The following is a 64,593-nucleotide window of genomic DNA, read 5'->3' as shown; positions in this document are numbered from 1 at the left end:
TCATCTGCATATCTGAGGTTACTGATATTTCTCCCGGCAATCTTGATGCCAGCTTGTGCTTCATCCAGCCCAGCTTACAAGGTGGTGTCATCTAAACCCCTGGAAGACAAAGCTGTTCTCTCTTTCTACACTAAGGGACCAATTTCAGCACTTTATCAACCTCAACCTAGAATATCCTTCAGATCTAGTGTAAATCTTCTTTGCTATAACATAATGTTATAACTTAGTCTTTCCTCAGTTATGATATAGGACCAACCATTATACAGTCCTTTCCATTTTGTAGAGAAAATTTATAACACTGTACGTTTTATGATGGCCCAGACTTATTGTGTCATCTCCACAGCTTAAAACCAGCACTTAGAAGGCAGCAATATGTGTTCAATGAATGAATGGATGAATGACCTTTTCCAGGATAACAATATTCTTTTAAACTTCAGAGACTATGTTCTACCTCCTCACCACTGCCAAAAAGAAGTTTCATTGTTTCCTCTGTATCCTGTTTACTTTGGTCCAATTAGACACAATATTCTAGACCTTGATAGCTATGGTGTCATTGTGTTAATCACCATCACTATCATCATAGTCAAAAACATTAGAACGTTTATGTTGTTTATAAAACAGTATAAATGGACTCCAGTGGGCACTCTACTACAAGATCCTCTTAAACACCTAGAATTTGTTTTCATTCAGAGCTTACAAATTTAAACGGTTTTAGTTTCAAAATTGAGATGAAATCTAAGAAAATGGATGCTATTTCTCACTCTTACAAAATATTTAAAGAATTAATTTGCTTTTGTTTGACAATTACGAGTAAAAACTAGTCAAACTCTGAATGTCTATCAAGAGAGATGAAGGATTTACAAAATGTCTAAGCTTAAAAGTATCTGGATGATCTGAATCGATCATCATGTTTTTACCTTTATCAGGCCAAGGGAAAGAATGGCTGATTTTCTGTCCCTATCTCTGTAGAAATCTTTCAACACCTATTTCTGAAGTTCTGATGAGCATTTATTCTTCAAAACTAAAAAAATATATTTTTTTTAAATTCTCTGGCTTTCGTAATTGATATAGTTGCTAAGCTGGTAGAATCATGTTCTCATTATTTATATAACTATGGAAGAGACTGAGTCATCTTCCAGCTTAAATATGATATGTACAGCTCACATTTAACAAATCACAGATGACAGAGGACTAGCGGGATTATCTGACCAGGAACTGAACCTGTACCCTCAGCAGTGAAAGTGTGGAATCCTAACCACCAGAATGTGAAGGAATTCCTGGGTTATTGCTTCTTATTGATTATTTTTGAAGGATTTCTAATCTTGCGGGGGTCATTTTAATGCCATTTTCTAATGTGGCCTTGATGGTTACAGTCAGTTGCCCAGTTGTTTATAAATAAGGTTGCAATGATGTGTGTGCTACTTGACTTCTCCATCACCATAAGGGAGGGAACTGAGGAGTAATTCAAGTCTTCTACGGATAGAATACTGGAGAAGGAAATGGCAACCCACTCCAGGAATCTTGCCTGGAGAATCCCATGGAGGGAGGAGCCTGGTAGGCTACAGTCCATGGGGTCGCAAAGAGTCGGACACGACTGAGCGACTTCACTCACTCACTCACTCACAGATAGAACAAGATGAAAGATGTAGCAAAACATGTATATCTATTGGAGAGTAAAATGATAGAAAAGGTATTCTGGAAATCATCTGCGGTTAAATTTCATTGAAGGGAGATTAGAAAGAAATCCAGGATCATTTGGGTTTCAACTGACAGTAGGCACAGGGAGGGCGAGGAGGTTTCCTTGGAAGTGTCCCATACCTTCTCTTCTGGATCCCCAAATCCTTTTAAGCTGTTTGGAAGGTTTGTAAGATTTTAAGGGATTGTGTAAACGGATATACTTTATACAGGCACTTGGTGTTAAATGAATGAAACACACACACACTTTCAACAGAGAAGAGGATGGTGTAAAGAGAAAGAATATTGAGCCAGGCACATTTAACCACTAGTAACTGAGTTCATGACTTTACATAAATGATTTTATCTCTGAGTTTTCTCTTCAAGTTAAGATAGGAAGGGATGGGAGGTGAAGGAGGAGGAACAGGAAGGTGGGTTATATGGCTGAGCTTCATTCATTTACTGAGATACTATGGTTCCTTCTGGAACTTCTTTGAGGCTGGATCTATTGTTCTTTTGTTGCATTCGGAGTGGAGTGGTGCTATTTTCCTTTAGAAAAGTACACTGGGGTCAGAATCCCAGCTGATTTCATTGTCAGGCCTCACTGGGGCTCTGAGGACAGCCTTTGAATAACTGAGGCATCTAGTCCTCTCTACCTTCCTACCTCTCTTCAGAGTTCATTAGCTGTTAGGCTGCTTTATTGAAATTTTGTTTCAAATTCTTTGTAACAGAAAACAACCAGGAGATAAAAATCATGAAATCTCTTTAGCATGTACAGTTTGCTAAAGGTAAATCAGAGCTAATACCTAATTAAAAACAGTGATGTTCACTGTTCCTAGACAGCAGTATCGGCATCACTTGGGAACTCATTAGAAATGCAAATTCTCAAGCTTTACCCCAGAACTACCAGGTAAGAAACTCTGAATGGGGCTTAGCAGTCTGTGTGTTCAGAAGCCCTGGAGGGGATTCTGTTGCACATTCCAGTTTGAGAATCTCTGCCCTAATGCTGATATAGCTTAGCTAACAGGTGGGGGTTTTATTGGGTTTCTAGGAGACTGGAAAGGTCAGATCTTCCCAAAAAGGAATTACTAGGTCTGCAGAATAGCTCAGGTAGAGGCCACAAAGCAGGAAGTTCTCCCTGTTTGGAGCTCAAGGCTTTGCATTCTATTCCTGGGCAGCAGAGCCGGAGACTGACAACCAGTATGGCTGGGTTCAGACAGAGACCCAGGCTCACAGAGAGTCCTGTCTGTCTTTCCCATTTCCCAGCTCCTTTCTGCCCAGGAAGAAGCGGGATTGTTGAATTTGTGAAGAGCATGGACTCAAGTCCTGCTTCTGACAGGCCCTTAGCCAGCTGTGGAAGCTTTGGGAAATTCCTTCCTTTCTCTGAGCCTCAGTTTCTTCATCTATGGAACCTATATCTCCTGCAAAGCATGGTGTGGTTTACCTGCCTCACTCGTAGTAGGTGCTTAATAAAGACTCATCCCGTTGCTCCGGGGCACCAGGTCCCCTTGCTCGGCTCGTCCAGAATGAATGGCTTCAGTCATTCCGACTGCTCAGTGTCTGAGCCGGCCTGGTTGTTAAGTTACTCCACATGTCAGCCCCGCGCATTTCCTTAACGGGACAGATGTGGACAGCCTTACAGACTGCTCCTGGGATAAGTTTAAAGAGTATTTGACAGATGAAAATAATGTTAAAATTTAAATGATTGACAAAACAAGATATTGCAAAAATTGTTTTAATTGGTCAAACTTAAATTTTAGAAAAATGACTATTTCACAGTGATAACCTCTAACAAGATCTTTTTCTAATGTCTCCACAGGAACCCTTGTCAGGAAGTTAAACGGAATGGCACTTACCGTGGTGCCCGAGGCATTTTAAGAGGACTGATTGGCTGTAACTATGTATGGATGTAGTTTCTAAGCAGTCATTGAGCCCTGAATTGATCCACAGGCTGAACTAGGTTCGAGGGGGCTGTGAGAACTGGGTGCCACGAGGTTACTCTGAAGTGCCCCCATCCCTGGAAGAGACACCTGGATGAGCCTTGGGGAGCCCTTTGAAGTCCTGGAATCTGGTTTTCATAAGATCTTTTTCAGCAAGGTATTGGTATCAATAAGCTGCATTTACCATCTTAATGACTTCCTCAAATATAAAATCCACTGCATAAAACTCTGATTTTCATCCTTAGTTTTAAAATCTGAGTTGTTAAAGATCCCTATAGCAATGCCCATCAAAATATCATTTAAAAGTTACAATTCTCCAGCCCCTTCTGTGTGGCCCACAGATTATCTACCTTGAGATTTCTTCACCAGATAGGGAGAAATGCCTCAAGCTGTCTTTCATGTGCAAGCCCAGGAGCAGTTTTACACAAAGATCAGTGTTCTCTCAGTTAAACGTTGGTTAAATAAAACAGTGTAAAATGGAATCTAAGAGAAACAAATTACCTAAGACCTATTTCCTCTGGGGCACCAGGTTTCAGCCTTCCTTTAATTTTCTCTTTGTGACCCCATGGACTGCAGCACGCCAGGCCTCCCTGTCCTTCACTATCTCCCAGAATTTGCTAAAACTCATGTCCATTGAGTCGATGATGCCATCCAACCACCTCATCCTCTGTCACCCCCTTCTCCTCCTACCCTCAGTCTTTTCCAGCATCAGGGTCTTTTCCAATGAGTTGGCTCTAGTGTGGGCCAATTTGAAGGCACTCAGTTTTGGGGGGGTCAGCTCATCCACTAGTGGAAATTATGCCATGTCTCATTTGTTTCTTTCATGTTCCCACATCCTACTTTTCAATCTTGGCTATTGTAATTTACTCAGTTTGTATTGTACTTCTCTATAAGATATGTATATGTTAGTATTTAAAATACTGCATTCAAAGTTCCATCAGCCAACATTTCTTAAATGACTATTTCAAAAGAAATAGAAGATGAAATCTCTTCTTAAAAAAAGAAATACCTACTATTTAGAAAGACAGAGCACACCCAGATGGAATAATGAAGAAAATTTTTTGAACCAATAAATTGGCAAGTGCTAAAGAATAATTTGCAAAAAAAAAAAAAAAAGAATGATGTTCAAGGGGAACTAACTAGAAAAATGAACAGAACCAGGCAGGGTACTCAAAAAAGCTTCTGAAGGCCAGTAGGTGTATGAAAAGATGCTCAACATTGCTAATTATTAGAGAAATGCAAATCAAAACTACTATTAGGTACCATCTCATACAGGTCAGAATGGCCATCATTAAGAAGTCTGAAAATAAAAAATGCTGGAGAAGGTGTGGAGAAAAAGGAACCTTCCTACACTGTTGGTTAAAGCGTAAGTTGGTGCAAGCACTAGGAAAACAGTATGAAGGTAACTTAAAAAACTAAAAATAGAACTACCATATTATCCAGCAATCCCACTCTTGAGGGAAAAAACTAAATCCAGAAAATCCAGAAAAAAACTAAAAACAGCAACAACTAAAAACTGATCTTCAAAAAGATACATGCACTATTTACAGTAGCCAAGACATGAAAGCAACCTAAATGTCCACAGGCAGATGAATAAATTAAAAAGATGTGTTTTATATATATATGTATATATATATACATATAATAGATATATATACATATACAATGGAATACTACTTAACCATAAAAAAGAGTGCAATATTGCCTGAAATATTGCCAATTGCAGCAAGATGGATGGACTTAGAGACTATCATACTAAGTGAAGTAAATCAGAAAGACAAATACTACATGATATCACTTATATGTAGAACCTAAAATCTGACACAAATGAACTTACTTATAAAAACAGACTCAAAAACATAGAGAACAGACTTGTAGTTGTCAAGGGGATGGGAGTTGGGAGAGGAATGGATTGGGATTAGCAGATGCAAACTATTGTATATAGAATGTATAAACAACAAGGCCCTACTGAATAGCACAGGGAGCCACATTCAATATCCTGTGACAAATCATAATGAAAAAGGATAGGAAAAAGAATACATACATATATATGAATCTCTGCTGCATAGCAGAAAGTAACACAACATTGTAAATCAACTCTACTTTAAAAAATTTTTTAAAAGGCTTCTGGGAAGCACTGAAATTTATTTTATATTTTGACAAAGACAAATTTGGATTAGAAAAATGTTGTGAGGGTACATGTTAGACAAAGGAGATATTTGACTTTTGTGCAAGAGAAGGAAAACACTTTATTTCAGATAATTGTAGAACCGTTAAAACAACTGGCTCATTCTTTTTCTCATGCTCATCTATATAAGATGAATAGAAAAATATATTTATCAAACAATCTATTGTATCTACTCCTCACTTCTAAACTATTGAAAATCCCACCTTCATTTTCTTTACAGAGCCCACGAATGCTCTAATATTGACTGCTTTTGTTTCTTCCCCTAGATGTTACTTGCGAAATCTTTTTTAATTTAATTTATTTATATAATTTTTGGGTTACTTTTGTTAAGTGATACAAAATAATCATAGACCAGGCAAAGTTTGCTCCCTATCTAACATCTGTTTTTTTTTTTCTTCTTCTCCTAAGTGGAAGAAACTTCCTTCTGAAATAATTTACTGCAGTCCCAAATGGCTGTTTATGGTCATTTTAGAGATAAAATTCCATAAATTCAAGTTAGCACTGACATTTTATAAGTGCTGTCATGTCAAGGCTGGGGAATGGAAACCATCTCACTGGGTTCTCTAAAGTGGAAGCATCTTTTGTCTGCTTATTACTGACTGTGAGAAATGGCCGGATTAAAGCCTCCAAATGTTTCAGTGATGCAGAGCAAAGGTGACTTCCTGTTTTGGTTTAGGGTTTGTTTCCTTCTCTTCTCAATGAAGGCTGTGTTTTCTGACATTCTGCAATCTTTTTGCTCAGTGATTTCCCATTGAAAGGGCAGGGTAGGAGGGCCTCTGCAGGTCATTCCATTTACAATATGCCCTGAAAAGGGAGGAAGGGGGAGAGGGAGGGAAAGAGGAAGCTCATTAGTGGAAGGAGCAGACCAAGAGGGGAATCTGTTTTCCATTTTCTTTTCTGGATTGAGCTCATTTGGATGGAAAGGATTTTATTGTTATCCTTATCATCATTATCATTACCAGTGTGGTGTAATTTTCCTACACGTTTGTCTCAAGTGTGAGGTGAATTTATTGGTAGAAGAGTTAATAAGTGCCATTTTATTTTAGTAAAATCAGGGGTGGGTGAGTGAGGGAAGCCCAAGTACTTTAAAGCAGTTTTCACTTTAAAGCTTAAAATGCAAAACTCGAAAGTTTAAATTCTGCAGTGCAAAAGAAAAAATTAAAAGAAAAAAAGACCTGTTGCTTGCTTCTTGTGGCCTATTAGTAATTATGTACAGCGTTTCTTCTCTTTTTATGAAAGGCGATTTCCGCCCACACCCCCACATCCCCTACCCGGGTCCCCCACACCCCGCCACCACCTAGTTATTAAAAATGCAGACCTCTGCAGTCAGGAGTTCTGGATTGATAAGGCTCCATCATCGCTGCAGGGGTCCCTGTTTCCTGACACTTGGACATTTTTCAAGGGACGTTGCTTAAGTCTTCCCCCCCAGGTCTTCCTGCAGAGCCGGTAATCACAGAGGCGAGGCTCGAAGTTGCTTAAAGAAAATACCTCCAGGGAGCGTGGGGCTCAGGTGGGTTCCCAAGTAGGGAACTGGGGGCACTCCTTCGTGGAGATTTGGGGTGGGCTCTTCCGTGAGAAGCTGGGGGCTCTCCTTTGGAGCGGGGGGTAGGGGGTTGCGGTGCTCCCGGGTGTGGGTTGTCTCAAGTCCCCTCTGTCTCGGGTTATCGCATCCTCTCTGCTTTTGCTGGCTTCTTCCTCCGCCTCCAAACCACAGACCCCCTTCCCGGGAAGGGGAGCTGGCGCTGGGGGCGGGGCTGCCTCTCGCTCCCGGAGGCAGGAAAGCGAAGAGCCGCGGATCCGAGGCGCAGACCTCCCGTCGCGGCTCCTCGGACGGGTCCCCTCCAGCCGGCGGCGGTCGCTGCAGCAGCCGCAGCTCACACCAAAGACCCGCAGCTGGGTCTTTTTGCTCGGCCTATCAGACTTGCAAACTCTTCCTGCACCCTAGTCCTGCCTTAGGAGTCTTTGCGCTCTCGTCCCCCCTCCTCCACCCTCCGTCCTCCTCCTCACTTGGGAGACTTTCATGCTTCTTTTAGCACCTTTTTGTAATCCAGGGGACGTGACTCCCCAGAGCTCCAACTGCCTCAGCTGAATTCTACTTTTGTTTTTATTTCTCCCTCGGTTCCTCTTGTTTTCGTCTCATCTGCGAAGTCGGACGCTTCTGCCAGAGGGAGCGAGGAATTAAATAGATGCCGCGGCCCCAGAAGGCTTAGACTTCGGGAAAGAGCAGCCGGAGAGGCCGGAGCGGCAGGGGCGGCGGCGGCTGGCGCTCGGCGCAGCTTTTGGGACCCCATTGGGGGAATTTGATCCAGGGAAGCTGTGAGATTGCCGGGGGAGGAGAAGCTCTCATATCATTGTGTCCACTTCCAGGGGGGGAGGAGGAGACGGCGGAGCGGGCCTCTCGGCGTTCTCCGCACTGCTGCACCCTGCCCCATCCTGCCGAGATCATGGTCTGCGGCAGCCGGGGCGGGATGCTGCCGCTGCCGGCCGGGCTACTCGCCCTGGCTGCGCTCTGCCTGCTCCGCGCGCCCGGAGCTCGGGCGGCCGCCTGTGAGCCGGTCCGCATCCCCCTGTGCAAGTCCTTGCCCTGGAACATGACTAAGATGCCCAACCACCTGCACCACAGCACCCAGGCCAACGCCATCCTGGCCATCGAGCAGTTCGAGGGTCTGCTGGGCACCCACTGCAGCCCGGATCTGCTCTTCTTCCTCTGTGCTATGTACGCGCCCATCTGCACCATTGACTTCCAGCACGAGCCCATCAAGCCCTGCAAGTCTGTGTGCGAGCGGGCCCGGCAGGGCTGCGAGCCCATCCTCATCAAGTACCGCCACTCGTGGCCGGAAAGCCTGGCCTGCGAGGAGCTGCCCGTTTATGACCGCGGCGTGTGCATCTCTCCGGAGGCCATCGTCACTGCCGACGGAGCCGGTGAGTCCGACGCTGCCCAGCCTGCCCCCTCGCCCCTGCTTCCAACCGCTCGCTTCTCGGAGTCCTTGTTACTCCCCTCTACTCTGGTTCTGTGGAATCGGATCACCTCGCTTCATCTCTTTCTTAATTACGCCTCTATCGAACACCGTGCCTTTTTTCTCTCTTTTCACCTCCCTTCTAAACCGATGCACTCTATTCTTATAGGCGATCTGTCTTTCTAAAACACTCAAGTTCATTCCACTCCCATCACACTTCTGCTCAACACTGCCCCTTCACTTCCACTGTTTACATGTCCTAGTAACCACATATAGGGTGCTCTTTTCCTACCTTAATTTGTTTATAATCACTGAACTTTTTTGCGTTCTCAGCCATCAGTTTTCTGTATCCCTCGTGTTTAGCTACTTGTAAAGACTGTATGGTGAAAACAGAAGACTGAAGCACCGTTTTCTTATCATTAAAAATGCCAAGATAGTTTCAGTAACCTTACCCCAACCCACAGACGTTAGTGCTATGCGTTTGCTCAACATCCAATTTGGGCAATTACCTTCACCTTAAATTTCCCCCTCCTTTCAATGAGATAAATTGTTCTTCCATTCCAGACTGAAATAGCTGTGAAACATTGCTATGCACTGCTAATTAGCTTCTGAGACTTGCTCCAGCCACAGAACTGGTGAAGTGAAATTGCTGGGCTCTTTTCACATTCCCACATGCCTTCAAGTCATTTCGTAAATGACATATGGATGAAAGGAGTTATATTTAAGGCATGTTATCATCATACACTCATGTAATGTTATTTTTAATCTCACCCCTTATCCCACTCTTATGCTCTGCAAATAATTTGTCTTCAGTACCTTTCTCTGTGTGCATCAACCACAGATTTATTTCAATTTTTCCCTACTGTAAAACTTGATTACAGTCCTGTGTTAAATGGAATCAGTCACAAGTTGTTTTTCTCACTAGTGTTTGGTCTAATTAGGACAGTCATAACTCTTAAGACTCCAACTAAACCTAGTTCATTATGGTCCATTTAATTCTAACTCAATGTCGTTCCTACCGATTACCCAAAACTGGAAAATTTCACCCTTCATATACTTTAAATATAAACCCAAGCTTTTATGACTGGTCCTCTTTCACACCCTCCCCAGATCAACTCTGCCCTTAGGTGTGATGACTTTATACCTCCTTCTCTATTCATTTCTTGGGCATCAACTTTTTCTTTTGCCTCTCAACTTGCTCAGCCTAAGCTCATGTCCTTCGTCCATTCCCAAGTGAACAGTTCTTGGTCAAGGAATTGATTTGGAAAAAATGCTTTCTGTGCACAGTGACCCACTTAACACAGAGGACTAGGGAGGGGAAAAGTACTTGTACAAATAGCTGCAAAACCAAACTGAATAGAAAGATTTTCAGATTTTTTTGATGGTCACCTCAGTTTATCACCTTTGACTACACCTATTGTTGTCTTGGTTTTAATAATCAACCAACAACTGATTGTTTAAAATAATCACAAAGAAATGTATTTCTTATTTATCTTTGGGCTAAAAGAGCACTTGAGCTTTTATACCCATTAATGTTACAGGCTGTGCAGATGCCAGGAGAGAGCTGCCCTGGTCTGTCAGGCACTTAGATCAGTTAAATGCAGACACCCCTCTCAGGCCAAGGGCCAGGAATGTGGTGGCCACGGTTTACACTGAAATGCATTCCTCCTCCTGCTCTGAAACCTCTCCTAGAGATGGACCTCAGCTGAGAGAGGTTTGGCAAGGTTAGTGGCTCTCAAAAGCCATGGTCAGTATGGATAGGAAGCAGTTTCCTCAAGTGCCCCTGAGTTACCTATCGTCGTGGACCAAATGTAGAACAATTGCCTCATTGACGCACTCAAATAAGACATGCATGGAAACAATTTGTCAGTCCTTGGGACCTGATTACTAAGCTGCTTTAAAAGGGCATAATGTGCTTTGCTGACAGTTGCCCTTGCTAGAAAAAAAAGTAGGGGTAGGTGGCAGTTGGAACCGTTTGTTAGTGATGTTCTCCCTTCCCCTTACCGTATCCCTCAGTGTGAATCAGAGACGGCGGGGGCAGGAGGGAGCTGAAGGGGAGGGGGGAGGGAAAGGAGTGGTGGATTCTAGCCTGAAGGGTCCCCTGGCTTCCAAGACTGCAGCTTGCTGAAAATTACATTCCCTATGCTAGGTCAAACTATCAGGCACCTGGAATTACTTAAGAACTACCACATGTGGCCAGTTTAATTTACGATGCAATATGCGCCTTGCTTCAGTGGGATATGATAGTTCATGAAGCAGGGTTTTTTTTTCTTCTTCCTCTAAGAATAAACAGAGTTCCTATGCCTTATGCCTAGAATCTAGCAGACTATAAAAATGAGGTCTCCCTGAATAAAATAAACCACCTTTTACATACCTTCAATGTCAAGAGGATTTTCAAATCTTACCATTTATGTAAATCTGTTCCCTTGTAGGATATTATGACTCCACCAACAAGTTCAAGGACATTTTACAAAGCAGAATTTTATTGAATGGAATATTGCTTCAGTCTACTTTTTGTTTTGAAGTATTAAGGACAAGTATATTTTTATACAGAAAATATATTCTCTTGATGATTACTAATAAATTCACATTAAATTTATTCTTTTTCTACATTTTGTATTTATTGTAGACCTGTAACTGCATGTACACCTGCTTTATCTGTGAATTCAGTTCAATTTATTCATTCAGCCAGTTAATAGTCAAATATTTAATATTGTATGATGAATAAAGGGTATGGGCGTGGAGTGGGAAAGACCAGATGTTGAATCTTGACTCTGCCTCATATCAGCTATTTCTATAGGGCAGATGTATAGCCTCTCCAATGCAGAGTTTTCTAATCTGTGACATGGGGACATACTGTCTACATCCCACGGAGATGGTGAAGTTGAAGTTAAACAGCATCTGTAGTGTCTCATGCATAGTTAGTCCTCAACAAATTGCTGCTGTTGCTATCGCTATTTTACCGTTATTATCATTGCTATTAAAATTTATTTTTTTGTTTGTTTTATTTGGACAAACCTAGTCTGTTGGTAAATGCAGATAGAGCTTAGAGCTTTTGTCAGTTCAACTCTGGGAAACAAACTTCACATTGAGAACTCACTGGGTAGGCCAATCTTATTTCTTCTGAATATAAACTTAGTATTTCATTTTACACAAATTGACCTGGACCTCGGGCTCAAGAACAAATCCCTTTGGGAGCAATAGGAATAAAGAATGAGCTTGACGGATGTCTGTTAATTACAAACAGTTTATCTCAGAAATGTAGACATTGAGTGTTTAAGAAAATGTATGGTATGATATTTCACAGCCGTTTATTCTGCCCCCTGGGTTACCATGCCAAGGGCTTTATAATCGCTCCTCAGTTATTGCTGCTTTTTGCTGTCACCCAGCCCTTGCGCAGCACATTTCTCCCAGCCCTCTCTCACCTGGCAGAGCTGCGCCAACTTTCACATGCATGCACTGCTGTTTAATCATTTCTCCACTTTCTGGGGAACAGGCAGCCTTTTCTTTAGCCCTGGTCTACAAATATTTGAGGGGCCAAATAGCAAGAAGGGAGAATTATTTAGTGTGATATGAGGAGGAAAATGGAATGGAAAGGAGAAATGGAAATTTTAGGGTAAGACTTCAAAATTCAGTGAAATTTTGAAAGGCACTCTGGATGGGAGTAGGAAGGAGTACCTTAGAATACAATGATATTAAATTATGTTTATAGCTAACACAGTTATCAGTGGTAATGGGATCTTAGGTAGTCTCCAAATTGTATATTAAGAATTCTTTTCTATCTTGTTTCCACAAAATTCTAAATAGTTGTTTGCTACACATAGCAAAATTGACTAAGTTATATTTGTCCTTTCTCCTCCTACTAGGTGTATGGAAAGAGGAGACCAATTAGCACCATACAGATAGAGAGTTTTGAATGATTAAAAATTGGCTGTATGTCTTCAGTTTAAAGAAAACCAGTTCTAGAGTTTTGGCCCTTGGTTGGAATCCCAGATTTGCCATTAATGTTATACTTTGAGGGACTTCCCTGATGGTCCAGTGGTTAAGACTATGTGCTTCCACTGCAGAGGGCATGGGTTTGATCCCTGGTCAGGGAGCTGCACGCTGCAGCCAAAAAAAAAAGTTATACCTTGAGCAAGTCTTGTGGCATTAACATAGAGACTGTGAAGAGCAAAAGAAATAGCGATATGAAGTGAATGAAAAAGGGTGAAACAACAGCAGTGTGATTGGGAAGACATCATTCTCAGACCAGGAGTCATTACTGGCCACTGTTAGAATAAGAACTAACAACGCTTAGTATTTGGCATGTGCTGTTCTACGTGGGTGATGCATATTAATTTCTTTAATTTTCATAATAACTACATGGTAGGAACTATTACTTCTATCTGCAGAGAGGGAAGCTGAGGCATATAGAGAAGCTAAGTGAACCAAGTCCATAAAACTATTATTAGAAGATTCAAACCAGAACGTGTTCTAAGTTATACTTGCTCTCTTATGAAGAAACAGGTGACGTTAACTGTACAGAGAATCGGTGTCTTTTGACCATCAGAAGGGCTTTCATGATAGCTCAGTTGGTAAAGAATCTGCCTGCGAAGCAGGAGACCCTGGTTCGATTCCTGGGTCAGGAAGATCTGCTGGAGAAGGGATAGGCTACCCACTCCAGTATTCTTGGGCTTCCCTTGTGGCTCAGCTGGTAAAGAATCTGCCTGCAATGCAGGAGACCTGGTTCAATCCCTGGGTTGGGAAGATCCCTTAGAAAAGGGAAGGGCTACCCACTCCAGTATTTCGGCCTGGAGAATTCCATGGATTGAATAGTCCATGAGGTTGCAAAGAGGCGGACACAATTGAGCGACTTCCACTTTGACCATCAGATTTCAGTTACAGTAGCAACTTTTTTTTCATTGTATTTTGATTTATATGTGGCTTTAGAGAATAGAAGGCAGCTCTGGACAATGAATTCCGAGGGGTGAGAGATAGTACTTCTCTGCACTTCTGAGACAGGAGAGAACATACCTTCTGTTCTCTCCTCTCTATTCCTGAGTGCCTCGGTCTCTGCAGGCCCCAGAGTGAACTCCTCATGTCCTTACCTTCACAGGTCTGTTCTCTCCTAGTATTTTCTATATTGTTAAGGGGCACACCCACTCATATTCCAGGTCTGAAGGCAGCCTTGCTTCCGCCTTTTCTTTATCCCCCACATTCAGTTGGTATCAGGTGCTTTAGGTCACCTCGAATACAGTTCCCTCCCCTTCTTCTCTGATGCTGCTTTCTTTGTTCAGACCTCTCCATTTCTTCCATGGATTGTGGAGCTAGAATGATAATTGGCTTGCTGACCTCCAGTTTGGCCCCTCCATGTTCCAGTAGGGTGATCATTCTGAAATTCAAAGCTGTCGTTTAAAATCTTCTGGTATGTGCCGCTAGCCTTCATGATCTCACGCCTTCTTGCCCCTCTGGTTTCCTCTCTGCCTACTCACCCTACTCCGTTAGCCCCGATGAAAGGCGTGTAGGTCCCTCCACCCCATGAGTGCTTTGGTTTCTCACCCCAGACTCTGGCACGTGCCGTTTTCTATTTGGAAAACCCTCTCTTCTTTTCCCAGCTTCTTCTTAGAACCCTTCTTCTGGAAACCTCTATGACACCTACTTCAAATCCTTGGGGCATTAAAACCTGCTAGTAATTCCCACTATTTTAATTTAGGATAATTTGTTAGAATGCCTAAGTTTAACTTTCTGAAAACAGGCTTTTTTGAGATTATTTATAATCAGAAAACTTTGGTTTTCTCTCATAATTCTAACAGCTGATGTCTAAGCACTTTAAAAAAGTGTAGAAACATTTTCCTATGAATAAAAATAAAAGAAGAAAACTCCAAACTCCTAGGATCACCTGCTTTAAAGGGGTTTTCATTTTCCAAGAGAAGAATTTTTTCAGTTTTATTTCAACCTGTTGACATTAAACAATTACTTTAAATGTGGGTCAGTATACTTTTTTAATTTACAGAGAGATCATCTTTGTATAAGTCATGTGCATATTTTCCTAGGCTACAGCTTTTTTCTTATTTTTTATTTATTTTTAACTTTTGGCTGTACCGGGTCTCTGCTGCTGCACGTGGGCTTTCTTTGGTTGTGTCCAGGGAGGCTACTCTTTTATTGCAGTGCGTGGGCCTGTCATTGCAGTGGTTTCTTTTATTTTGGAGCATGGGCTGTAGGTGCACCAGCCCAGCAGGTACGGCGCGTGGACTCTTGAGCATGGGTACACAGGCTTAGGTGCCCCACAGGGTGTGGAATCTTTCTGGACCAGGGATTGAACCCTTGTCCTCTGCATTGGCAGGCAGACTCTCAACCACTGGACCACCAGGGATGTCCTTTTCTTATTTTTCCTTTTTCGTTTTCGGCCACACTGCACAGCTTGCAGGATATCAGTTCACCCACCAGGGGTTGAACCCTGTCCGCAGGAGTGAAAGCCCAGAATCCTAACCACTATGCCACCAGGAAACCCCCTAGGATATAGATTTTAAAATACCAGTTGACGATTACTAAGCCTGGGAAAGTAATCCATTAACTGTAGTTTTGAGTGTTATTGTTCTAAAATGGTGTTATACCTTCTTGTTTCATTTATTTATGATATGACCTATGAAGTAAAAGGACAGAGGAAGAGCATTGTTTTCTGTTAGGATAAACAGAGGCATTAAACTCATTTAACATAAAGTATTAATGCAAATGTAAAATGCTGGTGTAAGTGTACTGAGCTGAAGTGTCAGTAAGAACATATAATTATGTACAGCATGATGCTTTGTTGGGGCAGTCAGTATTATTCATTAGAGGCTGCTTTCTTAACTAGAACAAAGAAGAACTTAACATAATCACCATTTCATTAGCATTAATCGTGTTACCATTTTCTGGGATTTGGGGATCTTAAAAAGAATCAGTGGCAATTTCCAATTATTATTATGTCTATTAATTGCACTGGCTTGAGTGGTCCCTTGATGGTAGACTTCCTTTCTGCTAAACACCTGTTTGGTGTGCACTTAACCGAGAGCACAAGAATGGTTCCTGCATGTTTTCCTTAAGCACTAAGAATTAAAATGCCATGCCAGCAAAGTGTGATACATCTATTATTGAAAAGGTGTATTTAGTTATTGTCGCCATCACGAAAAGTGTTGGGTGAGTACCTAGTATATGCTTTACTGTTGGGAATTTTCATGAAACTCAAAAACTTTTTTATTAAATCCAGAAATGTATCCACAGCTGATGAGGATTCAAAAGAGTATATCAACTTTCAGTCGCATGAAAATCACATGAAGGAATGCATCTTGTCCTTATTTGACCTACAAATGATAGTGTCAACCTCACGACACAAATAAGAATCCATTTCCTTGAGGCACCTGGGTTCTTATCCAAGTCAACTTGTGACTGAATTAGATTTTAATGTGAGAATTCTTGAAATAATAATGAATGTTATGACTTACTGTACTCTATCATCTCCTTGCAGATTTTCCTATGGATTCTAGTAATGGAAACTGTAGAGGAGCAAGCAGTGGTGAGTATACCACTATCTTTCTGGTTTTCACTGTGGTCAGACTAGTCTTGATGTTACCTAGATGTTGAAATCTTATTTGGGGGAGTTTGTGCCCTGCATGGTCTTCCCTGATAGCTCAGTTGGTAAAGAATCCGCCTGCGATGAAGGAGACCCCAGTTCTATTTCTGGATTGGGAAGATCTGCTGCAGAAGGGAAAGGATACCCACTCCAGTATTCTGGCCTGGAGAACTCCATGGACTGTATAGTGCCCTACATATTAAATGGAAACTTATAAATATGTTCCTTTGTTTGTATTAATTTTATTTTTTAAATTAATGATAGAATTTGATCTTTTATTTCCATATACAGTTCTTTGAATTTTAACACATATTGAATTTGTGTAACCACCAACACAATCAGGATACAGAACAGTTCCATAACCTCAAAACAAACAAAAAACTCAGTTCAGCTCATCCTATTCCTTAATGATTACAAGCTTCTCCCACCCTTAACCTCTGGCGATCACTAATCTGTTTTTCATTGCTATGCTTTTGTCTTTTTGAGATTGTAGTGTGCATGGAATGATAGACTATGTAACTTTTGGGCACTGGCCTCTTTCGCACAGCAAAATGTCTGAGATTTATCTAAGTTTTTGCATGTATCAGTAGTCCATTCCATTTTGCTGCTAAATGTTTTCTTACTTGGATGAATTACCATTTGCTTGTCCATTTATGTCTTAATAGATATTTGGGTTGTTTCTAGTTTTTGGCAATCATAGATAGAGCTATTATAAACATTTGTGTATAGGTTTTTGTGTAAGTATAAGTTTTCATTTTTCATTTAGGATAAATATCTATGAATTGGATTATTGGGTTAAATGGTAAGGGTATGTTGAACTTTATAAAAAAACTGCCAAACTGTTTCCAAATGAGTGTTCACTGTTACACTAGCAATACTTAAAGAGTTCCAGTTGCTCTGCATCTAAGAATGACTCTAGTTGCATTTCACAAATTTTGAAAGGTTTTATTTTGATTTTTCTTCAGCTCAAAATGTTTTATAATTTCCATTTAGACTACCTCTGTGACTTATGCATTATTTAGGACTGTGTTGTTAAATTTGGTGCTGTTTGGAGGTTTTTCTGTTCTTCTTATGTTATTAATTTTTATTCTAAATTCTATTATGGTGAAAGAATATAATTTGTATGATTTTAGTTTTTTTAATTTTTTAAGATTTATCATATGACCCAGGATATGATCTATCGTGGTGAATGTTTCATGTGTCCTTGGGAAATACGTATTCTGGCATTGTTGGGTGGAATGTTCTTTAAATGTCAAGTAGATTAGTTGATTCTTGTTAGTTTTTTGTGTACTGCATCTATTGATCACTGTGAGAGAAGTGTTTAAGTTTCCAAATATTGTAGATTTTTCTATTTCTCTTTTCAGTCTGTCAGTTTTGTTCCATGAAGTCAAATGTGATACTATTTGGTGTGTATACATTTAATATTTTTATGTCTTATTGGTGAATTGACCCAGTGATGTAATGTTCCTCTTTATCGTTGGTAATTTTTCTCTTTTTAAGTCTATTTTGTTTTATGTTAATATAGCTACTCCTGTTTTCTTTTGGTCAGTGTTTGCAAGGTGTATCTTTTTCTATTCTTTTTCTTCTAACATATCTATATCATTATCTTTTAAATAAATTTCCTCTAGACATAATATAATTGGTTTTTAGGTTGGTGTTGGTTTTCTATCCATTCTGTCAATCTTTGTCTTTTGATTAGTATGTTTAGATTATTTACATATGTTGTAATTATTAATATGTTTGCATTTAGCACCTTTTTTTAATTTGTTTTATGTTTGCTCCCTCTCTTTTTCATTCCTGTTTCCTATTTGCTAGCTTTCTCTTGGGTTATTGGAATGTATCTCTCCCTCTTTCTCTTTCAACCTTGTGAACGTGTGTGTATACACACACACAAACACATCCATGTATGTGTCTGTGTGATATATATATATATCTTTCCATAAGACAATGTTATATTTTCTCTTTCAACCATTAATGTCTGTTTCAAACATTAAATATGTCTAAATAGCTCAAGAGGAGAAAAATGGCCTACTGTATTTATACAGATGTTTATAATTTCTATTGTTCCACCTTCTTTCCTGATGTTCTAGGCTTCCTTCTGGTATCATTTTCCTTGTGTCTGAAGAATGTCCTTTATACTTGGCTGCTGGCAGCCAATTCTATCAGTTTGCTTTCATATAAAAATGTCTTTATCTCATATTCATTCCTGAAGGATATTTTCACTGGATATAGAATTCATTTATACTATTTCATTTATTTCTGTCCTCAGTGTTTCTCATGGGAAATTGGTTGTCATTGAAATCATTGTTCTCCTGTAAGTAATGCATCAGGTTTCTCTGGCTGCTTTCAATAATTTTTTCTTTGTCTTTCGTTTTTAGCAGTTTGATTACAGTATATTTAGACGTTGATTTCTTTGGGTTTATACTATTCAGGGTTAACCTAACTTCTTGTATCTATAAGTTTATACCTTTTCTCAAATTTGGGAAACTTTCAGCAGTTATTTCTTCAAATATTTACTTTTATAACACATTCTCTTCTACTTGTGAGTATATGGTTATATAATTTTAGATCTTTTGGTATTTCCCATAGGTTCCAGAGGCTCTGTTCATTTTCCTCCAGTCTTCTTTAGATTGGATAATTTCTATTTGTATTCCTTCAGGTTTATTGACTTCTTCCTTGTTATCTCCATTCTGCTGTTGAACTCATCCAGTGTATTTTCAATTTTCAGTTATAATTTTTAAAATTAAGATTTTTCTCTTGATTCTTTATTTTTTTAAATTCTTTATTATATCTTGAGTTTCTTTGAGTCTTTCTATCATCTGCTTCATTTCAAGGGTGTTCACCATTTACTTTTTGGAGAATTTTTAGAAAACTGCCTAAAGTCATTGTTGGATAATTTCAACATTTGTGTCATCTGATTTTTCTTTTCCCATACAACCTGAGATTTTCCTGGTTCTTCATATGCAGAATAGTTTTTTCTTATATCCTGGACATTTTGAATATTATGTCCTAAGACTTTGGGTCTTTAAGATAATATGGAGAGTGATGATATTTTTTTGTTCTAGCAGCAGTCAACATAACTTGATTTAGGCTGCAAATTCTGACTAGTCTTCTGAAGGTTGGTTTCCGAAGGCATTTGTGGTGGCTTTCAGGTCTGTCCCATGTGTGTGCCATTCAGTGACCAGTGTGAGATGAGGGCAGTGATTTATACCATAGTCCAGTTTTCAAAGTCGATTGATTGTATACTTTTTAGTGTCAGAGTCACACATGCCCAGGAGTGAGCCCAGCAGTTCATTAATATTTCCATGGGATCGTTTCCCAAGCTCCTCCCTCTCCATAATTGTCTCAGTACCCTTCACTTTTGGGGGGCTCCCCCTTTTGGTTCTTTGGCCAGAAAGCTGGGGCTTTATTTATCCGGCCCTGTGACGTAGTTCCTGTGACTCCTTGTATATCAGGGCCCGGTGGTGAGGACAGAGCCGCGGGGCTTGCCCCAGTCTCGGCACCACGCGGTGTCCCGTCGGAAAGGAAGGTTCTCCCCCGCCAGCGCTCTAGGCGTCTGACGACTTCCCTTGCAGCAGCCGTTGCGGCCACCACTGTCCCAGGATTGCTGCAGATGGGGTGGAAGGGCTGGGTGTCAGCAGACCCCTTCCCACTTCCTGAGTTAGAACTGGAGGGCTTTTTCTGGAGGACTGTCTGCATGCTATCTGCTTCCAGGCTGTGCTGAAACCAGGCGGGAAGGTACTAGAAGTGGAAAGGATGACAGATGCACCTTCGGTTTGATGGTGCTGGGCTTCTTTCGCAAACTTCCTACTACTGTTTCCTTTTCAGAGTCCTTGAGGAGCTGCTTCTCGGATTCTGTTTTATAACTGCGTTCAGTGGGGGAGAGGTGATGGAGTCTACTTACTCCATCTTTCCGTAAAATAAGCCCTTAAATGAAGTATAGCGTATGTGCAGAAAAGGAACACATCGTAAACATGCAGCCCAGCGCATTTTCACCAAGTAAACACGCTTATGTAACCACTGCCCAGATCAGGATGGGCGCCATTGCCAGCACTCCTGAAACACTTCTTGTGCCACCTCCAAGTCACTGATTCCACCTTTCTTCTCAGAGGTAGCCTCTGGCAGAAGTTTTAGCAGCATAGAATAATTTTGTCTGATTTCAACTTTTATGAGAGGCATCATTTTATGTGTATGTATAGATAGACAGTGTGTCTATGTGTGTGCCTTCCTCTGTTCTTCATTATGCTGTCTGTAGCAGAAGTTTTAAACTCTAATTACTGTATAGTATTCTATCATATGAATATACCACTCTTCATGTATTCATTCTAATGGCCCTGGAAATTTGCATTATTTCTAGGTTTTTTCCCTCTCCTGTTTTTTTTAAAAGTATGACTAATGTTGCGTTTGTTTCTGCAAAAGCATTGTGACTACAACCAGCTCTTTTTTTACTTTCTTGAAATAGTAATTTGTACTGATTTGGTCTGTAAGTTGTCATATATGGAAGTGGAATCTTTATTAAGTTGTAAATAAGTTTGAAGCATCAATTTCCATTAGACTAGAACAGTTTCACTGTTGATTTCCACTGAATCTTGTCGGAGTGACAAGTATTTGACATAAGGCAACGTGCATCAAAGGTACCTCGAACAGTTAACTTTTAAAAACACAAGTGAATTAAAATGATTTATTTAGAATTATGTTGCTTTTGAATGCAACTGAGTGTTTACAGTGTCGTAAAATCAGCTGGAAATCACTGGTGTCCAATAGTGGTGCTATTTTAAGGATTACTCCTGTTATGGTTGCTCAAAACAAACTGGAAAGCTCATTTGTATTGTATATAGTACACTTAGTGAGTCAAAATTTCAGACCAAGTACACGCATGTTCTATCAATTTGTCTAGAACTTACGGTTAGAATAATATAGCACTTCAACGTGTGAAAGAGAGAAGACATTAATGACACTATAAATTAAATACAAAAATAGTTCAATGTGTAACAGCTGGAGTGAATATGTTATTCCTGTGTTCAGCGTTTACTGCTCCTCTTTATAAAGGAGGAATGTTTTCCTGTCCCCTGGTGTAATGGGAGTGATAAAAACAGACAGGCAAAACCACGCTCACTTGGTTGTGGAGAAACACATTGACATGGTCACATGTTTCAAGAAGAAAATAAAATTTGTTCACACTCAAAATGTCATACTTTGGAGGACTATAACAGCTGAAGTTGATTATGATAAAAGAAATGAGGAAGACACAAAAGCATTGTAACCCTCATAACCTCTCTTTCAAAAGTGTCAAGCTGTTTATGTCTGGAATTTGGAAAAGAAATTCTTTCACTCCAGTTAATTTATCCTTTGCCTCAAAGCCTAGCAGTCTTCTTTTTTTTTTGGAGATAATGACTATCTGAGCAGCTTCCAATTTGTGAGTGTATTTTGCTGTTGTAAATCCACTATCATAATAAGGGGTACATTCTCTCTAGTTTTCATCACATGGAATATGGAGAAAAACAATTTTAGTTCTGTTCTGCTGAGTCACTTGGTCTGGTCAAATCAACCCAGAAAATTAAGGCAGGTATTCAGATGGTGCAGTGAAAAGATAAATTGTTTATTAAAACAATTCTGAAAAAGAATCCCCCTCCCTTGCCCCAGTTTTCTACTTGGTGATGGTGACCAATTTATGGACTTTTGTATTTGAAAAATACATTTTCCCAATGAGGTGATAATAATTAGTAAATTCTGACATTAATTAAGTATATGAGCATGACCAAATTACTTAACCTGTTATTCTGGGTCTGTGTATAAATATAAAATCAGATAATACTGATTGCTGAGTTCTGATATTTATTTCTGGTATATTTTCAAATTAGGGAAACACGAGTAATACCTGCTGGGCTTTCCTAGCGGCTCAGACAGTAAAGAATCTTCCTGCAATGCAGGAGACCTAGATTCGATCCCTGGCTTGGGAAGATCCTCTGGAGAAGGGAATGAAAACTCACTCCAGTATTCTTGCCGAGAGAATTCCGTGGACAGAGGATCCTGGCGGGCTGCAGTGCGTGGGGTCGCAAAGAGTTGGACATGACTGAGTAAACAACACACACACACACACTTTCACACGAGTTGGATACTCTTTGCAGTTTTAACTAACGCCTTTCTGGTCGCTTTTCAGAGGTGCTTCAGAGAAACCCCTCTGGGCAGCTGAGTAACTAGCGATTCCGGACTGCCTGGACCTGCTAGGTCTGCCTTGGCCATCTCCCCCCCAACCCCACCCTCTGCCCTGCAACAGCCAACCTCCTCTTACTGCGATAACCAATGCCTAGCTTGGGTAGTATGGACCCATTCTCTCTCTTTCCTTCTCCAAATTTGTTGTTGTTCAGTTGCTAAGTGTCTGACTCTTTGTGACCCCATGGACTGCAGCACGCCAGACTTCCCTGTCCTTCACTATCTCCCTGAGTTTGCTCAAACCCATGTTTATTGAGTCAGTGATGCCATCCAACCATCTCATCCTCTGTCTCCCGCTTCTCCTCCTACCCTGTCTTTCCCAGCATCAGGGTATTTTTCAATTTATTTCCTACTAATCTGGGGAAGGATTCCAATTTTTTTTTCCTTTGGTGCAATGTTTGTTCACTATAAAGTCTGAATTAATTTGTGGTAACTTCGACCCTTTATTTGAAAATAAAATTAAGATAGATTAAAAATAATATTTTGTAATTATATAGTAGCTTACCTGTAGCTCAGTCAGTAAAGAATCTGCCTGTAGTGCAGGAGACACAGGTTCAATCCCTGGGTTGGGAACATCCCCTGGAGAAGGAAATGGCAACCCACTCCAGTATCCTTGCCTGGAAAATCTCATGGAGAAAGGAGCCTGGTGGGATGCAGTCCATGGAGTCTCAAAGAGTCGGGCACAACTGAGCGATTAACACTTACTTACTTACAAATATATGCTTTTTTCACTGTTTTCAGTATTGGACACTTGGGATGAATACTCATTCCTGAGAATTCTTCTCCCTGGGCTATTACCCAAATCGTCCTAGTTCTTCTCTTCCTGTCCCCCAGCTGTGGGCATTCCCCAAGGTTCTGTGCTTGGCCTCTGCTCCTGCTTACAATGAGTTCTCCCTGTTGGAAGTCATCCAGTTAACATAGGCTGGACGCTACATATTTCACCTCCAATAAACATTTCTACCTGGGCAGTCTGTTTGTCCTTCAAAGGGTATGTATTCAATAATTTTCTTTTCATTAAAATTTTACCCCTTGCAACTTTTGTTTTAGTATGTGGCACCATTGTTTTCCCAGATCCTCAACACTTAACCTTCATCATCCATCTACCAATAAACTCTTTAGTCCGTCCACCCCAACCATTCATCACAAACGTGATGACCACCCCTTGTACCGGCATACTCGATGCCAAGAACAGGGAGGGAGTGAAGGAGTTGATTGCATTTTTCTCCCACCTCTTTTCTGTGTGGTTGGCATCAGGTAGATGCATGATGTCCTGAAAGACCTACTTTGCTTTTCTCTTAATTGACCTTTGTTGTTTTTGGACATGCTGCATGACTTGAGGGATCTTCGTTCCCTGACCAGAGATTGAATCTGGGCCTCAGTAGTGAAAACTTGATGCCCTAACCACTGGACCACCAGGGAATTCCTTTTTAATTGACTCCTTTAGAGGACCTGTACCACACAAAGCTAGCATTTCAGATCTCACAAGAGAAAACAGGCAGACTGCCTTGGTTCTCTACATTTTGTGTATCCCAAATGACTCTTGGATCCAGAAACCTTCTGAAAGGTAGTTTATTTAAAATTTTTCAAAGATAGAAATCCTAAAGAAATAGAACTAAATTTCTTTTTCTTTTTAATATAACATTAGTTCCCTCAATCTTAAGCGATTCCCTTTTACAAAGTGCAAATTACTGTGAATTGAGACCTTTATTGCAATATATGGTTTGTTTTTTCAGCTAAATTGAGCAAATGTTGGTTTTGCTTTTTAAAGCTTTATTATATTACCTGAGTTCACCAATTGACTTAATTGCATTTTCCATATACAACTCTAATCCAGAATAAAATCTAATATGATATTTTTTGCCTAATGTATATGTTTAGGAAATAAATATTAAACATGTAATAAACAGCCACTAAGTCATGACACTCTAATTTATGGGAAAATGAAAGGAATTCATATAATTATGAATTCATATGTTAATTTACTTACAGTAAAATGCACAGTTCTTAAGTGTATGGCATATTGAACTTTCACAAATATGTATACCTGTGTAGCTATCACCAGATCAAGATAAAGAACGTTTCCATCTCCCTTGAGAATTCCCTTGTGTCAGCTCAGTCACCCACCCCACCATGAGTTGAGCACAGGTCTGATTTTTATTACCATGGGTTAATGTTGTTTGTTCTTCAGCTTAATACAGGTGGAATCAGGCAGCACCTGCTCTTTTGTGACTGGCTGCTCTTGTTTTTGTATGATGCTTTTGAGATTTACCCATTTAGTTATGTGCATCATTTTATTGTGGAATAGTTTGCCTTTGTGTGAGCATAATACCAATATGATTTCTAAATTCTATTTTTTATGCAGTTCCTCCAAAACTAAATATAAGAATCTAAATTAACTTTCTATCTCCAGGAAAAATTTGCCAGATTGTTATCCTCAAACTTACAGATGATTTTTTTGTTGTAAAATTTTCTCTTCTGTTTTATAAACTGCTCTAAAATTTGCATAAAGTATTTTCTGATCTTCTTGTTTGTTTATATATAACTAGTACTACTAGCTAGCATCCAATGAGTGATTAAATACCAGGCTCTGTGCCAAATTCTTTATGTGAATTACTGTTTAAATTTTTATAATAACCTGATGGGGTAGCCAGTGTTAGTTTAGGAATGGGTATTGTAACTTGCCCAAGGCAACATAAGCAAAGAGGGACAGAGCTGGGATTTAAACTCATGTGTCCTTAATTTGCCATACTCTGTTGCGCTAATGCTTATTATTAATATAATGGCCATATAATATGATCATTCTGGCTTGCTAACTTCCATTCTTCAAATTTTGGAAATGTACATAATAGTTCAAATGGACTTCCTACATCAGGACAGAAATTAGCTTTGTGAACTTGAATCAAAATAGCAGAGTCAGGCACTGTTGAAAAAATCCTGTTACTTTGCTTACTTATGGTAGGTACCACAGTTCTTGCAGGTAGCAAGCAGCCTTGGGAAAATATTACTTCCCTTACTCATTAAATGGTCTTTACAAATGAAGGATTGGGATTCTCAGTGAATCTTACGCAAAATTAAATCCGACATTTATGGGCCATTGTGTGCTAGGTACTGTGAAAGGTATTTTATGTTTATTATTTAATTCTCTCAGTAATTCTGCAAGATAACCATTTCTTAGATACTAAAAGTTACATAAATAGTAAGGCATGGAGCCTACTATTCACATCCAGCTGTGTCTGATCATAAAAGTCCATCCTTTTAATCATAGCATTTTCTGTACTCTGCCTCAATAGTATAGACCTACTTAGTGGTATAGATCAGCATGGTTCCTGATTCTGTAAGAGATGCATTGTTGTTCTTTTAAAAAATTTTCTGGACTTCCTTGGTGGTCCAGTGGCTGAGACTCCACACTCCCAGTGTGGGCCCTGGGTTTGATCTGTGATCAGGGAACTGAATCCCACATGCACCAACCAAGAGTTCACATACCACAACCGAAGATCCTGTATGCTTCCACAAAGACTGAAGACCCCTTGTTCCACAACTAAGACCTGGTGCAGCCAAATAAATAAATAAAGTAAACAAATATTAAAAAAATAAAAGTGGTCTTTCATCATTGAAATCAGGACACAAGGGTTCTGTTTTCTTGTCTGTTTTTTTTTTTTTTTTAATGCACCAGGAATAATAATATCCTTTAGATTTTCAATGAAGTGTCCATTTCATGACTTATAATTTTGGGAAGAGAGAATGTGGTCCTAGGGCTGGAATCCAGGCATGTTTCACCATCTCTTTGTTTTTAGAAGGGTAGTGAAACTGATTTCTGGAAGGTCTAGTGATAAATTGCCTATCTTCCATTAAGCTCTGTCTGTGCATGTTCTATAATGGCACCCAACTCTGTTGCCATTTTGATGACTTTGATGATAAAGATCATTCATTTAGTGCACTGACTTCTTTACTTCACTAACCTGTTTGTTCTGCCCCAGCCATCTATTTCCAGGGGCACATTCTGTACCTTGCCATCTAGCAATAGTGCCAGTTCTGTAATTCTAATTTCAAGTATACCCTTCTTTGCCTACCATCTTTTTTCATCCCAGCAGATTTGCTCTAGTATCATCATTGCTATAATTTTACTCTGCTGGGACTGCCTACTCGTCATGTACCACTTACTATTATTGTTCAACCCTAACCTCCTTGCCTACCTGAGATTTCATGAACTATTGTAATAGTCATTCCGTTGAAAATACCTTCAATTCATTTGCCTATCTTTTCTTCTGCCATAGTCACCTGACGTATTCTCAACTCTTGTTGCTGGAGAAAATTACTTAGCTGGGGTCACTGGTTTTACTTTAAATTCAAGATAAAATTCGAATACATGATCAGCATTGCCTAGCAGTACTACCTTGTATCTCTATTTGCCTTTCCGCTCAGTAACAGTTTTACACTTTCACTTCTCTCCTTACTCATCCATACCCTGCTTCTTTTAGCCCCTCATCTCCTGCAGCTAATAACCTCATCCTTTAATGAGAAAGTAAAAGCTATCAGAAGGAAATCTTATCACCCTACCAACAGATGTATAAGCTGTCAACATCAGTACCCCTTTCTCCTTTTTCTTCTTATGCAGTGGATGGAGTGTTCCTCTGATTTTCACCCATTTTTTCCTTGCCAACTAATTTTTTTTTTTTTTTGGTCATGTCATGCTAAATGATCTTAGTTCCTTGACCAAGGATCAAACCCATGCCTCCTGCAGTGAAAATGCAGTCTTAACCACTGGACTGTAAGGGAAGGTCCCTTGCCAACCGAATCTGATAGACCTCCTTTTCTTTTCAGTCATTTGAACTTTGAGGGTGTTCTCCTCAAGGAGAACTCACCTGTTTTCTTGCAACACCATCCTTTAGGTTTTTGACTGCACTCTCCTATGTTTCTTCCTCATTTTGGGGTGCTCCTTCCCAGTCGGCTTTATGACTTCTTCACTATCTTATACATAAAGATGGAGTTCCTACCTAGATAACAGCTGATCTTTCAGGTTTCAAGCTTTAATGTCGTTTCCTTAGAGGACTTTGAAGACCAGACTAGTGTAGGTCCTCAAGTTGTATGTTCTGATGGCACATTATACTTTTCTTTCATTCCATGTATTATACATGAACATAAATTATTTTGTGTGTAATTATTTGTTCAATGTCTGTATCCTGTTCTGAATTGTCTGTGTTACTCATCAGGTGTTCTACATGCCTGGCACAGAGCTTGGCATGTAAGAGACATTCAATAAATATTTGTAGAGTGAATGAATTACATTAGTGACTCAAGACGTTCAACAAATGTTCTCTTTTCCTTTCCCATCTCATATTTAGAGAAACATAATTATCCCAGGGTTGTAAAGTCAGAAAACACTCTTTCTGTAGAAGAAAGGCAGTTCTATGATGTGATAGATATTGACATATGTTTAAATTATTTAAGCCATGCTCATTTATAGGCAATGGAAAGTGTAGAAGACTTCTTAGAAAGTCTTCTCACAAAGATAAAAAGAAGAAGACTTCTTTCTTCAGTAACGAAGTCAGAGTTAATGATCATAATTCATTTTTATATCTGTTTTTAAAAATTGTTAAAAAAAATTGCTGTGGTCTGCTCCTATGTGTCTTAAAATGGAGCGAAGTGGGCTTCCAGGATCAAATACAAAACATATATTTCATTTGGTACAAATTAAAATTATTTAAACTCTGACCCAATTAGAAAGAGCCAATATTAAGAGTTATTATAGAAATTGTAACACCAATAGAATTATATTTTCTTTTTTTCCCTACTTTTTGAAAATAAATCTTGAGCACAGATCTAAGACCTTTTCCAAAAAAAGCAGAAAAATATTCACTAACAGTAGTATTCCAAAGTCATGGGACATGAAAAGTTATAGGGGTTTTGGAATCTGCCAAAGTTAATTATAGTCTTACAGCTCTGGAGGAGACCCAAGAGAAGTCAGTTTCAGACAAAGGTCAGGATTCGTTAGAAAGTTGTATCACACTTAAGCTTGAACTCCAACAAGGTTGCCCTAAATAGTGGAGGTCCAGTGAGCATCAAATTTCAAAATTGTCAGATACTTATAACATTTAGGTCTTGTAAAATTATAGAACCCTTTAAAAAAAAAGACTGTTGCCCTTGTGTGTTTTCAGTAAATGAGCTGATTTTTATGTGTAAACAAATGAAGAAAGAAGGATGTGATGACGTCCACTCAGAACTGTTTCTAAGAAGCCCAGTATTGAGAGAGTGAGGCTGTTCCCAGCTCAAGCACCGCAGTGCACAGTAGGGCAACTCCCCTGAATTGCAGACCAGATTGTATGCAGAACTGGGCATATTAATGTTCCAGACTCACATTCATTCTAGTGGGGTAGACGCATGTTCATACTAGGATAATGAACAGTTTTCAGTTTCACTAGCAGAGAAGTAGGAGATCATTGATTCTAGAAGAGTAGCTGAGAGAACCCAGCTAGAGGATCGAGGGAGAGCTCCCCAAGAGAGCTTCCTGGTCCTGCTCCAAGGATGCTGTGGGATACAGGACCACATGCTGTTATGCGACTGAAGAGGGTTGTATTTAATCCTAGACTGGAGGCAATGAATTGCTAATATTAAAACCTTCCCCGCATTTGAAGAACTCTTCTCACTTTATTTTGTCGCAGCCAGCCTCTTTAAATTTTCAGTATTTTTCCTTAGATAAGAGCACCAAAGCAGTTCCTTTATATGTTTTTCTTCTCAGCAGTGGAATGCAAGCAAATCGATTCCTATTGGTCTTTGTACAAAGCTCAGCAAAAGAATAGATTTTAGTTTGCCACGATAGTGGAACAAATCCTAGACGTTGTGCCATTTGGAAGCTGGGGGAGGAAGACTACTGGCAAGATTATTGGTGAATTAAAGTAGATATGATGGTAATGCTGCTGGCCACATACAAATCAGAAATCAGCTATTGGTAGTAAACAAAAAGAAACTGTTGCAGTCTGCTCTAGAGTGGCTAATACATGCAGCATATGCCTCCATGATTTTTTTTTTTGCCATTTCCCAATTCTTGGGCTTTCAGGGATATATATGTAGATGTGAGTAGACATACTTTACAAGAAAGATATTCCTCCAGAACTGTTGATCTAAGATATACTTTTCATGAATACCCTCAGGTATGAATATGTTTGGGTTGAGTCAGCAGAAATAAGTGAAAGAAAGTTCTTCTGTATTTGAGCCTTGTGGATATAAAATGCCATCCTCCTTTTTACTCAGCTATTTTATTGAGCTACTAGATACTTCAACTAGACAGATATTTGCTTCTAGCAAGAGCTAGGGATTGGCACACAGGAAAGGCCTTATGTACATAGAATGGCATTTCTACCTCTGAGGCCAGCAGGAGAAACAAGTGCATTGGGGAGGAACAGAATTCAGTCCAAAGAATATAATGGATATATTAGGTCATTAGCTATTAGGGATCTAGCTAATATATGTAGTTGTACATATGGTTGTGGAAATACCTACTTGAAAACTTCCTAAATTATTTTACGATATAATATTTTGGAAAAAATCTCCGCTTGGAAGTTTTGTGAAATCCATTGTTTATGCTTCAAGTAATCATGTTAGAATCAATCCAGTAATAGCTGGTGTATTTTTCTAAATCTATTTAATTGGCAGTTGGTGTATTTTTGCCAAGAATTTTTTATTAGAATATGTGCAGATTTCTGAAGAATTACAAATATGTAGATAATTTATCTTCATGTGTTATTTTTAATGAGTAATATCTATTTTAAAAGAGAAAAGCACAAGTCCATATCTATATGTAGGTGAGGATAATTTGTAAGTCAAAGACCATAGCATTTATTTCTTCGGAAATAGTCTCATCTCAAGAATCTCTCTTTTAAAAACGTGTAACATTTTGGTACAAAAGAAGACAACTGTACGGTAGAACAAGATAACTTTTCAGTCTGTTTTAAATGGGAATACAAACGCTTTGCTAATAAAAACATCATTTTTTGAGGAATCTTCTTCAAATAGCAACCAGCACTGATACGACCTATTGTCTATTGAGCTCGTTATTCCACAGAAACAGTGTTAAAAATTATCTGCAGAATAAGAGCACTGCTGTGTGTAGCGCTGAGGCCACCCTCACCTCTTTCCTGGGGAGGAGAGATGCTTGTCTCTACAGCTGAAAAGAGGGTAGGGAGGTGCTGTTCTCCGAAGGACTGCTACTTCAAAGCACCTTATCCGTGAGTTCAGCTGGAAATAACATTTATTATGATAAGGAAGGGCTTCCCTGGTGGCTCAGATGGTAAAGAATCTGCCTGCAGTGTAGGAGACCTGGGTCCAATGCCTGAATCAGGAAGATCCCCTGGAGAAGGGAATGGCCACCCACTCCAGTATTCTTCCCTAGAGGATCCCATGGACAGAGGAGCCTGGTGGGGCTGCAGTCCTAGGGTCACAAAAAGCTGGACATGACTGAGTGACTCACACACACACTTAGAAAACATAATGTCAAATTGTCAACAAAAACTTCTGCTTTTTACCGGTCTCCATGCTAACAAACCACTTTTTAAACAAAAAAATTTTTGTTGGCTGCTTTTCTGTGATTTGTGTGCCCAGAAATCTTTACATAAACGAATGCTTTCTCAGGTAATTGTGTATTATTTCCAATTTTTAGGTTGACTTTAATGACTAAGATTTTATTATGGTTATGATGTACACATGAGGTATATTTCTTAGCCAAGTAATCTATCATAAACAATGTAGTAATTACTCTCTAAGATGCTAAATGATTTATCCTATATATGAAACACTTTGAGATAATTAAAACTTTTGTTACATATGCTTGTATTATATTACATAGAAAATGTTCTGGTCACTACTCACCAGATATTTAAAAAACAGAGAACATCTTATTTCAAAATATCTATATAGTAACTTCCTCCAGTAAACATAGAACTATCATTGAGTTAAATACCAGTTATTCTGCCTATAGAAAGTGCTTGTGAGACTCACTGTGTTGTACACCTGAAACTGTTATGATAATGTAAATCATGTATACTTCAGTTAAAATTTTAAAAAATTAGATCCAAAAAAGAAGGAGGTTATGCCCCTTAAGAACTTTAAAAAGCTCACTGGGTTATAATAACATGTGCTTATCTTATTGTGTTGATTTTAGATCCAAAAACTAATATTTGGAGGTGTGTTGTGTAGTCTGTAAAATGTCTATGAGTGCAGATGGCCTTGAATAGGGGTAATTAGTTACTTGAGCTTAAGCATCATTTGCCTTTCAGTTGGCATTCATTCAACTGCCGTAAGCACTGAGCATGTCTCTTTCAGGATTCTTGGTCTCTTCATGCATGGTAGTGAACAGTGTTTCCTCAGGATTGGGAACTTTGACATTGAATAGGCAGCTCTGTAGACAGAATAAATGTGAATGTAGTTGCAGGAAAAAAGGACCAAACACAGAGAATATGAGCTTCCTTGCTACTAGATTTGGGTCTGATCTTACCAAAAAATATGCATAAACAAAAGAAAGCTAATGTTGAACTTTTGCTCATAATAGATAAAATGTTATGTTTTTTAGAACGCTGCAAATGTAAACCAGTCAGAGCTACACAGAAGACCTATTTCCGAAACAATTACAACTACGGTAAGGATAACTCTATGATCAACTTATGAACTGCTAGGTTCAGAAAGGGGTTTGTGTGTGTATGTGTAGATTGATAGAACAACTTACGAATAAGGCTTAAAAACGAATAAGCAAGGACAACTTTTAAGAGTATAATCTCTCTGTTCTAAACAATTAAAATGTCTCATATGGGCACTATTCCTACCAAATGCTTGATTTGTAATGCATTTCAGGCAGCGCTGCTGGCATCTTAGGACCATGCAGTGACATACTCAGGCAGTGGAGAGATGCTCTTCCCTCTCTGATAGGCCGGCAAGGGTATGGAGCTGCAGAGGGTCATCAGTTGTGATTCACTGGGGTGAACACTCAGTGGGGTAAACAGAGGAGCACTTCAATGCATGAGGAGTGGTTAAAAGAGTCAAACTGGATTTTTTCAAACATTCTATCTCATGGAAAACATTGACAGAGTTGGAAAGTAACACAGAGGTTGTTAGTATTCAATGAAATGTTTTGTTATCTAGCCTGACCTAGATACATGCTGTTCTGAAAAGCAAAGTGTTACCTGAAGAGCTACCGATCTAAATGTAGCTGACAAATTTAACCGGGGGAGGAAAAACCTTCTGTCTCTGTGCCAGGTAATGTGTTAGGTCGTTTCCATACACAGTCTTAGGTGATTTTCTCAACTGCACCATGAAACGTTCTATTATCCCTATTTTATCAGCGATTATTGAACCTAAGTTATCCTTCCTTTAATTATTCAGAATGTACTCTTGGGTATTGGAATGCTTCAGAGTCACAAATATCAATCACTGTTATACTTAGAAGGGTCAATTAATAGAGTTTTCTAGTTGATAAAATAAGCAACAAATCAGTATTTGCTGTATTCTGTTGGTATTTTATTATAATTCTTCCACTCTGGCATTTATGAGATTAATAAAGTTCATGTTACCATCTCTGCCGAAGACTGTCAATGCTGAGTAAATGAATAAACATGGCAGTTAAATGGATTTATAAAGTGCCTTCATTACTGAAATGAAGGCTTTATTATTGAGTTTACTTTAGAGAATATAGCACACACACAACAGAATTATTCCTCCTTTTCTATTATTTGGGAATTGGAAGGAGAGAAATGAATAAATCTCTGTAAGAGTAACCTTTGATATCTTTGAAAATACTGTATATTGAAAGATATCAAGTAAAAAATTCAGTGTAGTTAAATCTCTTTAAAATAAATATAGCTAGTTTCTCAAATTTTTCTTCAGTGGATTCAATTTTTATTTTTTTGTTTACTAATTATCTTTAGAGGAATCTGTAGTTTCTCTTAGCCAATGGTAGACATACTTTCTAAGGTGGAAATGTAAGAAATCAGATGCCTGGCTGCTCATCTGAGGATGCTATCCTCTATAAATTGATGTGAAATATCACAAGGAAAGGAAACTTAATTTTTAGGAGATTAACCTTGTAAGATTGAAAAATGCGATATGAACTTTTAAGTTAATGAGTTGTATTAAAGACAAAAACATGAAAAATTTTATATTGGGAAATTTTACTTAGTTTGTATTTGTTTTACTTATTATTAATTTTTACTTTATCCAGTCTCAGTTAGTGTGACTATTTTTGTTAAAAGATAAAATGGTTACAAGTCATAGGAAGAGAAAATCTTCCAACAAGGTAGCTGAGTGAATATTATAACAGAAAATAGGATACAGATCACAGTTAGTGGAAAAAAGATAATTTCTTTCTCATGGTTAAACAATAACTAGATTTCCCATAGTTTAAGAATTTTCACTTATCTAAGTCTTACTCAGAGCTTCTTTGAGAAAGACAGGCACTGAAATTATAAAAGAGAAGGAAAACTTTTGAAAAGAAAATATATTTTAAATTTAAGAATATGTTGATTTTTATCTTTCTTAAATATCTATGTGTGTCTGTTGAGAAAACAAAGTGGAGGTGGGAGCAAATTGATAATTCAGATGAAACCTCGGCTTCATTCAGATTAATTCAGTTAAAAGCTCTTGAGCTTTAACAAAATTACTTGAATAATAAAGTAAGTCTTGTAGAGAGGTATTTACTTTGGAGTGGGTACATGTGCTAAAAATTTCTAACGAAAATAGTAGACACACTGGGTAAATAAATCATTAGTTTGAGAACGTTTGCACAGTTCACTAATCTCTAATAGTTGATGAATGCTATGAAGCACATTCACATAAGCCAGGACACACAAAAATGTGTGCTAGCTGGGGCTGTGAATCTATCATCTGGTTCTCCCAAATGACATTTCAAAAAGGGCAACCTTATCTTTTGTTAAAATAAGAATAGAACACTAATAAAAAAAGACCCCTCCACTCAGAAATCACACCAAGCAGAGAGGCTGGGCAGTTACATTTTGTTTGCTATAAGCTCTCATACTTGAGACAACTAATTCTCTGAAGATTGAAATACCTGTGAAGCAAAATTGAGGTTTTGTTCTAAAGTTTTTAGAATTAGTAGCTTAAATCTTTTTGTATGTGTCTTGTACTGGTGGAATGTTATTGAATAAATTTCTGTATGGAATTGGGGCATTGATGGGGGGCAGTGGTTTATTAGCTGGCTTTATATTTTCATGGATTACTTTTTCCTTTGTAGTCCAAAACCCCTAAAATATGTGGGAAGGAACTCAGATGAAAGTGGTTGGCAGATATGTGCCTAAGAGGCTTTTAAAAAGTACATTCATTTGTATATGTTGTGTTTTCTTCAGTATAAAGTCCACGGATATTGAACTAGAGCAATGAGGCTGCCTGGGCAAAAGCTGTTGGCTTCTTACTAATTGACATTTTTTGCTTCTCCTTAGGCCTTTTCAAAATCCCCTTAGGAAAAAAAAGTAAAAAGCTCATTTACCCGAAGTAGGAATCTAAAGAATTTGGCTCTTCCAAAGGAGAGAAATACAGAAAAGAAGCAGAACAGTACTTTCTAGATTCTGGGTCAAATGTTTTGAATTTGCAACTGAATTTATTCTTTTAAAAGCAGTTTTGTCTCTGTTTTGAGAAGTCATGCCCAACCTTATGAGATAAACGGGGTGCCAGAATACCCACTGAGATGGTAGATTAATGCAATTGACGTGTTAGACCTTGTTTCATAGCACATGAGTGGGGACGGTTTTTATTCAAGCAGAAAATGCAGTGTACCTAAAGGAGAGTGTGAAAGATAGTCTGTACTGAAACAGAGGAGGAAAGGGGCTGATGTCTGAACAGTGAGCTAAGGTGAAAAGGGTGGAAAGATTGCAGAATTAGCCCGAGAACTTTGTGGAACAGGACAACTTTACGACACTAAAGAAAACCCTAACTGGTTAGAAAATCTATTAATAGACCTGATGGAAAAAATGCTGAGAGTGAAACAAAGCATATTTAGGTGGTAGGTCTTTACATATAGTGAAACTAATATGGGTTAAATTCCTCTTGGCACAATTGAAACTGTACATATCTAAACAGTTCTCGTCATGAAATACATGCACATACATATGCATATATACACACAAATATAAATGCACATGCAAATTTGCAGGGGATCAGGGGTGAATATTAAGGGGCAGGTGTGCTGTATAGTGTGTTACTCACTACTGTCTAAGGAGAAAATATCTGCCTGATTTTTTCTCTCCATTCGTTGAACATCAAGTGGATATGAATTGGCTAGAAAGAAGTCTACTTGTCTTTTTTGAATGGGGCACCTATTGTGTATCATATTGCCATATCAGCTTTATTGTCTTTTATCCAGTCATTCGGGCTAAAGTTAAAGAAGTAAAGACTAAGTGCCATGATGTGACTGCAGTCGTGGAGGTGAAGGAGATTTTAAAGGCGTCTCTGGTAAACATTCCAAGGGAAACTGTGAACCTTTATACCAGCTCTGGCTGCCTGTGTCCGCCACTTAACGTTAATGAGGAGTATCTCATCATGGGCTATGAAGATGAAGAGCGCTCCAGGTAATTCACTCCTTGAGGATTCAGAATAATTTCTATGCACATCCTATGCTTATTGCCTTCCTTTAGAGATCTGACTCTGGGGGTTGTTCTTTGGGATCTGTCTACCTTCTGGGGAATTAAAGATCAGTTTTAGTTGGATCCTTCAATTCATGTATTAGATAGGAAAGTATATGTGGGAGATTTCTAGGTGTGCATTTTTCTGGGGAGAGGGATCGTAACTTCGTTTGTTCTTAAAGGGGTCCATGACTCCCAAGTAGTTGAGAATTACTGTTCTAAAACATGGCTGTCCCTTTCTAGTATAAACAGTATGTGCTTCTTGACAATGATTCCTTGTATTTTTCAGTAATATGTTTTAATTTTTCAAAAATGGCTGCTTCTTTAAAATACAGATTACTGTTGGTGGACGGTTCTATTGCTGAGAAATGGAAGGATCGACTTGGTAAAAAAGTTAAGGTAAGCCAAAATTTTATTTTACTATTTATTTATTTAATTGTAAATTATTTATTTATTTATTTGGCTGCATTGGGTCTGAGTTGCCCCACAGCCTGTGGGATCTTAGTTGCTTGAGTAGGGATCAAACCTGCATTGGAAGGTGGATCCACTGGATCACCAGGGAAGTCTCAGCCTGAATTTTATATTGAAAGTGACACCCAGAAAATTAAAGTCGAAAGCCAGCCATTTGTCATTTAAACAAAATAACTACCTTCAACTACATGAAAAATATTAAAACCTGATATATGTGTGTGTGTGTGTGTGTGTGTGTGTACTACAGACATTACAAAGTCAGGTTTTGGAATATTAAATATATATATATATTTTTTGTTTCAAAACCCAACTTTGTCTGTAATGTCTGTTTCATTTAAGGAGCAAATTCTCTGTATGTGTATCAGAGATCTAGCTACAGATACCTGACTTCTCACTGTGGGAAATCTAACTGTAGTTAGTCCAGCCTTGTTCCTATGACTTCATAGTCTCAGTAGAGCTCCAGGCTCCTTCTAGCTTATTTTTAAATAAGCTAGAAGATATTGTCATTTTTAAAGATATTGCTTCCATAATCAAGTTTAGCTGGAGGTCATAGCATGGCTGCCCCACCTCTGCATCACACCTACATTTCAGGGGAAAAGAAAAGGAGGTAAAAAGAGATTCCAAGCATCCTGCCCAACCATATGTTACTTAGGACTGGGTCCATCCCTAGCTGCAAGAGAAGCTGGAAAATGTAGGGTTTTGTTTTGTTTTTTAGCTGGATTTGTTGATTCCTTGAACAATTGCAGTTCTGTGAGTCAGAGAAGATGGGAAAAAGAAAGCATGGGTAGAAAACTGTGGATATTGTCCCAATGTATAGACACCAGTTCCTATGTACAAAGTGCAGCCACAATCTTCTGTATATAAGAGATCTGACCAAATTGGGTTCTTAGAGCAGTAACGCAGCTTTATTTTAAAACCAATGACTCTTAGATTCTGCAAGTGATGCATTTTAAGAAGAAAAATACAGTAAACCAGCTTATTATGAAAGGCATCGTTTCCTTTTACTAAGTAAATCTGTTTCAACAAAAGGAGTGTGGGGGTAGCATTCAGAGGGGCAAAGAATCAAAAAGGGTGTGTGTGAGTGTGTGTGTGTGCACGTGTGCATGCACACACACAGTGGCAGGATGGGGAGGGGAGAGTGGGAATTGTACTAGACATAATACATCCTCTTCCTTCTGTGAGTTTGAAGGCTTGGGAAACATTTATGGGATAAGTTAAACACCCCTGGGCAGTTTATCTTATACATCTGGGACTTGACACAGCATACACATTTCAGTTTAAGTGACCTACAAAAATATAGAGGGCATTATTTTGCAGGGAGAAAATACCCTCCAAAACGCTCTTTTATTCCCCTCAGTATTATGTCAAAAGTATGATGTATTTCAAGTTTACTTACGAGAATTCTCTATTTGTATCTCTTTTGAAGTAGTTTGGTGTCTGTTAAAAAGTGGCTCTTCTTTAGTATGTGGGAATCTCTTACTGTCCTTTTAATTCAGTTTTCTGCTTGCTAATGCAGAGCAGGAATTTGTCCTAAATTCCTGTACCAGTTGGAAGAGCTTTCAGCATCCTTGCTGCAAAGCATGTAACATGGCTTGCTGCTTCTCTTTTGGTACCAAAACAATTATCATCATGTAAAGATACAGGACATCATGGCTTGTTGGTCCTATTCCTTAGTTAGGCAAGCATTTTTTTTTTTTTCATTGCTTTCTACAGGGAGCTCTCAGTTATTGTGAAATCACTTATATTTTCATCTGGTTGCTGATGGGAAGAAATAACTTGAGTAATTTTAATTCTTTCTGTGGTTTTCCAGTCAATTTTGAGGATGTAAAGAAAGAGTTTTATGGAGGATATTGTTTTTTTTTTCAAATAAGAGTTGTACTCAGCTGATTTTTTTTTTTTTTATCTCTGGGTAGATCAAGAGCAATAAAAACTTTTTTTTATGGTCTTGCCATGCAAAAAAAAAATTTAACTTAAGTCTCTGTTATAAGATGTTGTTCAAATCAAGATATTTGACTTACCTTGGGGAGTAGAAAATCAGACTGTTTTTTAAATATGGAAACCCAATAAAATTGTGGAGTAAAAATGTGCTGAAAGGAAGAATTACTGAAAGTAATTGAAAATTGAAAATTTGTTATGGACTAGGAATTTTATATCTAACTCATTCTTATTTACTACCTATAATATCCATAATGTAACTTCCTTTTAATTTGTTATACTACATGTGAGCATTATTGAAGTTGTCAATATGAAGCATTAGTAAACTTGATTGTAGTTTTTAAAACCATTTATGATGTGGTCCTTTATAAAACTTAGAATGAGGGCAGAAATTTGTTCTGTTTTGTTGTACTTGGTAGATATAACTTAGAAAGATATTTTTAAAGTACCCTGTCCTCTCTTCCCACTTTCATTTTTTTTTACTGTTCAAATCACTTAGGTTTAAAAGGCTGTGCCCTTATGTGTCACAAGAGAAGAAAATTAAAAATAGCACTTTCTTCAAATCCTCTATGGAAATCTTATATTTGTTGATCACCCATGAAGTACCAGACTTGTGTATATTACCTCAGGAAATACCCACAGATGTCAATGTTTATTTGTGTCACCATTTACTGACATGGAGATTTTAAGTTTAAAAAATTTGATATGAAACCATTACTGATATATTATAGGTGGCCAGTTTTGTGCTTTTTCAAATTAAACTATTACATTTACATAGCACCCATCTCATTGCTACCCACGGGATATAGATTATACTTTTGGAAAAGTAGTAAAAATGCTTTTGAGATCTGATTTTGAAGTCCTAGTTAGAATAATAGACATGATGGCCCCGGTAAAATGTGCTTGTGACTGTTTTCTGTTTCAAATTTCACAGCGCTGGGATATGAAGCTCCGTCATCTTGGACTGAATAAAAGTGATTCTAGCCATAGTGATTCCACTCAGAGTCAGAAGCCTGGCAGGAACTCTAACTCCCGGCAAGTGCGCACCTAAATCCTGAAGTGCAGAAACTCCTCAGTGGACTTCCTATTAAGACTTGCATTGCTGGACTAGCAAAGGAAAATTGCACTATTGCACGTCATAGTCTATTTTTTAACCACAAAAATCAGGTGGTAACTGATATTACTTCTATTTTTTCTTTTGTTTTCTGCTTTTCTCCTTCCCCCATTCCCTTTTATGTGGTCTGAGTACAGATCCTTAAATATATTATATGTATTCTATTTCACTAATCATGGGAAAACTGTTCTTTGCAATAATAATAAATTAAACATGTTGATACCAGGGCCTCTTTGCTGGAGTAAATGTTAATTTGCTGTTCTGCACCCAGATTGGGAGTGCAATATTGGATGCAAAGAGAGATTTCTGGTATACAGAGAAAGATAGATAGGCTGTAAAGCATACTTTGCTGATCTAATTACAGCCTCATTTTTGCATGCTTTTTGGCATTCTCATCACGCTTAGAAAGTTCTAAATGTTTATAAAGGTAAAACGGCAGTTTGAAATCAAATGCCAACAGGCAAAGCAATCAAGCACCAGGAAGCATTTATGAGGAAATGACACATGAGATGAATTATTTGCAAGATTGGCAGGAAGCAAAATAAATAGCTTTAGGAGCTGGGGATAGAGTATTTTGCCTGACTGAGAAGCACAACTGAAACTAGTAGTTGTTGGGATGTTAGCAGCAGCATTTTTCTTTTGGCAATACATTTGATTTGTTTGTGAATATATTAATCAGCATTAGAGCAATGGATTGTAACCAGACATCAGCTGTTATCAGCATAGCTCTGTTTAATTTGCTTCCTTTTAGATGAACCTACTGGTGTCTTTTTTTTCTTCTTTTAAAATAAATCTCCCTTGCTGCATTTGACCAGGAAAAGAAAGCATATATGCATGTGCACCAGACTGTTATTTTTAAGATACGTAGCTCTATAAAATGCTATAGTCAAAAGATGGTAAAATGTGCAAGATTCTGGGTGTGTGTATCCGTGTGTGTGTGTCCCTATACACTCACACTCAAGCTGAACTGAACGACAGGCCTGCGCACTGGCCTGCACTTTATCATTTGGATTTGTGCTGTTTAATGCTCAGTAAAATATGCTTAATAAAAGGAATTATGGTTGGCAGGAGAGAGGTGATTCTGACTTTTGAAACAAATGCTCATTACCCAAGGTGCAGTGGGATCCCCCAGGGGCCATGGGGAACAAATGATGCTCTTACTTCTTCCTCCAGCAGGGTTCTTTAGAGCCTGTGCCCAATACTGGAAAATCTCATTCTCTTAAATTTACATAGTTGATATTAGTAGAACCAAATTTCTAAGTTGTGGTGTGCTGGAAACACTTATGAAGCAAATGATTTTGTTTCCTTCTATAAAGACAAACCTGCAAGAATGCAATTCATTCCTGAACAAGTTTCCTAAAATAGTAGATAACAATGCATCCAAATTCTGTCTTTGGGAAGGAAGAGAATGCCCCTGTCTTTTGACTAACCCCCAAACCCCAATGCTCTCCATGATCCCAGAAGAAGTTCTCATCTTTGCTGCGTCAGGACCACTTAGTCTTTGAGCTGCCATATGGTTGCTTTCAGGTATTGTCTCCGCCTGCCTGTTGGGCTTTATTCTCTGGTGGCTAAGACAGGTCATCTGTTCCTGGATGCTGATGTTGTAGCCCAAAAAGGGGTGTTTGGGTGTCGTGGGGTGGTAGTGAAGTCCTGCAGAGGAAGTACTGCACCTCAGTGTTCATCCTGACTTCAACTTGAGCATCAAGGACTGAGGACTGGGAAACAATACTTCTGCATTCTCCTGTTGGTCTCGGCCTTTTTCATGTCACCGATGGGGAGAAGGGCAAGAAATCACTGCAGGAGATTCAAAGGAATTGGTTTCTCAGAACCACAGAATGTCATCAGCTCTTCCAAACCTTAGTAAGAGGAATTTAAGTAGCAAAATCTTTTGATGTTCAATGAAAGCCACAGATGTTTCCAGCTCCTCAAGTTTTCTTTTTCTGGGGGGAAGGAAATAATATTTGTGTAGAGATTTGATGCAATTTATGCTCAATATAGATACACTTATAATATTTATAAGCAAAAGAGGACCAGAATTTAAGATTCAGCAGTGTTTTTTTTCCACTTTCCATTTGGCTCGTCAGTGTTAGGCTCTGTCAATTACAGTTTTTAATGGTATAAGGTCCATGAATAAAACACTTGCTTTTGCAGTTTGGTAGTTGCAATATCTCCATTAATAAATTATGGATAGGCCTCTTTTGAGGGTGTCATGATTTTTCATCTTAAGTTTTATTTTATCTTTAATTTTTATTTTTAAACTTTTAAATTTAATCTTTAAATTTTATCTTAACATTTCTAATCAGATTGCAAAATCATTTCTACTCTGTAATTGCCATATCAGAAATACATTTAATTAATGCCCCTCTATGGGCTTTTCTGACAGGTATTAACTTTCAAAGCCACTAAAATTTTAATACACATGCTTTCTTGTCAGTAACCTTGAGATTTACAAATTTAATATAATATTTCTTTGGAAAATTTTGTTCACCTTTAGGATTTTAATTTTCCTAGCCAAATAACAACATCAAAATCATGTTTTAGATGCAGGCTGAATAAACTAGTAAAAATTAAGATAACAGCAAACTTGGATTCTCTTCACAGTTATGTGAGTATTTCACTGTGTCTCAACCAGAGTGTAATCTGATTCAGTGCCATATGTTGCACTCAGCTTTTGGGGGTGGGGTGGGACAAAGCCATGTCATTCCACATCTGCTATAGATTAAGAAAGCAAATACAAAAATTATAATCACTGCGAGTAAATAGCACTACTTACTGTCTTCTGCAAGACATTATTTGCTATTATCTTTCAACAAGTAAAATGACTGAAAAGTATTTCAAGAGTGGTATTTATTTAGACAGAATTTTAATATTTTAATCATACAAACTTTCAAGAACCTGGGTGAAAATGAGGTAAAGCAGAGGTTTGTGATACTGTTATTGAAATCCAGCCGATAGGATTTTAAAATATGGTTGCCAGCTATACTGATATTACCAGAAACAGTGTGGTTTTAACGTTTGATAATTTTCCTCTTTAGGGTAATAACGTCTGATAGTGGCTCAAGCACGCTACACAACACTGGCGTGTATATTAGCTCATGTAATCCTTGCAAATCTGTGAAGGAGGCGTGTATATTAGCTCATGTAATCCTTGCAAATCTGTGAAGGAGAAAGAAATCAAGAGTTTAGAACTTCAGAGTTATGTAAGTAGCAGAGTTGGGCCTCAGACCATCTTATTCTTATTCCCCAGTTATATGTTTTTCACCATTGCAATTGCTAATAAAAAAAAAATAAAGAGTAACACTGAAACATATCATTACCATATGTAAAACAGATAGCCAGTGGGAATTAGCTGTGTGATGCAGGGAGCTCAAATCTGGTGCTCTGTGACAACCTAGGTAGGTGGGATGGGAGGGGACCCGTGTATACCTATGGCTGATTTATGTTGGTGTATGGTAGAAACCGGGGCTTCCCAGGTGGCCTACCGGTAAAGAACCCACCTGCTAATGAAGGAGACATGAGATACGCAGGTTTGATCCCTGGGTCAGGAAGATCCCCTGGAGGAGGGCATGGCAACACACCCCAGTCTTCTAGCCTGGAAAATTACATGGACAGAGGAGCCTGGCAGACGGTGGTCCATAGGGTCACAAAGAGTTGGACACGACTGAAGTGGCTTAGCATGCACGCATGGCAGAAACTAATACAATGTTGTAAAGCAGTTATCCTCCAACTAAAAATGAAAAGAAATGCGCTTCCTGACGCTGTAAACACCTAGTGCCATCAGCCTGGAGCTAGAGCTGCCCACACTTCTTTTTCTCCGTAGAGACATTTTGTCATTCAAAATAGCCCCCTTTATCATACCTTGAAAAGAGGTTTGCTAGGGCACCTGGAGGCAAATCCTCTCTTTGTGACTTGCTGGCTGTCTAGTGCACGCGCGAAGTTCTAACATCAGGGGAGCTGAGCTGGCTGGAGCCCTCTGGGCAGTGCCTAGAACATGGGAGGTGTCAGAACTGTTTCACCTTTTACTTCTGAGTACTTCCTGTGAGGTACTCTGTTCTCAAACAGGGCTCTCAAGAGTACTTAACCAGAGAAGAAAAGTGGCTCCCAAGAGCGCCTATCCCCTGCCCTGCTCTCGCCTCCATCTTTAAGGTCCCAGACTCAAACCTTGCCCCCACCCCTGCAACTCATCCTCAAGTTGAAGAGGATTGAAATGCTTTTTCCTCCTCCAGCCAGGCAGATGTGCTTAGAAAGTAACATGATCAGGAGACAAGATGAATACTTACTCAGTTTTTTAAAAGATAGGATTTTGTAAAAATAACATAGCATTCAATTCTACAAATGTGTCACTGGTATTTCAAACATGATTAATTTTGGAAACCCACCAAAATACTTTTTCAATCACTTTTAAATACAGAGGATGGTAAACCTATAGAAAACTTCCTATCTCTGTGCTGGTTGTCTCAATGGAGATGTCAGCTTCTAAACTAATTCACTTAATCTCTCAATGCTAAAGTGGAATTGGGATTTATACTTTACTATTTTCCATTATAAGCATGAAGTAAGAAATTACTCCACATCAAGGGACAAAGCAGGTCAAACAGTTTTCTCTCAATTATTGGTAAAAGTTTGGCTCTCTGAAAAAGTTATTGTTCATGGTTTAGGTGAGCAAGGAGAGACCTCTGGCAAAGATACGTGTTCTCAATATGAGCTGAATTCTATCAGAGGAGCTTCTTGGTGTTTTTCGTTTCCTGGGGAGTTCCAGAAGTACTAAAATTATATCGAGACAAAGTGTTTATGTTTCAAAAGTGCAGGCTCTGCATTCCAGGCTACACACTGAGGGTTCTCAAAACAGAGCCAGCTTTTACTGAAACTTGGAAATAAGGATAACTCACAAGGACTTGGACTAGTACATACTGGAAAAATAGAAGATAACCGAGGAGCCAGCTAAAAAGGGAACAACCTAACCCAGGAGTTTCATGGTAAATTCTTAAGACTTTGTGGGCCATATAGTCTCTGTTGCAAGCTCTGCTACTGAGGTTCAAAAGCAAACACTAACATTACATACATGAGTGAGCACTGTTCCAATAAAACTTTATTTACAAAGACAGGAGGAAGGCTGGATTTAGCCTTTGGGCTATAGTTTGCCTGTCTTCATGGATCTAATCAAACGCTCCCCACCTAGTTTGAATTATTTCATCATTTGTTGGATTTAATGAAATAGATGGTTTTGGTAGCATAGAGAAATTAACTACTAAGAAAATTTAGATTTGTGCTTAAAGGAGTACTTTGCTTAAAATTTTACCATTAGAAGTTCAATTTATGTGTTGAACATTGTTCTCTTTAGGAATCTGCTTAAAATGCAAGGGCTTAGGAAATATATCCTTAGTATTAATTAAGTACTAATATATTAATTAGTATTAACTAATATTAAATAAGTACTAACTAATATATCCTTAGTATTAGTTAAGTAGCTAGGTCTGAAAGCGGCCCTAGAAGCTGCCAGAGAATATATAGTACCTAGCATAAAGAAAAGGGGATTGAAAGGGGAGAGCCATGAAACAGACGTGTCTGTCTCCTGGCTTTAAACAATTATCCATAGGATCCATTTGACCATCCAGTAATATTTTTTTGTGGTTGTTCCTGCAAAGGCACATTCTTTAGGAATAAAGTCCTGCATGAATGAGTGCTCAGATATCCAGACCGAGGGTGCCACTTTGTTCACTGCACACCCATTCTGCACAAACACAGATTTAGTTGCAAGGCTCAGGGCTAGGAAATGAAGGTAAGAAGTGGAATAGGATAATCCAGCAGGGAAAATCCACATATAATACAAAATGGCAGAATCTACAAAGGAAGCAAGAACAAAGGGTAATTCTTTTTAAAAGTCCCTCAAACCGCCGGTCTCATTTCTCTCCGCTTTCCCCCCCCCGCCCCGCCCCGCCAGTTCATTCTAGTTTCATGTATTGAAATGTGTTCCTAGGGCTAATTATTACTTATTTTTAAAGCTGGCGTGACAGTAATAGTGAAAAACTATAAATATGGTGGTTGGTAGTTGGTAAAACCTTACTTACTCCTTGCTATTTCCTTAATATTTCCATTTAAGTTGCTCAAACTAGAAAAAGATACTAGGAAGTGTTGCTCATGCATTAAAACCCCCTTGTGTGTTTAACCCATTCACCATAAGCTTGATTTACAACAGCTTCCCTTGCTTGATGAATCCCACATGCCCCATAATTTAAACATCTTAATGTGCCTGTCACTGGAGTGCCTTTTTATTTGAATTTAAATTGATTCTGAAACTGCTCCCAGTTAGAAGTTTGTGTTTGGTAAGCCGTAGCTTACAGTGGAATACGGTCACACCAAGGTCCAATCTGCAAGGTATCTGATGGAGGTTCAATTGCTACCATAATTAACCTAGGTCAGGTTAATTTAACCATAGAATATATACTCTGGTGACTGTTTAATCTGCCACAAATAAATGAATAGCAAAGATCCTGAGCCACTTGACAAGTGAAATACAGTTTGTTCATATAAATACAGAAGAACCTCAAGTTCATTTCTGGATTTGTGTAACTTATGCTTTTTTGAAGAATTTTCAATAAAAGGCAGACAAGATTTTTGTATCATTCTAAACTTGAGAGCCATCATCCTTGTCTAGTCCAGATAAAACCAAACTTAAACCATTTTTAAAAAGTGGTTTATCATTTCTCCTATTCAAAAAGAGTATGCTGGAAGTCATTTCATGATTCTTCCAGTGATATGGACAGGCTTGCAAACAAAAATGGGAACATAATGAGGCAATGGGTGCACAAAATGTCCAGAGAGGAGAGGCCTGAGCCTGCTGAGAGCTGAGGGCTCCACAGAGGATGCAGCCCTGGCCCCTGACTAGCATCACCACAGCCATGTTGATGCAGATCCTCCCCCTAAAACACAGAGGATGGTGATTCTGATCCATGTAAACAGGCCCACCCTCTTGGACAATTGATTTTTTATCTCCAGAAATTAGGTGGCCTTAAAAATTCCTCAGGCTTGTGCTTGGATTGGCAGCATATATACTAAAATTTGAACAATACAGAGAAGATTGGCATGGCCCCTGTGCAAGGATGACATGCAAATTCATGAAGCATTCCATATATTTAAAGAATATTACAAGAGATAAGGAAGGACACTACATAATGATCAAGGGATCAATCCAAGAGGAAGACATAACAATTGTAAATATCTATGCACCCAACATAGGAGCACCTCAATATATAAGACAAACCCTAACAGACATAAAAGGAGAAATTGACAGTAACACAATAGTAGTAGGAAACTTTACCGCCCCACTCACACCAATGGACAGATCATCAAAACAGAAAGTTCATAAGGAAACACATGTTAAATGATACATTAGATGAGATGGATTTCATTCATATCTTCAAGACATTCCATCCAAATGCAGAAGAATACACTTTCTTCTCAAGTGTACATGGTATATTCTCCAGGATAGACCCCATCTTGGGTCACAAATCAAACCTCAGTAAATTTAAGAAAATTGAAATCATATAAAGCATCTTCTCTGACCACAGTGCTATGAGACTAGATATCAATTACAAGAAAAAAAAAAAACCTGTAAGAAACACAAACACATGGAGATTAAACAACACATTTCTGAATAACCAACAGGTGACTAAAGAAATCAAAAGGGAAATAAAAAAATCTCTAGAAACAAATGACAATGAAAAAATGCCAACTCAAAACCTATGGGATGCAGCAAAAGCAGTTTTAAGAGGGAAGTTTATAGCAATACAATCCTACCTCAAGAAACAAGAGAAACATTGAATAGACAACCTAACTTTATACCTAAAACAACTGAGAAAAGAAGAACAAAAAACCCCCAGATTAGGAGAAGGAAAGAAATCATAAAAATCCAAGCAGAAATAAACGGGAGAAAAATGAAAGAAACAATAGTAAAGATTAATAAATCTAAAAGCTGGTTCTTTGAGAAGATAAACAAAATTGACAAGCCTTTAGCCAGACTCACCAAGGAAAAAAGAGGGAAGAATCAAGTCAACAAAATTGGAAGTGAAAACAGAAATTTTACAACAGACAATGCAGAAATACAAAGAATTATAAGAGACTATTATGAACAACTATATGGTGATAAAATTGATAACCTGGAAGAAATGGACAGATTCTTAGAAAAGTTCAATCTTCCAAGACTGATCCAGGAAGAATTAGAAATTATGAACAACCCAATTACAAGCATTGAAATTGAAGCTGTGATAAAAAAAAGTCTCCCAGAAAACAAAATCCCAGGACCAGATGGCTTCACAGGAGAATTCTATCAAACATTTAGAGAAGAGCTAATGTCCATCCTTCTAAAACTCTTTCAAAAAATTGCAGAGAAAGGACCACTTCCAAACTCATTCTACAAGGCCACCGTCACCCTGATACCAAAACCAGACAAAGACGACACAAAAAAGAAAACTACAGGCCAGTGTCACTGATGAACATAGATGCAGAACTCCTCAACAAAATTTTAGCAAACAGAATTCAGCAACACATCAAAAACCTCATACACCATGATCAAGTTGGGTTTATTCTAGGAATGCAGGGATTCTTCAGTATATGAAAATCAATCAATGTGATACACCATATTAACAAATTGAAAGATAAAAACCATATGATCATCTCAATAAATGCAGAAAAAGTCTTTGGCAAAATTTAGCAGCCATTTATGATTAAAACTCTTCAAAAAATGGGCACAGAAGGAACCTACCACAACATAGTAAAGGCCATATATGGTAAGCCTACAGCAAACATTATTCTCAACGATGAAAAACTGAAAGATTAAGATCAGGAACAAGACAAGGGTGCCCACTTTCACCACTATTATTGAACATAGTTCTGGAAGTCCTAGCTACAGGAATCAGAGAAGAAAAAGAAATAAAAGGAATCCAGATTGGAAAAGAAATAAAGCTCTCACTGGTTGCAGATGACATGACCCTGTACATAGAAAACCTTAAAGGTAGTATCAGAAAACTACTAGAGCTAATCCATGAATTTAGCAAAGTTGCGGGATACAAAATCAATAAACTTGAATCAATCATTTGCATTTCTATATACTAACAATAAAATATCAGAGAAATTAATGAATCAATTCCACTCACCATTGCAAGAAAAAGAATTAAATATCTAGGAATAAACTTAACTAAGGAGACAAAAAGAACTGTACACAGAAAATTATGACACTAACGAAAGAAATCAAAGACAACATAAAGAGATGGAGAGATATTCCATGTTCCTTAGTAAGAAGAATCAATATTGTGAGAATGACTATACTACCAAATGCAATCTACAGATTCACTACAATCCCTATCAAATTACCAATGGCATTTTTCACAGAACTAGAACAAAAAATTTCACAATTTATATGGAAACACAAAATACCCTGAATAGCCAAAGCAGAAGAGAAAGAAGAATGGAGCTGGAGGAAACAACCTTCCTGACTTCAGATTATACTACAAAGCTACAGTCATCAAGACAGTACGGTACTAGCACAAAAACAGAAATATAGACCAGTGGAACAAGATAGAAAGTCCAGAAATAAATGCATGCACCTATGGGTACCTTATTTTTGACAAAGGAGGCAAGAATATACAATGGGGCAAAGAGAAACTCTTCAATAAATGGTTCTGGGGAAAACTGGACTGTAAAAGAACGAAATTAGAACACTTTCTAACACTGTACACAAAAAATAAACTCAAAATGGATTAAAGACTTAAATGTAAGACCAGAAACTATAAAACTCTTAGAGGAAAACAGGCGGAACACTCGATGACATAAATCAAAGCAAGATCCTCTATGACCCATTTCCTAGGGTAACAGAAATAAAAACAAAAGTAAACAAGTGGGAACTGATTAAACTTAAAAGCTTTTGCACAGCAAAGGAAACTAGAAGCAAGGTTAAAAGAAAACCCTCAGTATGGGAGAAAATAATAGCAAATGAAACAACTGACAAAAAATTATTTTCCAAAATATATAAGCAACTCATACAACTCAACGCCAGAAAAACACTCAATTAAAAAGTGGGAAAAAGACCTAAACAGACATTTCTCCAAAGAAGACATACAGATGGCTAACAAACACATGAAAAGATGCTCAACATCCCTCATTATTAGAGAAATGCAAATCAAAACTACAATGAGATATCACCTTAGACCGGTCAGAATGGCCATCATCAAAAAGTCTACAAACAATAAATGCTGGAGAGGATGTGGAGAAAAGGGAATGCTCTTGCACTGTTGGCAGGAATGTAAATTGACACAGTCATTATGGAAGACAGTTTTTTAAGATGGAAATGCCTTAAAAAACTAGGAATAAAACCACCGTATGATCAGCATTACTACTCCTAGGCATATATCTGCAGAAACCAGGGTTGAAAAAGGCACATGTATCCCATTGTTCATTACAGCACTATTTATAATGCCTAGAACATGGAAGCAACCTAGATGTCCATTAACAGATGAATGGATAAAGTTGTGGTACATATACACAGTGGAATATTACTCAGCCATAAAAAGGAACACATTTGAGTCAGTTCTGATGAGAACCTATTATACAGAGTGAAGTGAGAAAGCTAAATATCGTATTCTAATGCATATATACGGATAATCTAGAAAAATGGTACCAAAGAATTTATTTACAGGGCAGCAAGGGAGAAACAGACATAGCGAATAGACTTATGGACATGGGGAGAGGGGAGGAGAGGGTGAGATGTATGGAAAGAGTAACATGGAAACTTACATTACCATATGTAAAATAGATAGCCAATGGGAATTTGCTGTATGGCTCAGGAAACTCAGACAGGCTCTGTAGCAATCTAGAGGGGTGGGATGGGGTAGAAGATGGGAGGGAGGTTCAAAAGGAGGGGATATATATATACCTATGGCTGATTCATGTTGAGGTTTGACAGAAAACAACAAAATTCTGTAAAACAATTATCCTTCAATTAAAAAATAAATTAAAAAAAAAGAATATTAAACCATTAAAAAAAAATTATTGAGGCGTGAAGTAGATAGAGAGGACGTAGCAATTGCTTCCTCCATACCAGGAATCATGACATATTGTAAGGTTCTTCTTATTATGGGAGAGAGGGACAGAAAACAAGCCTGCTTTGATCAGGTACAGAGTTAAATTAGTTCTTTACATTTAGCTAGCATTGTTAATTGTTAAAGGACATTTCGTCACCCACTTATTCAATGGCACATTGATGCGACGTTTGGTGGTGGGAGTTTTTGCAAGGTACCCACCCTGCTGGAATGCACAGTCTGATGTTGGAGACAGACAAGACAGCTGACAAATTGTGAGAAGTGGCAAGAAGGGTAAAGAGGATTCGCTAATAGAGGCCGTGGGCTGGAGGTGAGGGTAGGTGGAGAGGACCTGCTTAACAAGGGGAGTCATGGAGTAAGAATCACGGCGAAGGTAATGATCCTAAGCTTTAGAGTCCTTCACTTGTTCCAGCCATGGAGCCCCATGATTGTGTGTTTTTTAATAAGAGTTACAAATTTAAGATTTACAATTTTTCTTTAGAAAAACTTCTCCCAAATTACATAAGCTTCAGAGTTTGCAACATCTGAATTCATGCCTGGTGGTCAGGGAAGGTTTCTCTGAAGAACAGACATTTTGGTTGATTCCACTAGGATAAGGAGACTGCCATGCTTGATGGGAGGGTAGTAGTCCTGCTGGGTTGAAGGCCATTTGAAAATTCTGAAGCTGGAAATTGCCTAACCACTTGGAGGAAGTGTGGAGGGAGTAGAATGGAGAAAGGAGAGAGAGGGAGGAGGCAAATTTGGAGAAAGTACCAGGGGCAAACCCTGGGGGGTCATGGGGGTCACAGGAGGGAGTCTGGTTTATGTCAAAGTGATACGGAAAACCACTGGAGTGTTCTGGGCAGGCAAACGACACGATCAGATTTATGTTTGTAAAAGATTTCTCAGACTATAAGAATTGATACAAGGTTGGCAGCATGATTAAAGAAAGGAGACTGTGGCAATATTCCAGGTGAGAGACGGTGGTTTAGATTCGAGTGGTGATTGTAGTGGTTATGGAGGGAGGTGGAAAGATTTAGGATACATATCAGATTTTGAAATCATAGCTGATGGGTTGGATTGTAGGGAGCTGGGAAAATAAAACAGAAAAGGTGAACTAATAAATAGATATTGGAGGTGGGGCAGAAATATTGCCAGGAGGTTGCAATAATCACAAGTTGTGTTAGGAAAATCTAGGAAGGCATTTATTAATATCATGGCTAGGGCTTTATATATGTGAATATGGCAATGCTGACATCTCTTTGAAGGTGATGTAAGAGCAGGATTACGGAGTTAGACATGATTCTGCGTTACTTAATCCCACTCGAGTGCCCAGGAATGAATTAGGTATGTGAAACATGTATACCATCTTCATAAATCAGACTTTAACTTTGTTATCGGAGTTCGTTTACATTTCTTAGTGGCCTGTGGGAAACAATTACATGACCACTACTGAATCATTCCAATCAATGAACAGACCAGCCTTTGAAAGCTCACGTGAAATGTGGCCAACATTGTGTTTGCCTGTGGCTTAAGACCTTGACTTTAGGAGGTTTCATTAGGAGATGTTTTTCTAGAGTTAGAAACACATTTTTGCAAAAAAAGCAGTGAAGAGAAGTATTGGCTAATCTGGCTCTCTACTTTCTTCCAAGTATAACTGAAAGTTCTAAGGTTAACTATAATTAAACACAATCTGAGGGTTTAGGATCCTAAAAAATCCATATTTGTGTGTGGTATATACAGCATGAGAGACAATTCCAAAGAGCTGTGAAGAGAAAAAACTGTAAGGATAGAGTAATTGCGATGCTTGTCTTAAGAAAATTCTTACCTTTTCCTTAGGGAATATAAAGCAATAAACATAACTGGTAGTTGCAAATGCAATAAAAGTCATATTTTTCTTAAATGATTATATTCATTAATTAGGCTTTTAGAAAATAGAGGTATTGAAATAAGTTTGGAATTCAGGAAGGAGATCATTAGGCTGCAAAATAAGTTTCTTAAGGACTGACATCTTTAACTATGTAATGTGAAGAATGACAGTCAACTTAGCATTTAACTCTATATGAAATCTTCCAAGAGTGGATTTTGTATAAATGAGTTTCTATCTGATTTCAGAGCCCTTTTCTTTATATTCTTCCCTGTTTTTTGATGAGAGTTGGTGATCTAGGAGTTTTTATATCTTGTCATTATGGAACTTCTGCCCTTCACTATCCTCACACACAATTTCTGAAATACTTATTTTGAAGCCTAGTGTATTTGACAAGAAGTTTAATCTAGCGGGGGGAAAAAGGTAGGCATGAGAAGGTAACAGAAGACAAATGAGCCCGTCAGGAAAGCCAACGTAAGACCAGTAGGGGTGAAATTAATACTTTTGGGATTGCTTACACTGGAGTGTTAAACCCTGAAGAAGTGCAAAGTAGGTATGATAAAAACATTTTCGATAAATGTAGGAAAAGAGGCAAAATGATGCAAATTAGAATGGAATGATTCAGGAGACCTTGCTGATGGTGCTGGAAAGAAAAGTAATGCAATCTGAAATTCTGCCCATTGCAGAATTTTTGGTATGTAAACTAAACAGCAAGCAGAACAGCCACCCTACGCTGATTCCTGTTAGCCATCAGCCAAGAGTTATGTGCAAAGTCAAACTAAGGCATCAGAATTAAGTGTTAGGAATTCCCTGGCAGTCCCGTGGGTAGGATTCCAAACTTCCATTGCAGGGGCACAGGTTCAGTCTCTAGTTGGGGAACTAAGATCCTACAAGCTGTGTACCATAGTCAAAAAATAAAATAACTGGTGTTAGCTTAAAAAACATGAGTGTTATTATGTGGAAAGCCAATGCCACCAAGTATGAACTCTGAAAAGTAACCCTTCCCACCTTCTGGCTGTGACATGTCGAGGACCTGAGGGTCATTCCTGCTGCTGGAGCCAATCTCAGTGCCGACTCCTGGATTTGCAGCTGTCACCTCCGAGCCCTACCAGGCATCCCGGGGAACCAATGTTACATGGCTTATGGAGAGTGGCTGCACCAGTAGAACATGAAGCATCTGTCTGGAAACTGCCCCAGATCCACCCCCAGAGCCTGATTCCACCCAGGAGCATCTCCCACTCTGCCCCTGGAGTCCCCTCAGCTGACGTAGCTGTTGGCACTGTTTGGGTTGTTTCACCGGTTACACTGGACTATTGCTACAACTAAACAATTCAGTATGCTTATGGCTCCCCCTGGGTTGTGAAGATCTGCTGGAGAAGGGATAGGCTACGCACTCCAGTATTCTTGGGCGTCCCTGGTGGCTCAGATGATAAAGAATCCACCTGCAATGTGGGAGACCTGGGTTCAGTCCCTGGGTTGGGAAGATCCCTTGGAGAAGGGGATGGCTACCCAGTCCAGTATTCTGGCCTGGAGAATTCCATGGACAGAGGAGCCTGGCAGGCTACAGTCCACGGCGTTGCAAAGAGTAGGACACAACTGAGCAACCTTCACTTTCACTGGCTACCCCAAAATATCATCGCTGGATGTGTCGTTCATAAAATAACCTTGTTTTGTCGCTAAGTCATGTCTGACTCTTCTGCGACCCCAAGGACTGTAGCCCCCCAGGCTCCTCTGTCCATGGGATTTTGCAGGGAAGAAAACTGGAGTGGGTTGCCATTTCCTTCTCCAGAAGATCTTCCCTACCCAGGAACTGAACCCGTGTCTCCCACTTCTCCTGCATTGCAGGCAGATTCCTTACCACTGAGCCACCTGGGAAGCCCTTATATGATACTTATTTTGTTTGCCTTTGGTTAAAGAAAAAAAAAAAATCACTTTTTATTAAAAGAAAACCCTGAGTGAATATGAGGTCTTTATCTCATTGTTGCCCAGTATGGTATGGTTTTTGCTAAAGCTTGAAGAGTAAGAAAATGGATGACTTTAATCAGCCACTAATGGGGAAAAATAAACTTAAATATGTGACTTTCCATAAGGTTAAAATTTGGGAAAACTAGCTAGACTTGCCCCTCTCTGTTGTGTTCTTCAGTAAGTACGTGACAAAAATACATGGCAGCCAGGTCTGCCCCTCCGCTTCGTGTATTAATAAAATTAGTTGTTGTGCAGTTCAGTCGACCCTGCCTTCTGCAGCCTGCAGCTGCTTTGGCATGCTAATTGAATTGTCAATAATAAACACAGGAAAGGAGGCACTTCAGGCTGCCATTTCAGGGCCACAAAACCTTCACTTAGAGGCTGCCTGCTGTTTCTCCCAACTGTGCATGAAAAGCAATTAAGAAAAGTCTTGTGTAACTGTAGTCTGCTAAATCAAGGATAAACTGTATGTTGGAACTAACAAAAGACACACAAAACGCCTGCAAATCTTCTCAGAACCAAACTGTGTGCAATGGTGCTTGTAAGAATGTGTGGCCCAATTAATGGAAAAACACTGAACTAAAAGTTAAATTATCCCGTTGCCTTTTGCCCCATAAACTGGTGTCTAGCCTCAAGCAGGGGAACCCTTGCTGAATGCTTATTTTACCAAGATGGAAACACAGTGAACGGACATGAACCAGTCTAATAACTCTACCAGTCCTGGGCCAACGATTACTGCTCAGAATTGATACTGAATGAAGCTTCTTTGTTATTTCTAACTGTGGTGGTGAAAAGGTTACTAAGTTCCCACATGTGATGATACAAAAGACACTGTCTGAACACAACAGCTCCATCTAACACCGGTGGACTGCAGAGGCCTAGGCCGAGATAAACATAAAATAAAGTTTACATTTGTTGGCAAGTAGATGTGCCATGGTAATGTAAATTTAAGTTACCAGTTTCTAAAATCTTGTGAAGTCATTCTCTTGTTACTAACCGGTTACAATTTTGACATGTGTTTTATCACTGAAAGGTATTTATAAACTGTTCTAAACTCCTAAGGCATCTCGGTTTGAGGTGTTATTGATATAATCCCTGGAACAGAACACCTATAAGACTAATATTTTGCCTCTAAAGCTGTTCCCTGGTGGTATAGTGTATGTTACAGTGAGGGATAACCACATAACCATGTTAACCCAGGAGAGGCCATGAAAACTGGCCCACAGGACCTGGAGAAATATTTAAAGATACCAGTCAACAATTTGCTTAAATGTAAGATTTTGAAACTACTGAAGTAAAAACTTGAAAGCTGCTAAAAGTAGACAAGCTTAAAAAGTGTTACCCCACGAAAAAAACATTTTAACCCTGGATTTAAAATTAAAAGTAAATAATTAACAATCATTCTTATGTTAATGTGCACATAATGAAAGTATATACAAGCTTTAAAACGCTGACTTATCAAAGTTTTAAAATTAACATAGAAGGCTAGAGTCTGTGGGAGTGTAGATGTGTGTGTGTGTATAGCTATTTATTAGAAGTAAAAATAGTTTAATTGGTTCATTCAAACTTATCCTTAATTGTGTTTTTAAAGATTCGAGGATGACATATTATAGTAATTTAATTTTTTAAGGGTTATTTTTGTTTCTTCAACTGTGCCTTTACTGTAGACACCAGCATTCTTTGTTCTGTGAAGTAAAAAACAGCTGTAATAAGATTGGGTTCTTTGCTTCTGTCTCTATTTTTAGTAAATCAAGGATATGTCCTAGAGAATGTTCCCTATGATCTTTTTTTTTCTTACGGTGTCCAGTGAATCAACTTTAGGAAAATTGAAGTCTAAATTATATAACATGTTAATCCAAATTCTGTGGATTATGTAGGCAGAATAGATTTGGTATTTCTTTCTAATAACAAAATGACTGCAACTACATGTTAATATTCTGCTGAATGAATAAATATGATACTGATAATCTGCATCTCTCTCCCCTTCTCACTCATAGAACCTTTCTTTGTTTAATGAATCATTTCAGGTACAACATGGTGTATATCAGGAAGAGTTTATAAACCTAAATTGTAGGAAAAGTTTTTATTTTTCTTTTGCTCTTCTCATTTTTATTTCATTCTTGCGTATAAAAATTCTGTGGCAAGAATTACTGGTATCCAAAATATAGCCTCTGAAGTTACTACTCTTACTTACCAACATGAAGCAGCTGTAAAACCTGAGGGGATCACGTGAGTTTCCAAACACTGCTATTTAGAAGTTCCTATGACATATCTTGAATGGTCAGAGGGCTGTTTTGCATTTTGGGGGTAAAGCTTGTTGGGCTCCTGGGTTCTCCTTAGGCCTCGGTGAAGGCTATGTAACTCCAGTGTGTACTTTTGAAAATATTCAGACACCAATGTAGAAGGTTAGCAAAGAAAAAAAAAAATTCAGCCAACACAAGACATTGCCCCTAAATGTTTGCATCAATTAAAGCCCTGTTCAAGGCCAGCCTGGCATTCCTCCAGCCGCGTGTTCCATGTAAAATAAAATACTACCAGCTGTGGTCAATTATTTGATTTCCCAGTGAAAGACGAGAAACGTGTAATCACTGTTAATATGGTAAAAATTGATCAAGTGTGACAGGCTATGTAATTTACTGATTGCAATAGCCTTTTAGGTACCAGCTCTGAGACCAGTACCTGCTGATTAGTTTCTAGATGTCTAGAGCGAAGGTAAGAGTTATGGTAACTTTAGTTTAGCTTTATGTCTGTCACATGACAGAGGATTGGTTAAAAGATTTACTTGCCTGAGAGAATACTACCAATTATTCAAACATTTTTGCAAGAGTGTTTAATAATGCAATAAATTCTTATGATATAATTTAAATGAGTAAAGCAGGACTCAAAGTTGCCATAGATGATTATAATTGCCTAAAAAAAACCCCTGAGGTTAAAAAAATGTTAGAACATCAAAATATCTTTTTTTCTGTTCCCATTTGTCTTAAGCCAAATGTACTGATTCAAAACATGAGTTTGAGTGAACTCCAGGAGGTAGCGAAGGACAGGGAGGCCTGGCATGCTGCAGTCCCTGGGGTCTTTAAGAGTCAGATACGACTTAGCAAATGAATGACAACTGATTTAGAAAGTATAGTTGGCAGTCTGCATATGATTTGAGAAAGATGCAGAGGGAAAAAAAATATATTTAAAGCATCAAAAATTGTAAAGTACCCAGAAAATAGTGAAAAAAAGAGGGATCTGAAAGCCCAGCACCTCTCACCTTTCACTTTTACAACTTGTACCGAGAAATTCATTCTCGTACTACATGTGTTTTGGTGATAAACATCCTTGGGGATCTTAATACACTGGTTATCTTTGGAGGAGGTCATAACAATAAGGCAGTAGAATCGCTTCATGGTCAGGAGGGTGAGCTCAGAGTTCAAGTTCTATCTCCCTACAGCATTTCTTCCAACTTTTGTTTTCCCTGAGTTTTGCAAATGATTTCAAAGACAAGGTCCAAGACTTTATGGAATTCTCAGCAGGTAGTTTTTGCAGTGAGTATCCATTCCCAGAACTGTTTAGAATATCGTGAGCAAAATAACAGATGTGCTTTCCCTCGGGAGGATAACCACAGTGCTCCTCTTATGTTTCCTTTATCCTCATTGAGCCTCCTGCAAGCACAGAATAGATATTGTAAACGTTTTATTGTCATTGGGCATGGAGACAGGCTGGCACTCAAGTTCCCTATAAATAACATGTACTTTCAGTGATTCTCCCTGAACTGCAGCTTGATCATTTTTTTGTGGGGTAACCAGATAACACACAGGATTTGGGGATGTGTTGTATTTGATGTTCTAATCAGGGTAATTCATGCAACCAAAATGAAAATACTAAAATTTGAATATGTTGGTCAACTTTTAAGTTCCTTGCAACAAAAAGGTTATATTACTACTAACTACAATGCCAAGTGATTACTTAAACTGAAAGAAAAAAAGACCCCAAATCAAATCAGTCGATAGTAATAGAGGCAGATAAAACCAGAAAAGGTAGGATTTGTGTGATTGTGTTATTTTATCTAAACATAAACTTCACTAGTGAACTCACAAAGCAATGTCTCATTCCCGTTTGGAAAATCGCAATTGGCATTTTTTCCATTGTCTATTTTGGTCCTTATGAAAAGAAAGTGGAAAAATGTCCTGATGAGGTGGCATAATGCTTAAATCCACACCCAGTCTCTAACTTTTTCCCCCACGGGGTTCAGTCTACAAAGTCTCTAACACTTGGTGCTATTAATAAAAGCTGAATAAAATGATGCCTTTGTCTGAAGACATTAGCAGAATTGTAGTTGTGTTCCAAAGGATTGGGGGCTGAGAGAGGGAGGGAGAAGGCCAGCTGCCCAGGGCACCGACCTGAGGGGTTGCTAAATTTGTTGAGGGGGAGGGCACCCGGCCAGCCATCAAGGACCACAAATGCTCTGTTGCCAGCCTAGGTGCCCATGATGCTCAGAATAGTTCTGCTTATTTTAAGCAGTTCTTCCACATGGGCTCAGAAATTCTAACGATCGTTTATATTTTTTTTATTGAAGTAAAATTTAAGAAATTGGACATGTAGTTTTGCTCCATACTCTGCAACTACTTTAGAATTGAGGTTATAAAGACAGCTAAGTGTTTTGAACTTAAACCAGGAAACCACAACCAACCCTTTTCTCCCCCACCCCTGAAACCCTCCAAAGTATTAAAAAAATTTTTGTTTCCCTAGTTGGTTCTTATTTGAGGATGCTGCAATGTTACAGCATCCTGGTCAAACAGTAAAATCGCCTAGAAACTCTGAACCAGATTGTAGTCCAGTTGAAACTGGTCTCTGGGGGTTGGACTTGAATGCTCCCCTGGAGTTCTGATCTACACTCACTGTGTTGAATGAGAACCACCTGACGATGGTTGCTATTAGACCCTCAAATCTTAGCTCACATTAGATACACCTGGAAGGCTCGTGAAAGCCACTCCCCGGGCCTTAACCCCCAGAGTTTTTAAGTAGGTCTCGGTGGGACCTGAGCGCTTCTGGCTCCCTCAAGTTCCAGTGCTCATGGATGCCGCCCCAAGGACAACAGTTTGAGAACCACAGCCCCAAAGGAGATCCTGCGTATCCTAAGGTACTTGCACTCCTAGAAGAGCTTTTGGTAGTGTTTCTGTTGTTGAGGGGGGAGATTTGGAGAAGGAGCACAGAGTTGGTGCCAAAGGGCAGGAAGTGGAGGGAAGGGACTTTAAGAAAAAAGTTAAGATGTGTGTTATCAAAACTGAAGAGGGGAAGGTCTGAACTTTTGAAGTCTGAGCTAGGCAGAGAAGTTTTACCCAAGAAGTTTGAGGAGAGCAGACTATGGGAAGCCTTAATGGATGTAAAAAGATTGAAAGGAAGTTTTGAAGAAGTGTTGTCAAAGTCTCTGTTTTCCCCCCGTATGATGAGAAATGCAAGCAAAGGATGGCTTTTGGTTGTGTCACATCTTGCCAGTGCCGCATCTCTCTGGGATGAACCGTGTGTATCAGGCTTTTATAAGCACTGTGTGTGCGCATGTATGCTAAGTTGCTTTAGTCGTGCCCAACTTTTTTCGACCCTGTGGACTGTAGCCCTCCAGGCTCCTTTGTCCATGGGATTCTCCAGGCAAGAATACTGGAGTGGGTCGCCATGCCCTCCTCCAGGGGATCTTCCGGACCCAGGGATCAAGCCCTCATTTCCTAGGTCTCCTCATTGGCAGGCAGGTTCTTTACATCCCCTACTTTTCCACCTTCATTCTCCTCTTTAGGAGAACCATAGCAACCTAACTTCAACTCTGTAAAGAAACAAGAATTAGAAGCAATTGGGGCTTAAAGACCCAAAAAACTGTGTTCTTGGGGCTTAAGGAAAAAGGCATTTGCCTGAGTCTAGGAGAGACTGTGTTCAGGGCTATAAAATGGGCGTGCAGCAGAAGGTGGAAATGTGTATCCCATGGCTCCCACTGGTGAAAAGAGATCCTAGTGTGTGAAAGCCCCTGCACTTCAATTTTGTGTGTTTCTGGGGGTGGGGTGGGAGTGGGATGGACAAGGTACCCAGGAGGGCCCCCTATTGGCAGGGTGCCTTGGTGGAGGCGGGTGCCCAAAGCACAGGCAGGCTGCCCCTGGGGAGTTGTGAGGGCAGACACAGTGCTGGGACAAGATGCATTAGGGCTGCGAAGTCCTGAGAGTGGTGGGAGAGGTGTGTGGTTTAGTCTGGAGGGTATGGATGCTGGTGGAGTGGTTGACGATGCCCACACGGAATTCTTAATTGCTCGTGTGACAGTAATCCACACACAAAACAAAAACCAGCCACAAATACTAATAAGCCATTTGTCTCTAAAAGTTCTCTTTTAGATTTACTAGCTCTGTAAATTTAGCAGACCGAGGCATACCCCCCTCTTCATTCATAGAGTCCATGCTCACTGCAGGAGACATGAAAGAGCAATGACAAGACCCTAAAGCAAAATGGGAGCGTGGGCTCTGCTTACCGACAAACAGGATGCCACCTTCTGGATTAGTGAAAGTAGCTAAGGCTGAGATGAAGAAAAAGTGGAATCCAGAATTCATTTTAGAAGAATCAGATGGGATACACTGTCTCTTGGAAACACAATGTTTTAGCCACATATATTTATAAGTACTTTAAAAGGGCACCCACAAGCAGTGGGAAATAAAGTGTGCTTAGACTCAGAACACCTGAGATCTAGTTCTAACTCTGTTGATAACTAGTGGCAGGTGGTCAAGTTAGCGACTTCATGAGTCTCACTGTTTTCTTACAAAACGGAGATCTCTGAGGCCAGCCCTGAGAAAATACCCTGTGAAGGAGATGAAGAAGCCTACGTGAGGTCTTGGTTAGGCACCTAGTTCTTGAAGTGTAAAACAAATTTGTATTTTTTGCCAGTCCTTAGCTAAGATTAAAATTAGGTAAAGTTCAGATTTCTTTTTCCTTGGGTTAGGGGCGAGGCCAAAATAAGATTTTATAAAGCACAAAGAAATCAGTCCAGCCTTGTCCTCTAGGTAGGAACATACAGGACAAATGTTGGGACAGTTCAGTTTCAGTAAACAAGAAAGTTGGCGGTATTAGCACAATGCTGGAGTAGAGTTTAGTAACTATTAAGTTTTTTCTTTTTTTCTGGAGGTGGGGAGTTTACATTCCTCAAAGGACATGGACTAAAATAGATGAGACTTAGACTGGAATTTTTTTGTAACAAACAATGAACCTAATTTCCCAGTTTCTTTTGTTGCCCTCTGTTGGTTTTGAAACTGGCACAGCAGAACAATTTCTTTTAAGAGGGTTTAAGATTCAGACATTTATTTTATGAAAAAATTAAGCATATTTCTTCTTTATTCCTGGTTTTATTTCTGTCGCACTTTCAAAGGTAATATATTTTATAGATAAAGTAGAAAGTTTTTCTAAAAATTAAAATTCTGATGGAATAGGTACAAATGACAACTGAGTTATTAAGAATTTCATCAGGAATTTAAAATCAGGTGTACTGATAAATATTAGCTTTTTCCTCATAATTGTGTGATTAAATCAGTAAGAAACTAGTATTATAATTAAAAATCACCCTTTACAGATTATCTGTGGCTTATCAATGACATTCTGCCAGTCTTACAAACACTTAGTATTCATTGTATTATCGATATAAAAGTCATCCTTCTGCTAGTTTCTGAGCCCTTCTACCCTCTCACTGTGGTTTCTCCTTGCAGTGTCCCAAAGCTCTCCCAATTGGGTTATTTTTGCCTCCACATATAAATGTGCTCAGTAAGTTCTAAACTTAAACAATTAGATCCCATCTACCCACCATCTAGTCAAGGCTATGGTCTTTCCAGTGGTCATGTATGGATGTGAGAGTTGGACTATAAAGAAAGCTGAACACTGAAGAATTGATACTTTTGAACTGTGGTGATGGAGAAGACTCTTGAGAGTCCCTTGGACTGCAAGGAGATCCAACCAGTCCATCCTAAAGGAAATCAGTCCTGAATATTCATTGGAAGGATTGATGCTGAAGTTGAGGCTCTAATACTTTGGCCACCTGATGCGAAGAACTGACTCATTGGAAAAGACCCTGATGCTGGGAAAGATTGAAGGCACGAAGAGAAGGGGACAGCAGAGGATGAGATGGTTGGATGGCATCACCAACTTGATGGACATGAGTTTGAGTAAACTCCAGGAGTTGGTGATGGACAGGGAGGCCTGGTGTGCTGTGATTCATGGGGTTGCAAAGAGTCGGACATGACTGAGTGACTAACCCACTGCCGCATCTTTCCTTATCTGGCTTTCTCTTCTGTCCCTTCATTTCTCTACTTTCTCTCTATTTTTCTCCTTATCTATCCATTTATCTCCTTTTTGAAGAAAGTGGGGGAAACCACTGGACCATTCAGGTATGACCTAAATCAAATCCCTTTTGATTATACAGTGGAAGTGACAAATAGATTCAAGCAATTAGATCTGATAGAGTGCCTGAAGAACTATGGACAGAGGTTCATGGCATTGTACAGGACGCAGTGATCTAGAACATCCCCAAGAAAAAGAAATGCAAACAGGCAAAATGGTTGTCTAAATGGACCTTACAAATAGCTGAGAAAAGGAAAGAAACTAAAGGCAAAATGAGAAAAAGAAAGATATACCCATCTGAATGCAGAGTTCCAAAGAATAGCAAGGAGAGATAAGAAAGCCTTCCTCAGTGATCATTCTATGGAAAAGACTAGAGATCTCTTCAAGAAAATTAGAGATATCAAGGGAGCATTTCATGCAAAGATGGGCACAATAAAGGACAGAAACGGTATGGACCTAACAGAAGCAGAAGATATTAAGAAGAGATGGCAAGAATACACAGAAGAGCTATACAAAATAAATCTTCAAGATCCAGATGATGGCATGATCACTCACCTAGAGCCAGACATCCTGGAATGTGAAGTCAAGTGGGCCTTAGGAAGCGTCACTACGAACAAAGCTAGTGGAGGTGATGGAATTCCAGTTGAGCTATTTCAAATCCTAAAAGATGATGCTGTGAAAGTGTTGCACTCAATAAGCCAGCAAATTTGGAAAACTCAGCAGGAGCCACAGGACTGGAAAAGGTCAGTTTTCATTCCAATCCCTAAGAAGGGCAATGCCAAAGAATGCTCAAACTACTGCACATTTACACTCATCTCACATGCTAGCAAAGTAATGCTCAAAATTCTCCAAGCCAGGCTTCAACAGTAAGTGAACCATGAACTTCCAGATGTTCAAGCTGGATTTAGAAAAGGCGGAACAACCAGAGATCAAATTGCCAACATTCGTTAGATCATAGAAAAAGTAAGAGAATTCCAGAAAAACATCTAGTTCTGCTTTATTGACTATGCCAAAGCCTTTGAATGTGTGGATCACAATAAACTGTGGAAAATTCTTCAAGAGATGGGAATACCAGACCACCTGACCTGCCTCCTGAGAAATCTGTATGCAGGTCAAGAAGCAACAGTTAGAACTGGACACAGAAAAATGGACTGGTTCCAAATTGGGAAAGGAGTACGTCAAGGCTGTATATTGTCACCCCGCTTATTTAACTTATATGCAGAGTACATAATAAGAAACGCTGGGCTGTATGAAGCACAAGTTGGAATCAAGATTGCTGGGAAAAATATCAATAACCTCAGATATGCAGATGACACCACCCTTATGGCAGAAAGCAAAAAAGAACTAAAGAGCCTCTTGATGAAAGTGAACAAGTTGGCTTAAAGCTCAGCATTCAGAAAACTAAGATCATGGCATCTGGTCCCATCACTCCACGGCAAATAGATGGGGAAACAGTGGAAACAGTGACAGACTTTATTTTCTTGGGCTCCAAAATCACTGCAGATGGTGAGCAGTCATGAAATTAAAAGATGCTTGCTCCTTGGAAGAAAAGCTATGACCCACCTAGACGGCTTATTAAAAAGCAGAGACGTTACTTTGGCAAAATAGATCTATCTAGTTTAAGGTATGGTTTTGCCAGTAGTCATGTCCATA

General features: G+C 38.9%; 1 protein-coding gene and 1 non-coding gene across 3 annotated transcripts; both read left to right on the top strand.

Moving 5' to 3' along the window:
- The first annotated feature begins 7,127 nt into the window (after positions 1-7,127).
- FRZB (frizzled related protein) lies at positions 7,128-40,766 on the top strand. Of its 2 annotated transcripts, none has more exons than XM_043487973.1 (7): positions 7,128-7,248; positions 7,951-8,724; positions 16,243-16,290; positions 32,123-32,188; positions 35,918-36,122; positions 36,512-36,575; positions 39,517-40,766. In XM_043487973.1, exons 2-7 carry the CDS (start codon positions 8,247-8,249, stop codon positions 39,631-39,633), a joined length of 978 nt encoding a protein of 325 aa, XP_043343908.1. In that variant the 5' UTR covers positions 7,128-7,248; positions 7,951-8,246; the 3' UTR covers positions 39,634-40,766. The 2 variants fall into 2 exon arrangements, with proteins under 2 accessions (XP_043343908.1, XP_043343907.1); XM_043487972.1 differs by having other exon boundaries at positions 7,177-7,312.
- Positions 40,767-46,724: 5,958 nt separating this feature from the next.
- LOC122454051 lies at positions 46,725-46,831 on the top strand. The gene has a single exon (XR_006273272.1). It is a non-coding gene; the product is annotated as a U6 spliceosomal RNA (small nuclear RNA).
- The last annotated feature ends 17,762 nt before the right edge of the window (positions 46,832-64,593 follow it).

Source organism: Cervus canadensis, chromosome 15, assembly GCF_019320065.1.
Source record: "Cervus canadensis isolate Bull #8, Minnesota chromosome 15, ASM1932006v1, whole genome shotgun sequence".
NCBI lineage: Eukaryota > Metazoa > Chordata > Mammalia > Artiodactyla > Cervidae > Cervus > Cervus canadensis.
The sequence above is the reverse complement of the archived record's forward strand: the minus strand, read 5'-3'. Positions and strand labels throughout refer to the sequence as shown.

What these genes read in the sequence shown, in the direction of transcription:
- FRZB (XM_043487973.1), top strand. Translation starts at nt 8,247, where the DNA reads ATGGTCTGCGGCAGCCGGGGCGGGATGCTGCCGCTGCCGGCCGGGCTA. An exon ending in CCGAAACAATTACAACTACG is followed by an intron (nt 32,189 to 35,917) that starts GTAAGGATAACT and finishes TCTTTTATCCAG; the next exon opens with TCATTCGGGCTAAAGTTAAA. An exon ending in GAAGATGAAGAGCGCTCCAG is followed by an intron (nt 36,123 to 36,511) that starts GTAATTCACTCC and finishes TTTAAAATACAG; the next exon opens with ATTACTGTTGGTGGACGGTT.